The sequence below is a fragment of the Dendrobates tinctorius genome, unplaced genomic scaffold, assembly GCF_039654945.1.
Source record: "Dendrobates tinctorius isolate UK_male_01 unplaced genomic scaffold, ASM3965494v1 ptg000184l, whole genome shotgun sequence".
Classification (NCBI taxonomy): domain Eukaryota; kingdom Metazoa; phylum Chordata; class Amphibia; order Anura; family Dendrobatidae; genus Dendrobates; species Dendrobates tinctorius.
The window spans coordinates 12,699,092-12,771,180 of record NW_027361851.1 but is presented as its reverse complement, the minus strand read 5'-3'; the positions used below and the strand labels follow the sequence as shown (position 1 = coordinate 12,771,180).

Genomic DNA, 72,089 nt, shown 5'->3' with positions numbered 1-72,089 from the left:
CCCTGGTAAAGAATGAGTATAAATACCCCTCCCAGATCCAGAAAGAGGCCACGAACACTTTACCCTGTGAGTGCAGGGCAAGAACCCTGTTCAAACCATGAGAGTACCCCCCTCTTAACGGGGGGCGCTGGACCCCCAAGGCTTGTCTGGGTATCTGGCATGGAAAGCCCACACCAGACGATCGTCATGCACCGAACTGGCCGGAACCCATGACCGATCCTCCAGAGAGTACCCCTTCCAGTGTATCAGATACTGGAGTCTCCGGCGCACCCACCGGGAGTCGACAATGCGCCCTACTTCATACTCCAGCTGCCCCTCTACCTGCACTGGTGGAGCATTTGATGAAGGATCCTCTCTCACCGTCCTCACAGGCTTTAACAGGGACCTGTGGAAGACATCAGAAATTTTAAAGGAGGTGGGCAGCTGCAGTCGGTAGGCTACTGGGTTAACAACCTACAACACTTTGCATGGGCCAATAAACTTGGGGCCCAGCTTTATAGATGGTATCTTAATCTTGATATTGCAGGTGGATAGCCACACCTTCTCCCCTACTGCAAATGCTGGACCTGACCCCCTCCTCCTGTCAGCAAACCGCTTATAGTTTTCCTGGGCCTTGGAAATATTCCTCTGAACCTCCCTCCAAAGAATTCTAAGACGTTGTGTCGCACCCTCAGCTCCAGGACAACCTGAATCCATGCAGGAAAACTCTCCAAAATGTGGGTTAAACCCATAGTTGATCTGAAAGGGAGACTTCCCAGTAGATTGACTCACACGACCGTTGAATGCAAACTCTGCCATGGGCAATGCCTCACACCAGTCCTCCTGCCTGGAAGAGGCCAAGCATCTCAGAATCTGCTACAACGATTGGTTCGTGCCTCCATCTGTCCATTAGACTCTGGGTGGTAGGCAGAGAAGGACAACGAAATCCCCAGCTTTTTGCAAAAAGCCCTCCAGAACCTGGCTACAAATTGTACCCCTCTGTCTGACACCACATTCATAGGCACTCCATGCAACCGAATTATATGCTGCATAAATAAGTGGGCCAGGGTTTCAGCAGATGGTAACGCGAGGAGAAGTACAAAGTGGGCTTGTTTTGAAAACCTATCCACCACCACCCATATCACCGAGTTGCCCCTGGAAGGAGGAAGATTTGTGATAAAATCCATGGACAAATGTGTCCATTGTCTATCCGGAATTCGCAAAGGCACCAACTCCCCGGCCGGTCGGACCTGAGAACTTTTAGAACGAGCGCACACCCCACATGCAGTCACAAACTTTTTAATATCTGTTATCATAGAGGGCCAACAGAAACCTCTTGCAATGGCCCCCCGGGTAGCTGCAATCTCAGGGTGACCACTCAACATAGAATCGTGAAATTCCTGCATAAGTCCGAGACGGAAACTTTCCGGTACAATCAATTTACCTGGGGGTTTACCACACGGAGCCCGAGCCTGGGCCTCCAAAATCTCTGTAACTTGGATGAGATTTCGGCCACCACTACTCCTGGCTGAAGAATGGAGGAGGGAGGTTCTGGAGGGGACACTGAATCAAAGCTTCGGGATAAGGCAACAGTCTGGATGGTTTTAGATCCCGGGCGGAATGTGATGGTAAACTGAAATCGAGAAAAAAAAAAAAGCACCCACTGAGCCTGTCTGGGGGTCAATCTCTTGGCAGACTCGATATAGGCCAAATTTTTGTGATCAGTGATGACTGTAATGGGATGAATAGCCCCCTCCAGGAAATGCCTCCATTCTTCAAAAGCCAACTTTACCGCCAACAACTCTCTATTGCCGACATTGTAATTTCTCTCGGCAGAGGAAAATTTTTTAGAGGAGAAGGCACAAGGCCTCAGATTAGTAAGGGTAGGAGGGCTCGGAGACCAAACTGCCCCCACCCCTACTTCCAAGGCGTCAACCTCTATGATAAAAGGTCTTGACGGGTCGGGTTGTACCAATACAGGGGCTGAAGGAAAGCACTTTTTTAATGTCATGAAAGAATTTTTTGCAGCTACAGACCAATTTTTTACATCAGCTTCTTTGAGAGTGAGGTCCGTTAGAGGCTTTACCACCTGCGAGAAGCCCTTAACAAATTTCCTATAGAAGTTAGCAAAGCCTAAAAATCGCTGCAACCCTTTCAAGTCAGGAGGCTGCACCCAATCTGTAACAGCCTGGACCTTCTTAGGATCCATGCGGAACCCCTCCCCTGACACAATCAACCCCAGAAAGGATACTTCTTGCATGAAAAATGAGCATATTTCCAACTTGGCATACAAATGATTCTCCCTCAGTCTCAGGAGAACCATCCGCAAATGGTGCAAGTGAGACTGACAGCCCACCGAGTACACCAGAATGTCATCCAAATAGATGACCACAAAGCGACCAATTAAATCAGAGAAAATTACATTAATAAAATTCTGAAAAACAGCAGGAGCGTTGGTAAGACCAAAGGGCATAACCAAGTTTTCGAACAGCCCTTCAGTCGTCAGGAATGCTGTTTTCCATTCGTCCCCTTCCCGGACCCTTATAAGGTTGTATGCCCCACGTAAATCCAGTTTAGAGAACCACTTGGCCCCGGTGAGTTGGTTACATAGATCAGGAATTAGGGGAAGAGGGTATGTATTTTTCACAGTAATTTTGTTTAATTCCCGAAAGTCGAGGCACGGCCGCAAACCACCTTCTTTTTTCTTAACAAAAAAGAAGCCTGCCGCCACAGGTGAAACAGAAGGCCTAATATGCCCTTTGCGGAGACTCTCGGTAATGTACTCCTTCATGGCTAGACGTTCGGGCCCGGACAAATTGAACAGGCGAGCCTTGGGTAACTTGGCTCCAGGGACTAGATTAATGGCACAATCAAAGGGTCTATGTGGTGGTAGCACCTCAGCCTCACTTTCAGAAAATACATCTTCAAAATCTTTCAGGTACTCCGTAATACCTTCCAGATCGACAGACGACACTAACACAGATTTTACTGGGGTGGCAAGAGTTGTCAAGTTACAACATAGACCGTTAGCCATACAACCCCACTGAATGATCTCCCCCGTGACCCAGTCAATAGTAGGATTGTGACGTTGAAGCCAAGGCATACCCAGTACCAGTCCAGCCGGCAGATTATTTAGAACAAAACACCTTAATTTTTCCATGTGAGTGGAACCCACTTTCAGCGAAAAGGTATCAGTCATGAAACAAATTCCCTCCTGGGTGATAGGAGAAGAATCAATTGCCACAATTTTAACAGGATCTTTTAACCTGACTGTCCCTATCTTATGAAAATTCACAACTTTGGCATCGATCAGATTAATAGAAGAACCACAGTCAATAAAGGCGGTAGTCCCAACCGGACCGCCTGTAAGTTCTAGTTCCACCGGAGGCAGAATTTTAGTAAGCGAGGAAAAGGGTACCTGGGAGTCTGGGCAACCTCCTCGATTGTTACCCAGACTCAGTCATTTTCCTGACGGCTTCACTGAAGAAGGGCAAGAAGGACAGTTCCTTCTCCAATGTCCAGTGGATCCACAGTAAAAGCACAATTGGTTGTTTCTACGGCGTCTCCTCTCTTTTTCCTCCAATGACGTGGCACCAAGCTCCATGGGCTCAGGACTAGATGCAGAGTCTCTCAGATTGGAGAATAAAGGGGTCTCCTGCAGCATGACCACTCCTGCCCGCAGCCTACGGTCCATGCGGACAGCCTGGATCATAGCGTCCTCCAAAGAATCCAGTGGAGGATGAAGGGCTAGGGCATCTTTCAAACGTTCGGATAGGCCTCTACAGAACAAACCCCGGAGGGCAGCATCATCCCTGGAGACCTCCGCTGCCCAGCGTCTGAACTCAGAGCAAAACCATTCAGCAGAGTGCCTCCCCTGTGTCACACTCATCAACATATCCTCTGCCAGACGCACTCTATCAGGCTCATCATAAATGTGCCCCAGAGGCTCAAAGAACGAATTCACAGACATACGTTCAGGAGCAGAGGAAGAGAGAGAGAAAGCCCATGCCTGTGGAGTCCCCCGAAGTAGGGAAATGACGACCCCCCCACCCTCTGGAACTCATCCCCGGAGGAGCGGGGCCTCAGAGAAAAAAAAAGCTTGCATCCTTCTGTGAACAACCTGAACTCCCTTTTATCCCCTGAGAAAGGGTCTGGCAATTTGACCGAAGATTCAGGGGATGCCAATGACACATCTCTATCCCCAGCACTAGGAGCCCCTGCAGCAACAGCCCCCTGCATAATATCCACCAACTGTTGCTGAGTATGGGCCATCGTGCGCTGTTCCACATTGTCATGTTCGCCATGTCTGCCATGTCTGTTTTGCCTCAAGAACCCCTGGAGCGGTGTGCACGCGCATCTCGTGTCTGCTATCCTGCATGTTCCCTAGAGCAGTGTGCACACTCACCTGTCTGTTGAGCTGCAGGATGCCTGTGTTTCTGCTCTAGAATCCCTGATCATGTGTCCTTCCTATGTTCCAGCATAGGTTGGTTCTGCATTCGTCTCTGCATGTCTGAAACCCTGATCATATGACCTTTCCTAGGATCCTGCACTGTCTGGTTCTGCAATCGTTTCTGCATGTCTAGAAACCCTGATCATGTGACCTTTCCTAGGATCCTGCACTGTCCGGTTCTGAAATCATTTCTGCATGTCTGAAACCCTGATCATGTGACCTTTCCTAGGATCCTGCACTGTCTGGTTCTGCAATCGTCTCTGCAGGTCTGAAGCCCTGATCATGTGACCGCGCTCTGTGATCCTAGAGGAGCTGAACTGGAAGCTCTTCCCTGCCTCTGACCCGGAAGTGGAGGTGCTATGCCCTATATCAGACCGCCCCTTCCTATGCTCAGGGCCTGAGTATTGTGTTGCTTCCCTGCATGGCTGCTTGGTCTGCTGGGTCGCTCCCTCTATTCTGTGCCCGTGCACTCTGCCCTGCTGTGCGTCTCTGCACACGCTCCGTGCTCGTACTCTGCCTCTTGTCTCGTGCCATGTTTTGTGTTGTCTCTCGTGCCATGTTTGTCTTTGCCTTGCTTTGACTTGTAGTACTTCCGCTGTTTTCTGCCTTAGCCTATTTTGCTATGTCTCGCCTTAGCCATTCTTTGACTTGTAGTCCTTCCTCTGTTCTCTGCCTTACCTGTCTCGCCATGTCTGGTCTTTGCTATTCTGAGCCTTGTAGTACTTCTCATGTTTCTTGTTTCTGACTGGTTTTCCATTCCTCCTCTTTCCTATTGTGCTCTCTTGCACGTTTCTAGGCTAGTCCCAAGGCTCTCCCTTGGCCCGGCTCTGGGCTTCGGCCTACGCTCCGCTGCTAGCGCCGTTCTCGCTCTGATCTGACTCCGTGTTTCTGCCTATGCTTCCTTCCTGGTTTCGTACTCTGCCTATGCTCTGCCTGGTTTCTTGTCTTGTCTTGCTCTGTTGCTTCGTGTGCCCTTTGCATGCACCTGGCCTTCCTAGCCTCCTGTTTGTGCCTCAGCCGTGCCCGCCTGCTTGTGCCTCAGCCGTGCTCGTCGGTCAGTGACAGCTGTGTCACCTGCCATGCCTCAGCCGGGTTCACTGGAGTCTTGCCCGTCTGTCAGTGCCGCAGCCCGATCAGCTAGCCAGTTCCCCAGTCATGCTCTCTGTGCTTCCTTGCACTTCACGCTGTTTCCGCACTGTGCTTTCCGTGCTCTCTAAAGCACGCGCAGGCCCTTGCCTGCCCATGCCATACCTCCCCGTGCTTCAATAATAGTACGCGCAGGTTTTGCCATGTATCCTGTCGTGCCCTCTTGCACGCACAGGTCCTAACCCTGTTCTCGTACTCTGTCCCTGGCGTGTCCTTGCACGCGCAGGCCACCGTCCTGTGAACCTGATCCTGGCGTGTCTCCTAGCACGAACCCTGCCCTGAACCTGGCGTGGCTCCTAGCACGCACCCTGCCTTGAACCCTGACCCTGACGTGTCTCTTTGCATGCGCAGGACTCTGCTTTGTTACCTTGTGCCTTGGCGTGTCTCTATACACGCACCCTGTCTCATTTTGTGAACCCTGGCGTGTCCCCTACACACGCACCTAGCCTTGGACCTTGGCGTGTTCCCTAACACGCACCATGCCTGGATATCTGTCGTGCCTCCTTGCCTGAACCCTGGTTTGCCTGCTGGATGCCCAGAACCTGCCGATCGCTGCCAGAGATCGTAAGCTGGATGACTGCGGCCTGATGTCCGGAGCTGATGTCAGCAGCCTGATGCCTTGATCATGTCGATTGTTGCCAGCGGTCCGGAGTCCGATGCCATTGTGCCTTTACCTGTACCTAGGCGTGCAACCTGGCACGTACTATGCTATGGACCTTGGCGTGCCCATGCGCGCACCTTGCATGTTTTCCTTGTTTTCACGTTTGCACTGAATGTGATCCTGAAGATCTTAATGAAGATACCTTGCACTTACCTCTTGTCTTGTTTCCTGCTTGTCCCTGGTCGTCAGACAATTCCATAGTGTCCCCCTGAGCCGGCCGTCTGGTCCCAGTAGTCGTGGTGGCTCACCCCCTTGGTCTTGCCCCTGACACTCCCTGTATAGGGGACCTCAAGGTCAGCTCGCCCTCGGTGGGTGGGTGCCGAAGAAGCTGAGTCCGTCACACACATTAAGTTTGTGGAACATTTGGGTCAGGTGCTTGACCTGATCAGCCAAAGCTTGTATGGGATCCATGAGGATAACACACTTTTTTTTTTTTCTCTTCAGAGGAAAAAAAAAACTGAAATGGTCAGCTATAATGTCAAGAACACCGCACTGCACTTGCTCACTGAGCCAGTGCGCGTGTCCTGAATACAAAGACTGGGCACAAAGATACCTGCGGAGCGGGGTCTCAGTGGTGACGATGCATGCTCCAAGCTCACAGGACCTGAAGCACGTGACTGCTGCGGGCATGGCCTCAGCGCCACACAGCCAGGAGCTGCAGGGAAACTCCTAGAAAGGTAACTACAGGGCAATGTTACCAAGGGGCATAGACAGAGACAGAAACCAGATCAAGCTGGGTCAAAGCACGAGATAGCAATACAGTACCAAAGGGTTAGACAGAATGGATAGTCAGGACATAGCAATAGATCAGAAAACCAGAACGGGCAATAGACGGTACAATAGGGACAAACTGTAGCGAGTAACAATAGCCAAGCCAGGAGGTCATAACCAGAAAAGACAATAGTACCAAAACAAGAGACGGAGTACAGAGTGAGGGAACGGACCAGGTCATACATGGGAAGCAAACAAGCAACGCAGTATACACGCACACCAGGGGTCAGACACACCAGAACAACAGAATAGCTGACAGAGAACCCTGGTAAAGAATGAGTATAAATACCCCTCCCAGATCCAGAAAGAGGCCACGAACACTTAACCCTGTGAGTGCAGGGCAAGAACCCTGTTCAAACCATAGCAAAAAGCCTGAGCCCATTGTGACACGACAGTGTTTCATTTAAGTCCAAGAGCCCATTGTGACACGTTAGTGTTCCATTTAAAGAAAAAGAGCCCATTGTGACACATCAGTGTTACATTTAAAGAACAAGAGCCCATTGTGACATGACAGTGTTCCATATAAAAGCCAGGGCCCATCGTGAAACGTCAGTGTTCCATTTAGAAAACAAGAGCCCCTTGTGACACGTCATTGTTCCATAAAAAGAACAAGAGCCCATTGCGAAACATCAGTGTTACATTTAAAGAACAAAAGCCCATTGGGACACATCAGTGTTCCATATAAAGAACAAGAGCCCATTGTGACACGTCAGTGTTCCATATAAAAGCCAGAGCAGATTGTGACACTTCAGTGTTCCATTTAAAGAACAAGAGCCCATTGTGACACATAAGTGTTCCTTTTAAAGACCAAAAGCCTATTGTGACACGTCAATGTTCCATAAGAAGAACAAGAGCCCATTTTGACACGTCAGTGTTCCATTTAAATGCCAAGAGCCCATTTTGACTTATCAGTGTACCATATAGAAGGCAGAGCCCATTGTGACATGTCAGTTTTCCATTTAAATTCCAAGAGCCCATTGTGAAACATCAGTGTTCCATATAAAATCCAGAGCCCATTGTGTCATGTCATTGTTCCATAAAAAGAACAAGAGCCCATTTTGACACATCAGTGTTCCATATAAAAGCCAGAGCCCATTGTGACACGTCAGTGTTTCATTTAAAGAACAAGAGCCCATAGTGACATGTTAGTGTTCCATTTAAAGATCAAAAGCCCATTGTACGATGCCAGTGTTCCAAGTAAAAGACAGAGCACATTATGACACATCAGTGTTCCATTTAAAGAACAAGAGCCCACTGTGACACATCAGTGTTCCATATAAAGACCAAGAGCCCATTGTGACACGTAATTGTTCCATATAAAGAACAAGAGCAAATTGTGACACGTCAGTGATCCATATAAAGAGCAAGTATCCATTGTGACATGTCATTGTTCCATATAAAGAACAAGAACCCATTGTGATACGTCAGTGTTCCATATAACAGCCAGAGCCCATTTTGACACATCAGTGTTCCATTTTAAGTCCAAGAGCCCATTGTGACAACTCAGTGTTCCATTTAAAAAACAAGAGCCCATTGTGACACGTCATTGTTCCATAAAAAGAACAAGAGCCCATTGTGACACGTTAGTGTTCCATTTCAAGAACAAGAGCCCATTGTGACACGTCAGTGTTCCATATAAAGAACAAGAGCACATTGTCACACATCAGTATTTTATTTAAGGAACAAGAGTACATTGTGACTTGTTAGTGTTCCATAAAAAAGCCAGAGCCCTTTGTGACACTTCAGTGTTCCATTTATAGAACAAGATCCAATTGTGACACGTCAGTGTACCATATAAACAAGAGCCCATTGTGACACATCAGTGCTCCATTTAAATAACAAGAGCCCATTGTGACACATCAGTGGTCACCTGAAGTCAATTGTCTATTCTGTGAAGATTCGAGATGTGCAGCATCTGAAACAGATTCTGGAAGCCTGCTCTAGCATTTCAGAATCATTTAGAAATAACAATGTTTATGTTTTAAATCAGGAAGAGTTCAGAAATCAATATTTTATGGAATAACCACGATTTTTAATCACAGCTTTCATGCATCTTGGCATGCTTTCCACCAGTCTTTCACACAGCTTTTAGGTGACCTTATGCCACTCCTGGTACAAATCTGTAAGCAGTTCTTCTTTGTTTGATGGTTTGCGACTATCCATCTTCCTCTTGATTACATTCCAGAGGTTTTCAATGGGGTTCAGGTCTGGAGATTGGGTTGGTCATGACAGGGATTTGATATGGTGGTGGTCCTTCATCCACACACTGATTGACCTAGCTGTGTGGCATGGCGCATTGTCCTGCTGGAAAAAAACAGTCCTTAGAGTTAGGGAACATTGCCTGAGCAGAAGGAATCAACTGTTTTTCCAGGATAACCTTGTATGCGGCTTGATTCATACATCCTTCACAAAGTTTAACCTGCCCAATTCCAGATCATCACCGATCCTCCACCAAATTTCACAGTGGGTGCAAGACATTGTGGCTTGTACGCCTCTCCAGGTCTCCGTCTAACCATTAGACGACCAGGTGTTAGATAAAGCTGAAAACTTGACTCATAAGAAAAGATTACCTTACTCCAGTCCTCTATGGTCCAATCCTTATGGTGTTTGGCAAACTTCAGCCTGGCTCTCATTGATGGTCTCATTGATGAAAGGCTTTTTTCTGCCTTTACATTACTTTACTGAGCCCTGCCTCTAGAAGCCTGTTACAAACTGGCCTTGCTGTGCACTTCACCCCAGCTGCCATTTGCCATAACTTTTGTAGGTCACTTAATGTTATCCTGCTGTTGCTGAGTGACATTCGAATAAGTTGACTGTCATCCTGGTCAGTGGAGAGTCGTTTTCGCCCTCTGCAGGTCTGTAGCTTTGTTGACCCCAAATTCTGCTGCTTCACCTTGTTGTCATGGACTGCTGTCTTAGAAATTTTAAGGATGGGGGCAACATGACGCTCACTGTATCCCTCTGCTAGAAAAAGCCAGAATTGAGCCCTTCTTTTCCTCACTCAAGACTTTGTTTTCAACTCCTTTAGCATGGTTAAAAGTTATTTTTTCATTCCTATTACTTTTGGGATATTACTAGCACTTGTTTTGCCATCCAGCTTGTCCTATTGCAAGAGGATTGTGAACACCACAGCAGGGGTTTTTAATTCTTTCCTTTGTTAAATAACATTTGGTTCAGGTGATCACCTAATCAGAAGCACATTAACCCCTTAATGACCGCCAATACGCCTTTTAATGGCAGCAGTTAAGGGTACTTACACCACAGCGCCGTGAATTCACGGCACTGGGGAAAAAGTGTATAGCCCCTCCTAGAGTCAATGATCTGTGAGGCAGTGACTAGTGTATATGTGAGGGTCGCTATGTGTCCCCTAGGATGTGCTAAAAAGAGTATTAGATCCGCTGGAGTGCCTTATGGTCACAGCAGCATGCCTGTGACTCACAGGGCAGAATAAAAGTAAGTTTTAACCTGGTCAAGTTATTTTGACTAAGGAGCTTGTTCAGGAAAACCCGGTATGCGCTTTTATTTTTTAAACGGACTGCAGGAAGGTAGTGGGTCCGGTCCATTTCCTCCAGCACAGATCTTATAAGTGGCTTATGGCCACAGATTGGAGGAAGGGAAAAAAAACCCTGGAGGAAGAGTTTTGTGTGTCAGCTTGCTTCCTGCAAGCAGACAGAGCAGGTAGTCTGCAGAGCACTCCCTGTATGTGAGGTAACACAGGGCCAAGTGGAGCCAAAGGGTCTGGCACCCCTGCATATACGGCAGTGCGGTCACTCATGGCAACTAGCCTGGAATGTCTCTGCTTTGCTTCCCGGCTGTGATCCGTAGTATACAGTGTGCTGTGCACTGTGTGAGTTTTGTTGGACATTAAAACCCGTTTTGTTTTGAACTTGCTTGGGTCACTGCCTCATGACTGCATAGTGTGGACACCGCTGCACTACAGATCGCACATCAGTGGAGAGAGAAATAGGGTCCTCGATCTCTCCCTCGGTACCTCTTGGTGACCCTGGGTCCTCCTGCTCCCCCCCACGGCCACCAGTGTCTTCTTCTGGTAAGAAAATGGCGGGCTCATGAACAGTGCACCCTCCGAGATCTGCCGGCCGGCACCCAGCAACAATAGGGAGATTTTTCCTATTGGTTCATTTTGGTCACTTTTATAGACCCTATCACAGTGATCAAAATAAAACAATAGTAAATACCCCCCCCCTTTATCACCCCCTTAGATAGGGAAAAATAATAAAAGAAAGAAAATGTATTTATTTTAATTTTCCTATTAGGGTTAGAGTTAGGCTAAAGTGAGTTGGGCTAAAGATAGGGTTAGGGTTGGGATTAGTGTTAGGGTTGAGATTAGGGTTAGGGTTGTGATTAGGGTTAGGCGTGTGTTGGGGTTAGGTTTGTGATTAGGGTAATGAATGGTTAGGATTGGGATTAGGGTTGTGTTAGGGTTAGGTTTGTGATTAAGGTTATGGTTAGGGTTGGAATTAGGGTTAGGGTTATGATTAGGGTTAGGGTTGTCGTTAGAGCTATGATTAGGGTTGGGATTAGGGTTAGGGGTGCATTTTGGTTAGAATTGGGGGGTTTCCACTGTTTAGGTTTATTAGGGGGTCTCCAAATGCGACATGGCGTCACCATTGATTCCAGCCAATTTTGCATTCAAAAGTCAAATGCTGCTCCCTCCCTTCTGAGCTCTGCTGTGCGCCCAAACAGTGGTTTACCCCCACATATGGGGCATCAGCGTACTCAGGACAAATTGCACAACTTTGGGGGTCTAACTTCTCCTGTTACTCTTGGGAAAAAAAAAAATTGGGGGATAAAAAATAAATTTTTGTGGAAAAAAAAAAATGATTTTTTATTTTCAAGGCTCTGCATTATAAACTTCTGTGAAGCACTTGGGGGTTCAATGTGCTCACCACACATCTAGATAAGCTCCTTGGGGGGGTTTAGTTTCCAAAATGGGGTCACTTGTGGGGGGTTTCTTCTGTTTATGCACATCAAGGGCTCTGCAAACGCAACATGATGCCCGCAGACCATTCCATCAAAGTCTGCATTCCAAAACTTCACTACACTGCGTGCAGAATTATTAGGCAAGTTGTATTTGAGAGGATTCTTTTTATTATTGAACAATAACTATGTTCTCAATCAACTCAAAAGACTCATAATTATCAAAGCTTAATATTTTTGGAAGTTGGAGTGGGTTTTTTTTAGATTTGGCTATCTTAGGAGGATATCTGTTTTTTCAGGTAACTATTACTGTGCAGAATTATTAGGCAACTTAATAAAAACCAAATATATACCTATCTCACTTGTTTATTTTCACCAGGTAAACCAATATAACAACACAAAATTTAGAAATAAACATTTCTGACATTCAAAAACAAAAGAAAAAAATCAGTGCCCAATATAGCCACCTTTCTTTACAATGACACTCAAAAGCCTTCCATCCATAGATTCTGTCAGTTGCTTGATCTGTTTACGATCAACATTGCGTGCAGCAGCCACCACAGCCTCCCAGACAGTGTTCCGAGAGGAGTACTGTTTTCCCTCCTTCTAGATCTCACATTTTATGAGGGACTAGAGGTTCTCTATGGGGTTCAGATCAGGTGAACAAGGGGACCATGTCATTATTTTTTCTTCTTTTAGACCTTTACTGGCCAGCCACGCTGTGGAGTATTTGCATGCATGTGATGGAGCATTGTCTTGCATGAAAATCATGTTTTTCTTGAACGATACCGACTTCTTCCTGTACCACTGCTTGAAGAAGGTGTCTTCCAGAAACTGCCAGTAGGTCTGGGAGTTGAGCTTCACTCCATCCTCAACCCGAACAGGTCCCACAAGTTTATCTTTGATACCAGCCCATACCAGTACCCCACCTCCACCTTGCTGGCGTCTGAGTCAGAGTGGAGCTCTCTGCCCTTTACAGATCCAGCCTCGGGCCCATCCATCTGGCCAATCAAGAGTCACTCTCATTTCATCAGTCCATAAAACCTTAGCAAAATCAGTCTTAACATATTTCTTTGCCCAGTCTTGACATTTTATCTTATGTTTCTTGTTCAAAGGTGGTCATTTTTCAGCCTTCCTTACCTTGGCCATGTCCCTGAGTATGGCATACCTTGTGCTTTTTGATACTCCAGTAACGTTGTAGCTCTGAAATATGGCAAAACTGGTGGCAAATGGCATCTTGATGCTTGATTTTCCTCAATTCATGGGCAGTTATTTTGAGCCTTTTTTTATCAACATGCTTCTTGCGACCCTGTTGGCTACTTGCCATGAAACGCTTGATTGTTCCGTGATCACGCTTCAAAAGTTTGGCAATTTCAAGACTGATGCATCCCTCTGCAAGACATCTCATAATTTCTGACTTTTCAGAGTCAGTCAAATCTTTCTTCTGACCCATTTTGCCAAAGGAAAGGAAGTTGCCTAATAATTAAGCACACCTTATATAGGGTTTTGATGTCATTCGACCATACTCCTCCTCATTACAGAGATGCAAATCACCTGATTTACATAATTGGGAGTTGGCTTTCAAGCCTATACAGCTTGCAGTAGGACAACATGTATAAAAAGGATGATGTGATCAAAATACTCATTTGCCTAATAATTCTGCACACAGTGTACTTCCATTGAGACCGGAAGTGTGCCCAAACAGTGGTTCCCCCCCACATATGGGGTACCAGGGTACTCAGGACAAATTGGACAACAAATTTTGGGGTCCAATTTCTCCTGTTACCCTTGTGAAAATTAAAAACTGCGGGCTAAAAATCATTTTTATGGAAAAAAAAAATTATTTTTTATTTTCATGCCTCTGCGTTATAAACTTTAGTGAAACACTTGGGGGTTCAAAGTTCTCACACAAATCCAGATAAGTTCCTTGGGGGGGGGGGTCTAGTTTCCAAAATGGGGTCACTTGTGGGGGATTTCAACTGTTTAGACACATCAGGGGCTCTGCAAACGCAACATGACGCTCGCAGACCATTCCATCAAAGTCTGCATTCCAAAACGGCGCTCCTTCCCTTCTGAGCTCTGCCATGCGCCCAAACAGTGGTTTACCCCCACATATGGGGTATCGGGCTACTCAAGACAAATTGATCAACAACTTTTGTGGTCTAATTTTTCCTGTTACCCTTGTGAAAGTAAAAAAATTTGCGAGTGAAAATATCATGTTTCTGGAAAAAATATGATTATTTTTTCATGGCTCTACGTTATAAAGTTCTGTGAAGCACTTGGAGGTTCAAAGTGCTCACCACACATCTAGATAAGTTCCCTGGGGGGGTCTAGTTTCCAAAATGATGTGGGGGGTTTCCACTGTTTAGACACATCAGGGGCTCTCCAAATGCAACATGGCGTCCGATCTCAATTCCAGCCAATTCTGCATTGAAGAAGGCTAATGGCGCACCGCGACGTGTGCCCAAACAGTGGTTTACCCCCCCGGATGGGGTATCAGTGTACTCAGGAGAAATTGCACAACAAATTGTCGCTCATTTTGTCGTTTTACACTTGTGAATATAAAAAAATTTGATTCTGAATAAAATGTTTGTAAAAAAAAGTTAAATGTTAATTTTTTTCTTCCTCATTGCTTGAGTTCCTGTGAAGCACATAAAGGGTTATTAAACTACTTGAATGTGGTTTTGAGCAGCTTGAGGGGTTCAGTTTTTAGAGTGATGTCACTTTTGGGTGTTTTCTGTCATATTGATCTCTCAAACTTTCAAATGTCAGATGGTCCCTAAAAAAAATGGTTTTGTAAATTTGGTTGTGAAAATGAGAAATCGCTGGTCAACTTGTAACAGAAAAAAAATTTGTTCCAAAATTGTGCTGATGTAAAACAGACATGTGGGAAATGTTAGGCTGTGTGCACACGCTGCGGATTAGGTGCGGATTCATCCGCACGGATTTTGTAAAATCCGCAGGTGAAACCGCAGGTCAAAAGACCTGCGGTTTTACCTGCGGATTGCTCTGCGGTTTTGCCCTGCGGTTTTTCATCTCCTCAATGGAGGAGATGGCAAACCGCAGGAGAATCCGCAGAAAGAATTGACATGTCAATTCTTTCTGCGGATTGAAAACCGCAGATAATCCGCGCGGAAAATTCTGCACCGTCTGCACTGCGGTTTTTGATTCCCATAGGGAATCATGGTACTGTACACCGCAGCAGAAACTGCTGCGGGTCCGCAGCGGCCAAAACCGCTGCGGAACCGCAGCAAAATCCGCAGCGTGTACACACAGCCTTATTTATTAAGTTTATGTGACATATCTCTGATTTAAGGGCATAAAAATTAAAAAATTGTTTCCTTTTTATTCATAAATAAACGCAATTCATAGCAATGTTACTAATGTTTCTATTATCAAAAAGTACAATATGTCACGAGAAAATAATCTCAGAATCACCAGGATCCATGGAAGCGTTCCAGAGTTATTACATCATAAAGGGACAGTGGTCAGAATTGTAAGAATTGGCCCGGTCATTAACATGCAAATTGGCTCCGTCACTAAGGGGTTAAGTAGAATGAGGTGTCCTCTGGTTGGAAATCAACTGACCCTGGAATGGAAGGGCTGCCAGACATGTAGAGAAGCTGATTTTTATAATTTCTTTTTCTTAATTTTTGCCAGAGCTGCATGTATGTGTAGGCTGTCACGCTCGCGCCTTGGCTGAATGGCACGAGCCAGGGGGTTGTGGCCCCACTGTGCCACAAACCAGACTACCCTGGAAGGGGCAGAACTACGGCAGCTACCTTGGTCTTCACTGGAGCCTCTGATGGTGAGGTCAGGCTTGTGCGGCAGGTAGCTGCCGGGTGCCACTCCAGGGTGGTGTCTGTCTGTGGCTGCTGATCCCACTCGGGAACAGGACACCTGGACATGTGCGAGTGACAAGCAGGCTAGACAGGCAGGTAGACACGACAGGCACGGCTGAGGCACAGGACAGGCGGGCACGGCTTGGAGACACAGGACAGGTGGGCGTGGTATGAGGAGGAGCAGGTATGGAACCTGTTCACACAGCAGGTGTAGGCAGGAGGGAGTGGTGTATGCTGGAACAGGATCTGTTCACACAGGAGGTGCAGGTATGGATATAGGCAGGAAGGAGTGGAATATGAAGGAACAGGTTTGGACCTGTTCACACAGGGGGTGCAGGTAGGCAGAGCCGCAGGAGTGCGGAGCAGGCAGAGCAGCTAGGGTGCAGATGCACAGATAAAGCTGCGAGGACACAAGGAAAGACACGGCAGAGAAGGAACCACAAACAAAGAGACTGACAGACAGACGTAAGACTGAGTTCGGACAGAGACACAGGGACAAAGACACAAGGGCCAGGATATTCTGCCTCCTGGCAGGCAGACAGAGTACAGACAAGGTACTGGGAACAAGACTCAAGGGCCAGGATATTCTGCCTCCCGGCAGGCGGATGAGGTACAAAGCGAGACAAAGAGTATTCCTACAGAGAAGGAGATACACAGAACAGGGCCCGGCTTCCTCAGCAGCAAGACACTAACTGAGTATAGACATTGCACAGGCAATGTTTCAGTGGGAGTGGTGAAACTAAATAGTCAAGGGCTCCAGGTGATTGGTAAGGGACAGACTACACAGGTGCACCCTGACTGCATAAGAACCAGAGAGTTCAGGCGTCGCCCCCCTATACACACAGTCAGGAAACATGGAGAGCAGAGGTACAGAGCTGGCAACAGACAGAATTCACAGCATGGCTTGAAGCAGAAAGTAAGTTGGTGTGCGGGGGATGGGAGGCCATGCAGTGATGCCAGCAGGGTTGTTACAGTATATATATATATATGTCACTTATATTTGTTTTGTGTGTGTAAACATGATATGTGAACATGGTATGTAATGATATTATGGTCTTCAATGGAGAATGTAAATGAAGAGGTTGGACAAAGAAATGACATCATAATTCTTTTTTTTGTTAAATAGTGTATCTTTCAGGCCGGGATCACAGATGCGAGGAACACGGCCGAGTCTCGCATATTAATACCCGCCTCTGCTGCCGGCACTGGGATCGGAGCGTGCGGCCACATAGCAATACATGGAGCCGCATGCTCCGCTCCCGTGTGCCAGCGGCAGTGCCGGGTGTTAACATGCGAGACTCGGCCGTGTTCCTCGCATCTGTGATCCCGGCCTTAATCTAACTCGTTTTTCTTATCTTTCAGGTTACATCGGGGGCTTATCTATAGTATTACAGAATGCTGTAGATAAGCCCCTGATGGCTGTGGCTGCAGCTCATAGTCGAAAAAATAGGTGACAGATTCCCTTTAACTCCCAAAAACAATTACAAATCCCCATGAAAAGCCACAGATTTTCACCTGTATTTTCTGCTAAGGCTGTGTAACGACGTAAATGTTTTTTTTAGCGCTTTTCCCAGTAAAAACACTTAAAAAATGCATACAATAAGCGTCCCATTCTTTTTAATGCATTGTGCAATTTTTGTGCACAAGATGCGCTTTTTCCACAAAAAAAAACGCATCGTGGAAAAAAAATACAGCATGTTCATTAATTTTGTGGAAAAATCTGCATTTCTAACTATATTCTATGAGCATGTGGATGCTCCTGTAAAAAGCGTGCCAAAAAAAACGCAAAAAAAGTGCAAAAATCGCATTTTTCCTGGGAAGGAGTCCGTTTTTTTCTGCATACATGGGTACATAGCCTAAGGCTATGTGTACACGCAGTTTTAGGTCCTGCGGATTTTTCAGCGTGGATATGGAAAAATCCGCAGGTAAATTCTCAGGTCAAAAGACCTGCGGTATCACACCTCTACAATGGAGAAGATATGAAACCGCTGCGGATTCCGCGCAAAGAATGGACATGCTGTGGATTTGAACCCGCATGCAAATCCGTGCGGAAAAATCCACTAAATCCGCAGCATGTGCACAGCGCTTTTCAGTTTACCATTGAAAACAATGGTACTGTACAACGCAGCTAAATCTGCTGCAGACCCGCAGAGCCTGAAACGCTGCCGATCCGCAGCAGAATCTGCAACGTGTGCACATAGACTAAGAGTGTGTGCACACGCTGCGGATTCTGCTGCGGTTCCACAGTGGATTTGGCGGCTGCGGATCATCAGCAGTTTCTGCTGCGTTGTACAGTACCATAATATCCTATGGATAATAAAAACCGCAGTGCAGACGGTGCAGATTTTTCCGTGCGGTTTTCCTGCGGTTTCTAAACCGCAGAAAGAGTTGACATGTCAATTCTTTCTGCGGATTCCGCTGCGGTTTGCCATCTCCTCCATTGTGGAGATGAAAAACCGCAGGGCAAAACTGCAGATAAACCGCAGGTCTTTTGACCGGCAGATTTACCTGCAGATTTTACAAAATCTGCCCGGATCAATCTGCACCCCAATCCGCAGCGTGTGCACGTAGCCTAAAGGTGAGTGCACACAGTGCTGAATCACCTGCGGATTTTTCCTTCACAGATTTGCAGGTAAAGTGACCTGCGGATTTGCCTGCGGTTTTCCTCTGCAGTTTGACACCTGGACAATGGAACAGGTGTCAATCCGCTGCGGAATCCACAGAAAGAATTGACATGCTGCAGATTTAAAACCGCGGAAAAATCCACAGCATGTGCACAGCGGATTTGAAATCCCATTGGCTAACATTGTACTGTACACTGTCTGAGGATCTGCTGCAGATCCGCAGGGCCATATCCGCTGCGGAATTGCGTGTGCACACACCCTTAGGCCATGTGCACACGATGCAGATTTGCAGCGGATCCGCAGCGGATTTTACCGCGCAGAAACGTTGCATATCCACATTGTGATGTACAGTAGCATAGAAATCAATGAAAAAAAACCGCTGTGCAGACGCTGCGGATTTTTCTGCGCGGTTTTCCTGCGGAACAAAATCCGCAGCATGTTACTTCTTTTGTGCGGTTTTCCATCTCCCCTGTCACCAAATCCGCAGGGGGAATCCGCACAAAAACCGCGCAAAAACCGCAGGAAAAATGGAAGAAATCCGCAGGAAAAATGCAGGTCATTTGACCTGCGGATTTCTTCCATTCTGCACGGAAAAATCCGCAGGGCCAAAAAGTACATCTGCACTCAGCCAAGAGAGGAAGAATCTGTGCAGATTTTTATAAGAGCCCATCCACACCATGTGCACATCCCCTCACTGTGCCGTGTGGCCCCTCCAGCTCTCCGCGCCTCTGATTCACGCTTTTCTGTAATCAAGGCACATTACGCTTGTTCCTGATGTATACGGACATGATTGTTAGTAAAGTGCGTTAATATGTAATGACAGTGGTTCTGTGTGCGCTGTTCAGATTGCGCGGAGATTCGGCCTGGCGGTAACACACAGAGCAGCTCCTGTCTGCAGAGGGCGCTGTGTGGGCTGGTGAGTGAAGAAGCTATGCTTTCCATATATGGAAATAAGGTCACGTGTGTAATCACATGACTTAGTGCCGTGCAGTGAGAAGAGACGTATTCCACGGAGCTGTGACATGGAGGTGGACGTGTTTATGTGAGATGGAGAGGCGCCGGCACCGCATCCTTGCCCTGGACATGTGTGCTGCTCCACTAAGTGCCTGCAGTCTGCGATCTCCCGCCAAGAGCATGGAGCCCTGGAGGATCGGGTGCACGACGCAGCTATGAGGTACAGCAGTGAGGGTCACTACAGGCCATGCTGGAGGCCTGGTAGGCTGAGCAGTGAGGGCCACTACAGGCCATGCTGGAGGCCTGGTAGGCTGAGCAGTGAGGGCCACTACAGGCCATGCTGGAGGCCTGGTAGGCTGAGCAGTGAGGGCCACTACAGGCCATGCTGGAGGCCTGGTAGGCTGAGCAGTGAGGGCCACTACAGGCCATGCTGGAGGCCTGGTAGGCTGAGCAGTGAGGGCCACTACAGGCCATGCTGGAGGCCTGGTAGGCTGAGCAGTGAGGGCCACTACAGGCCATGCTGGAGGCCTGGTAGGCTGAGCAGTGAGGGCCACTACAGGCCATGCTGGAGGCCTGGTAGGCTGAGCAGTGAGGGCCACTACAGGCCATGCTGGAGGCCTGGTAGGCTGAGCAGTGAGGGCCACTACAGGCCATGCTGGAGGCCTGGTAGGCTGAGCAGTGAGGGCCACTACAGGCCATGCTGGAGGCCTGGTAGGCTGAGCAGTGAGGGCCACTACAGGCCATGCTGGAGGCCTGGTAGGCTGAGCAGTGAGGGCCACTACAGGCCATGCTGGAGGCCTGGTAGGCTGAGCAGTGAGGGCCACTACAGGCCATGCTGGAGGCCTGGTAGGCTGAGCAGTGAGGGCCACTACAGGCCATGCTGGAGGCCTGGTAGGCTGAGCAGTGAGGGCCACTACAGGCCATGCTGGAGGCCTGGTAGGCTGAGCAGTGAGGGCCACTACAGGCCATGCTGGAGGCCTGGTAGGCTGAGCAGTGAGGGCCACTACAGGCCATGCTGGAGGCCTGGTAGGCTGAGCAGTGAGGGCCACTACAGGCCATGCTGGAGGCCTGGTAGGCTGAGCAGTGAGCTCACATAGGCTCTTACCGCTCATCGCTGACTGCCTTGGTTACATGGGTGGGCGCATACAGACCGTTCATGGGAGACTTGTTCCCCGTGTCACTGGCGGGCAGGCCACAGATGCCCCTTGTAGTGGTCACTGGCGGGCAGGCCACAGATGCCCCTTGTAGTGGTCACTGGCGGGCAGGCCACAGATGCCCCTTGTAGTGGTCACTGGCGGGCAGGCCACAGCCTTACAGCAAGAGCTACAAGGGCCATGTGCCCACGTTGCAGATATGCTGTGGAATTGTCCGCAGCATTTCCACAACTCCCCGCCGCTGGTAAAACACATGCGGAATTCGCATACATTTTCCCGTAGAACACAAGCATTTTTAGCTTGCAGAATGCTAGCGCTTTTCCAAGCTATTTGAAGCATTGCTTGGAAAAGTGATTGACAGGTTGGTCATAGTGCTTGACAAGTGTGACCAACTTTTTACTATTGATGCAGCCTATGTGGCATCAGTAGTAAAAGAATGTTAAAAAAAAAAAAATTAGGGATATACTTACCCTCTGTTGCCCTCCGGAGTCCTCCCGACCCTCGGCGCTGCCGGCAACTTCCGTTCCCTGGGATGCATTGCGTGAATGACCTCTGATGACGTAGCGGTCTCACGACCACAACATTATCTGGGGTGATTCACGCAATGCATCCCTGGGAACGGAAGTTGCCGGCAGCACCGCTGAGAAGATCAGGGGCCACCGGAAGGTGAATATATCCCTATTTTTTTATTTTAATTCTATTTTTTTACAAATCTATAGTACCCAGGGCATGGAGGAGAGTCTCTTTCAAGACCCTGGGTACCATCCGCACATGAAGCGCTCACTTCACGCATGGTAGGCATAGCCACATGCGTAAAGTGAGCATTTCAATGCAATCCTATGGCGGCGGAATTCTGCAAAATGAATGGACATGCTGCAGATTTTACCGCTATGCGATTCTGCAGCAGTAAAATCCGTAGCATGGGCACAGCAACTGCAGAATCCCATAGGATTGCATGGGGGTGCGTTTTATTAGCATTTTTTAAGCATTTCCGCGGCCGTAAAAACGCGACGGAAACATAAAAAATGCAACATGGGCACACAGCCTAAGACTATGGCGGTAATCCCCAGGGGCAGCAGAGAAAGTCTCTGTCTAGGACTATGGCTGTTCTAACCTCGGTCACCATTAGACATGGCAATACATTTTCCTTCAGCCGATGTCTCCCAGTGAGTGGCCCCGGTGCTGCCATGTTAGGCTCGGATCAGAGTGAGACTTTCTTCCTCTTCGATCAATAATTACAAGCTGCCATCACATGACTGCTGCAGCCAATCACTGATGACGGCCCTTAGTGCTGGCGTCATCAGTGCTGATCCACAGGCGCATCATTGACCACAGTAGTGTTGGGCAGCTGGAGCCCATTTTGGTCATTGGCAGCTGGACACAGGCGGGTAACCCATCCCTCTCACAGTGGTTACTTGCTAATTCCTCAGTAAAGACTTATTTGCAGAGAAGAGATGTTTTTTTTTTTTTTTTTTCTTTTTTGATATTTTCACCTTTAATTTAGAGCCCCCAGGAGCCTCTGCCTGATTGTGCCACACAGGTTTCTTGTCTAGTTTTCATTTTCCTGTTTTTCCTCTGCTTTGTATGCTGTGTGGGATTACACATAGTGTCGCTCTAAAGCTTCTGGTCATGAAGTGGTTAATGACCAACCAGAGGAGGAGCCACTGGCTGCCTATAACAAAGGATGTGACATTCCCTTTAAGGCAGGGAAGTTAAAGGAATGATAAGACTGCTGGAAACAGATTCAATGGGGGATGGAAAGAAGGCTAAAGATGGCCCAGCGGCTCCCAGCAAGGTCCACTTAGGGCGGCTGAAAGTTTGCAGGCAGTAGCAGATCGGAGCTGTGTCCTGCGGGAAGGTAAAATGTTTGCTTTGTAGCCCTGATACAGGCTTTCTGTCCTGCCCCGTGTAAAGACCCCGGATGTCTGTGTGGTGGGACAATGAACTGCTGTGATTATGGCGCTTTGGCCTTTAGTAAACCTGGGTGGTGGATGGAGGGAGGGAAGGCGTTCAGGCAGGATGGGAAGCAGAGGCTGTTTGGGAGTGAGAGCGAGTGTTCCCGTCATCCCACAAAGCTCCCGGAGTTCTTCACTCTGTCTCCTCGTGGTTTACATTTTCCTTTCCCTTGGCGATGATTATGGGTTTATCGGTAAAGGCGGCTGTGTGAAATCGCCTACTTGTTCCATGAATCTAGAGAACGATGGGAAATCCCGTTTAATATCTTTTTCTGATCCTATATAGAAATATCGGGCTGAATTACTTTTAGAACAAAAACTGGAAATGCCCATCTCGTCCAGGAGTGAATGTTTGGGATTTGTCTGGCATGTACGGCGCTCCTCTACAGCAGGAGATATAACTACTGAACACGTGTGCTCCTTAGGGGAAAAAGGAGTCCATAAAGTTCAAATACCACATATGCCAAGAATGAGACTCGCCGCGTCTCCCCTCTTGTATGAGGGTAATCTGGAGCACGTATACATGTTAGAAGGACTGCTTGGCTCATCACTTGGTGACACAGAAGCATAGATGAAGTCCTCCGCGCACAGGAGGAGTCCCTTCTGGATCTACGGCCTAAGTTGTTGTTTTTTTCTTTATGGACTCCTTTTTGTCACTAAGGATGAGCTCGCTAATTTGTTTTTCTATCTATGATATTAATATTGGCTCCACTTATGGGGAAATGGCCCGGGGAGCTGTATAGAGAATAATGCGGTGGATCATCTCTGGTATATTATAGTTAATGCAATTGTAAAGTATTGATATCTGTTATTGGAATCTAGTAATCCATTGTATTGTTATAGGGATCTTTTCCTTAGATGAGCTCTCCTTCATAAAATCATGTTTTTCATTTATCACTTGCCTGACTCAAGTCTTGTGTATTCTGTTGATGTCTTGCTGAAGTGCTCTAGCATATTATGTTATAAAATTCCCCTTGTAATTGACTGACTAGGGTCAGGTGGGACAGCCTCCAGGAGCAGGGTCACCAAGTTCGTCATTAAAAAGGGTGTCAACCTCCACTGACAGGCAGGGTCAGGATAGGGACAGCTGTACCCTGTGTCCAGATTATAAATTATATTGAATGTCAGCCCTTTTTCTTTCTCTCCCTCCTATTTTTGAAAAGTATCAATTTTGTAGTGTATCTACATTGTTGGAGACTCTTTATTCTAACTATTAGTTTTCCATCCTATCCATATAGGGCCTTCAAGGGGTAGAAGGGATAGTCGAGGGTGAGCAGGCGCACCATCTGCGTAGGAATAGGGTGCCAACCTCCGCTGATAGGGCAGATTCAGTTATAGATTAGGCTCAGACACCCCCCTTCGGTCTTTCCTATCTAGTGCCTTTTTAGTATTTGGTGATGGTATTGGTTTGATTTGCACTGGTTGTTAATTTTAGATTCAATAATAATAGTTATCTTTTAATATAGTGATTTAGTTAGGGTCTTGTCTGTGAATTTAAAAATACTGCGTACTCCCAAAGTTATCATTTCTGCGCTGTAATTAGTTCTTTAATAAGTGACAGCAGGAGAGGCCGATGGGGCTATCTCTATATATAAAAGTGAATGTGTGTGTGTATCACCAACCAATCACGAAGCATCTTTCATTTTACCAGAGCTGTTCAAAAGCAGCTGAGCTGTGATTGGTTGCTATGAGCAACAGTTTTCCTTGTGTCATGATACCAGTGCTGGGGTTAATGTTCTGACCTCAGTGCAGACTCTCACCTGCACACCTGGGACCTATTATGGTGGCCTCTCATTTGTTCTGGGGAGGCTTCTTATAGCCTCAGGAAGCGCCCATCCCCCATCAGTTATACTTTCGCCCTTGGCATTGTGTGGTGACCCCTGAGTGTGTTAGTGCTGTGTTCTGGTTGCATGATTCTCTGTGTATGACTCGGTCTGTTCTCTGGATTTTGCTTTGGATTCTGCCTGGTACCTTCTACATCTGTTTGGTTTTGATCTCTGCTTGGCCCTGACTCTCCGTTCTGTCTCATCCCTGGTACTTTACTGATATCTTGTGTATGAGCTTTGGCTTTGTCTGACCTCCCGTCTGTTTATCCCTCCTGTACCTCGCTTGCCTATACTGTGCATGACCCCTGCTTTGCCCGACTTTGAGTTTTCTACCTTCTTTGAAAGCAGGACGCTAAGCCCCACCCCCTTGCAGTCACATGACCGTAGGTCCTGTGCCGGCTTGCTAAACTTCTACATTCAGGTCCTGTGCATCTTTATTTTCCGGCTGTTCTTGTACCCAGGGGTCTCTATGGTGCGGGTGAGTCCCTGCTTAGCGGAGGCTGTACCGGCGCTGTCAGGACCCTGACACCTTGCAATCAATCATTGAAGGGGTTGTCCGGGCTTTTCACATAATCTCAGGGCGTATCTGGGCTGCAGAATGCTGACAATAAGTAATTTAATTTATGTCACTAGTTTGCATGGTTTTGTAGATATTCTTAACAGAACGTCCAAGGCGGGGAGTGTTATGGCATTGAAATGACAACTGGTCGTTTCCTCCTACGCTACTAAAAACATGCCCTCTGTAGCAACAACCCCACCCTCCATAGCTACAGGCCCTCCCCGTCCACATAAAGAAGCCTTCCTCACACAGTAACAAATCCTCCCCGCCGCTCCATTCCCCCCACCACCACGCCGGTCCGTCTCACCCTGTCTTCACATTGCCTGTGAAAGTGCAGCAGGGAAGGGGCGGGTCGTGTGACAGGCTCTGTGCATGTCACTTCTGCCTGCCTGTCACATGACCCGCTCATTCCCGGCTGCACTTTCACCGGCAATGTGAAGACCGGGTGAGATGGACAGGGGAGGGGGTGGGAATGGAGCTGCGGGGAGGATTTGTTACTGTGTAAGTAGGGCTTCTTTATGTGGACGGGGAGGGCCTGTAGCTATGGAGGGTGGGGTTGTTGCTACAGAGGGCATGTTTTTAGTAGCGTAGGAGGAAACGACCAGTTGTCATTTCAGTGCCATAACACACCCCGCCTTGGACGTTCTGTTAAGAATATCTACAAAACCATGCAAACTAGTGACATAAAGTAAATTACTTATTGTCACAATTCTGCAGCCCAGATATGCCCTGAGATTATGTGAAAAGCCTGGACAACCCCTTTAAGCATCTCTCATTTCACCAGAGCTGGTTAAAACTAGCTGAGCTGTGATTGGTTGCTATGAGCAAGTTTTCCCACTTGACAACACCTTATCAGACACTGACATGGTGGGAGAAATCTAGCATCCCCAGGAACATAAGCTCCCAGCCATTGTCTGTCCCCCTGAAAGGAGCAGAGAGCACATAACAGAAATGAATCCCCTCCCTGCCCATATCCCCATCACACATCCTCCATCCCGTAGGCACATCTTCCCGCTTGAAGGGATCATTGGTATGAAAGTCAGAGCAAATCCATCCAGCGCTTTGGTTTTGACCCCAGGCTCTTTTAAAGGGATCTCCTGTATGGAAGTTAGGGCAAATCCCTCAACGCTCTGATTCTGACCCCAGGGTTCTATCAAAGGGATCATTGGTATGCAAGTCACGGCAAATCCACTCAGAGCTCTGGTTCTGATCCCAGTCTCTCTTAAAGGGATGCCCGGTATGGAAGTGAGGGCAAATCCATCCAGCGCTTTGGTTTTGACCCCAGGCTCTTTTAAAGGGATCTCCGGTATGGAAGTTAGGGTTAATCCCTCAGCGCTCTGATTCTTACCCTAGGCTTCTATTAAAGGGATCATTGGTATGGAAGTCCAGACAAATCCACTCAGTGCTCTGGTTCTGACCCCAGGCTGACGGGATGATGTGGGATATTAGGGGTAGTAGTCCAGTGGCTCTGGCTGATGGGATGATGTAGGATATTAGGGGTAGTAGTCTGGTGGCTCTGGCCGACGGAATGATGTGGGATATTAGTGGTAGTAGTTCGGTAGCTCTGGCTGACAGGATGATGTGGTATATTAGGGGGAGTAGTCCGGTGGCTCTGGCTGACGGGATGATGTGGGATATTAGGGGGGAGTAGTCCGGTGGCTCTGGCTGATGGGATGATGTAGGATATTAGGGGGAGTCGTCTGGTGGCTCTGGCCGACGGAATGATGTGGGATATTAGTGGTAGTAGTTCGGTAGCTCTGGCTGACAGGATGATGTGGTATATTAGGGGGAGCAGTCCGGTGGCTCTGGCTGACTGGATGATGTGGGATATTAGGGGAGTAGTCCGGTGGCTCTGACTGACGGGATGATGTGGGATATTAGGTGGAGTAGTCTGGCGTCTGTGATGGGATGATGTGGGATATTAGGGGTAGTAGTCTGGTGGCTCTGGCTGACGAGATGATGTGGGATATTAGGGGTAGTAGTCCCGTGGCAGTGGCTGACGGGATGATGTGGGATATTATAGTGAATGTGGCTATGCTGAGTGGGCAGGGCTCTACACTAAGATATCTATCTATATATTTCATTATAATTTGTTATAACTAACCGTAGATAGTTACTATGCCCGGGCAGCGCCAGGCTCTTCAGCTAGTAAATAATAAATGAAAAAAACGGCGTGGGTTCCCCTGTATTTTCTATTACCAATCAGCAAAACTCACAGCTGGGGGCTGCAATCCTCAGCTGCCAGCTTCAGCAAGGCTGGTTATCAAGAAAAGAGGGGTCCCCATGCGTTTTATTTAAATATAAAAAAAAAAAAAAAAAAATTTTTTTTAAAAACTGCATGAGTGAGGTACCCCCATTTGACAACCAGCCTTGCTAAAGCTTACAGATGGGGGATGATATTCTCAGGCTGGTAAGGGGCCATGGATATTGAACAGCTTAAAAATAGCAGCCCGCCATTAGATGCCCCTTTTCTGGTGCTTTGCCCTGCTCATCCCACTTGCCCTGTAGTGGTGGCAAGTGCGGTTTATATTTGTGGGGTTGTCACCTTTGTATTGTCTGGTGACATCAGACCCACGGCTCAGGCTGGTTTCACATTAGCGTTTTTTGCGCAGCACGTCCATGCGCATGCGTCATGCACATCTATGTTTAACATGGGTGGCGCATGGTCTAGCGTTTGCCCGCGTTCATATGCGTTTTCGTGCGCATGCGTTTTTTTTAAAGTGTGTGCGCCAGACGCAACCTCTTGCATTTTTGGGTCCACCCAACGGCGCCAAAAGTCGTAGTCACTCACCGGTTAATGGTATTTTTCGGAGTCCATGACAGCACCACCTGAGAGAGGGGATCCACCCTCCAGGAACAGGAAATCCTACTGATACATAAGGGCGGCACCTCTCCCACGCATCAGTTGGTTTACAGAGCACAAGAGGACCACAACGGTTAATAGCATAATTTATATACAATACTCTACACGACTATTAATTACCCGTGTACATATAAGAGGAAGAAGTGCACACCCAAATTAAACTAAAGGGAGGGATTATACAGGTGCTGTCATGGACTCCGAAAAACACCGTTAACCGGTGAGTAACTACGACTTTATTCGGTCGTCCTTGACAGCACCACCTGATAGAATTACAGAGAGTAATAATTACTTTATGGAGGGACTACAGCCTGCAGAACCCTGACACCAAAGGAGAGGTCTGAGGAAGCACCCAGGTCTAGTCTATAATGGTTATAGAAGGTGCTCTGAGAGGACCAAGTAGCTGCCTTACATATCTGGTCGATCGAGACCTCTGATCTCTCTGCACAAGAGGTTGCCATGGCCCTGGTGGAATGCGCCCTCAGCTTGCCAGGGGCCGGTTTGCCTTTTGAGGTGTATGCTAATGAAATGGCCTCCCTAATCCATCTTGCTAGCGAGCTCTTTGAAGCCCTAAAGCCCTTTCTAGTGCCCTGATAGGAGATAAACAAGGCATTATCTTTTTTCCAGGGGTCGGTAACTGTCAGGTACTCTAGGAGACATCTCCTAACGTCTAGAGTGTGTAATTTCCTTATCATTTGTGGGATTAGGGAGGAAGGATGGAAGAACTATCTAATGAGTTCTATGGAAACTGGAGGCTACCTTAGGCGGCAAGTATGCTGGATCAGGTGTAAGAATTACCCTGTCTTCCCTGAATTGTATGTAAGGAGGAAGTCTAGACAGCGCCTGGATGTCACTCACGCTACGTGCTGATGTCAACGCTACCAGGTGAGCCACTTTAAGGGACAGGTTTTTTGTGGAAGCTGATGAAATAGGCTCAAACGGGGCCTCTGTCAAGGCCGTAAGGACTAGGTTAAGATCCCATGGCATAAATGTATTTCTCACTACCGTTCTGGACCTGCCTGTTGCTTTAATAAACCTATTGATCCAATAGTTACTGGCGATGTTGCAGTTGAAAAGCGCCCCTAGAGCCGACACCTGTACCTTAAGGGTGCTGGTGGAGAGTCCCATGTCCAGACCTTTTTGTAAGAACTCTAATATCTGTGCTATGAGAGTGGACTGCCCAGCTACTACCCCTGAGCCCTGAAGGAATCTTTTCCAGATCCTAACGTAGATTTTGATTGTAACCGGTTTTCTGCTTTTAAGCAGGGTGTTAATTAGGGCCGGGGAGAAACCTTTCCCTTTTTAGCAGTGCCCGCTCAAAATCCACGCCGTCAGATGTAGGCCAGCTACCTGAGGATGGTAAACTGGGCCCTGGGATAGGAGGTCTGGGATGTTTGGTAGGACCCAAGGGTCGGACACCGACATGGTCCTGAGGCATGAGAACCATGCCCTCCTGGGCCAAAACGGGGCGATCACTATAATCCTCGCTCTGTCCTTCCTGACCTTCCTCATCACCAGGGGTAGTAGAGACAGGGGAGGGAAGGCGAATGCTAGCCCGAAGTCCCATTTGTTTAGAAGAGCATCTACTGCCAGAGGGTTCTCCCTGAGATTCTGAGAGCAGAACTGAGGCACCTTCCTGTTCTCTCAGGTGGCGAAGAGGTCCAATTCTGGCTGCCCTCATTTTTGTACGATCCAGTCGAAGATGGACGTTTTTAAGGACCATTCCCCTTGCTTTAGAAGGTTGCTGCTTAGGAAGTCTGCTGTGGTGTTTTCTTTTCCTTTATGTGCCGAGCTATTAAAGACAGGAGATGTTGCTCTGCCCACTGGAACAGCCGTTCTGCTACCTCCATCGGGCCTGGAACGAGTCCCGCCTTGGTGGTTGATGTATGCCACGGTGACCTGATTGTTGGAGAATATTCGAACATGGTGACCCTGTAGATACACAAGAAGGTTTTTAATTGCCTGCTCTATGGTTGTTAACTCTTTCAGGTTGGAGGACATTTCCACCTGAAGGCGATCCCACAGGTCCTGGATCAAGACTTCTCCCATGTGGGCCCCCAACCCGTAGGGCTTGCGTCTGTGGTGACTACCCGGGTTACGTTATATTCCCAGGGCACCCCTCTGGCTAGATTGTTCTCGTCTAGCCACCACTCAAGGGATCTCAAAGTATGTTGGGACAGAGTCAACTGGCCTTCTAAACTGTGTTCCAAATTATTATGCAAAAAGAGTTTAGGAGTGATAAGGTTAGAATTTTTTTGTTTGTCATTTAAACTCATTGATGGTGATGTGTGTCAGGGCTCTTTATATCACTGAAAGCAATTGCAGATACCTGTGCAATTTAGTTTGGCAGGTGTCCAAATAAAGGCAAGAATACTTAAGAAGGCTGTTCCACATTATTAAGCAGCCTACATTTTTTGCCAAAATGGGAAAGAAAAAGGATGTGTCGGCTGCTGAGAAGCAGCAAATTGTGGAGTATTTAGGTCGAGGCATGACTACAATCAACATTGCCAAGACACTTCATCGTGATCATCGCACAATCAAGAAGTATGTAGCTGATTCCCAGCACACACGTGTGCGTGCTGATAAGGAAAAATTGAGCACTCTTTCCAACAGGCAATTGTGTCAGGTTAAAAGAGCAGCTGCAAAAATGCCTTGTCATAGCAGCAGACAAGTTTTTGAAGCTGCTGGTGCCTCCAACGTCCCCCGAACAACAAGATGCAGGGTCCTTCAGAGGTTTGCAGCTGTGTGTAAGCCATCCTGTCGACCACCTCTATCCACTGCACACAATCAGAAACGGCTCCAGTGGGCCAAACGATACATGAAGACTGACTTCCAAACTGTTTTGTTCACCAATGAGTGCCGTGCATCTCTCGATGGTCCAGATTGATGGAGTGGAGGATGGCTGGTTGATGGACACCCCATGAAAACACGGCTAAGGCGCCAACAAGGAGGAGGTGGAGTAATGTTTTGGGCTGGAATCATGGGGACAGAGATTGTTGGCCCATTTAGGATCCTTGAAGGGGTAAAGATGAACTCCATAATCTTTGTGGAGTTTCTAAAACAGCACTTCCTGCCATGGTTCAAGAGGAAGAACCGTGCTTTCCGCAGCAAGATCATTTTCATGCATGATAATGCACCGTCTCATGCTGCAAATAACACATCTGCATCTCTGGCTGCTATGGGCATAAAAGAGGACAAACTTATGGTGTGGCCACCATCTTCCCCTGACCTCAACCCCATTGAGAACCTCTGGAGCATCATCAAAAGGAGTGTCTATGATGGCGGGAGGCAGTTCACATCTAAGCAACAGCTCTGGGAGGGTATTCTGTCCACATGCAAAACAATTGAAGCACAAACCATCCAAAAACTGACAAATTCAATGGATGAGAGAGTTCAGAAGCTTCTTTCGAACAAGGGGTCCTATGTGCAAATATAACATCACCTAGAATAAAGTTTTCACTTGAAAACTGTTTGATTTCATTTTGTAATAAGCTGATAATGCTTATAATTTCACAATTGACCATTTTTTTTGTTCAAAAAAAAAATTAAAAGGTTGAAAACTCTGCCGTGCATAATAATTTGGAATATGCATTTTGAGTGTTTCTTATTTTTAAAAATATACTGTTTTCATAGGCAGTTTGTTCAAAAACATTGCAATTATACTAGAATATTAGATGACTGGAAAATAACAATGACTGCAATTCATCTAGGTAATTTTAGAGAAAATATGAGGAAATATTTTTTGCATAATAATTTGGAACACAGTGTAGATAACTGCCCAGGATCTTTTGATGGCGTAATACCTCGCCCTGTAGCACCCTTGTATGGAACTGGGCCCACCGGACCGCGGGGATGCAGAATGAGAGAGAACCCAGGAGGGACACTTCCTTCCTGAGAGACATGGTAGGGCTATTGGAGGCGTTCAAGACTTGCAGGCGTAGGCGAGCTAATTTTTCGGGTGGAAGACGACACTCCTGATTCTGCGAGTCTAGGGTTAAGCCCAAGAACTGCTGGACTTTCATGGGCTGTAGACGGGACTTAAACATTAAACATTAAGTTTAATAGCCACCCTAACCGTTCCAGAGCCGATTTTGCTTTTTGCAATTGATCCAGACAATGGACTGCTGTTTTGCCTACAATAAGGAAGTCATCCAGGTAGGGGATTACTAGGATGTCTGCTTCCCGTTGTTGGGCCATAACTTCCGCTATAACCTTAGTGGACACCTGGGGGGGTGACTGCTATATCAAAGGGAAGGGAGACATATTGAAAATGCTGTAACGACCCCTCCAAATGAACTGCCACTCTAAGGAAACGCTGATGAGACGCATAGATGGGTATATAGTAATAAGCGTCTTTTAAATCCAACACCACCATAAAAAATTTTCAAATAGTAATTTTATTGTGGAACTGATCGTTTCCATTTTGAAAGGTCGAATGACCAGGTATCTGTTGAGTGCCTTCAGATTGATTATGGTCCTGTAAGAATTATCCGGTTTACGGACCAAAAATAGGGGGAGTAGAAGCCTTTGCCCTTCTCTGCCTCTGGTACCTCTTATCAGTACTCCCTTCTGACATAGGTTAATAACTTTGGTCTCTAGGGCAGTCTGTTCCCCCAGGGAAGACCCTAAAACTGTTCTGGGGACACAGGCAAATTCGAGCTTTAGGCCTGAGACTACCAACCCCAGGATCCAGTTACTGTTCTAGATCTGCGACCAGGCTTGGCAGAAGGCCGATAGTCTACCTCCCATCGGGGCGTCTAGTCATTGGGGATGTTTCTTGGCCTCACGGGATCCCTCCTGGCGTCCCCCTCCAATCATAAACCTGGTACCTTTTTTCTTATCAACCCATCTGCCCCGGTCCCTGGATGACCTCCGCAAAAATCTCTTCCTAGCAAAGGGATATCTATAGGAAGGGGTGGGCAGGGAAGGGAGTTTTTTTATCGTCTCCAGCCTTCTCCAGGAGTTCATCTAGGACTGGTCCGAATAGATATTCCCCCTCACACGGGATGGAGCAAAGCCGAGATCTGGCCTGGATAGCCCTGCGGCCTTGGCCGCCATTCTTGCAGAATCTGCCGAAGCGTCGGCTAAAAAGGCTGCCGCATCCTTGATGGTAGGTAGGGTTTTCAAGATAGATTCCCTCGAGGCTCTGTCCTCTAACTGCGTTTCCAGCTGGTCCAGCCAGACCATCATAGATCTAGCTGTGCAGGTAGCTGCTACTGCTGGTCTCAGGGCGCCAGCTGACATTTCCCAAGTGCCTTTCAAGTAGGAGTCCCGCCTTTTTATCCAGCGGATCCTTTAAAGAGACCATGTCATCAAAGGGGATAGCGGATTTTTTGGACAGCTTAGGCCTGTTTCACACTTCCGTTTTTTCAAATCCGTCAAAATCCGTTGGTTTCCGTAAAAAAACGGATCCGCCATTTTTTGCAGGATCCGTTTTTTTGTCCCATAGACTTCCATTACGGTTACCGCGGATCCGTCAAAAAAACGGATCCGTTTTTTTAAAAACGGATCCGTTTGCATCCGTTTCCGTCAAAAAAAGGAAACGGATCCGTTTGGCGGACACAAAAACGGAAGTGTGAAACAGGCCTTAGCCACTGCTGCATCCAATTTTGGGGCTTTATCCCACTTACTCACCATGGGGTCCTCAAAGGGATATCGCCGTTTAAAGGCTGGTGGTAGGGAGCCTTTCCTTTTCTGGTTTCCTCCATTCTCTATTAATCAAATTTTGGACCTTGTCGTTTAACGGGAACGACTTACGTTTCCTGGGGTCTAAACCCCCGAACTTTAGGTCCTGTGCTGACCGTTTTGGTTTTGTGTTTGTTACCCCCATGGTATCCCTGACTGCCTTGACTAGTTTGTCCACTTGTTCCAGACCTAGGCAGAAACGACTGGCGTCTTCCTCTGAAGAGGACGTGGAGGGCTCTGAGAAGTCTTCATTCCCTCTAGGGTCAGCTGAAGAGCCTAACCCTGAGAAACTTGCCCTCTTCCTCTTCCTAGACGACTCCCCCTGGGGTACTGATTTTATGGCTTTAACTTCCGTCCTGATGATTTCCCTTAGACTTGTAGCGAAGTCGGGTTTCTTCCGCCACCGTCTGCCGTATGCATGACTGGCACAGCCTTTTAGGGTAGTCATCCGGCAAGGGGCATTTGAAAAGAGCGCATTCCCTGTTTTTTGCCTTGTCAGCGCATTTCTTCCCCTATAGGAGGGGAACACTGCATCAGGGCACATTCACGAAGATCTCTTACCTTGAGCAGAAGGCATAGGTACTGGATCACTGGGGGGGGGGGGCGAGCTGGATCCTTCGGCCTGGAGGAACTTCTATGGCTGGATTGTCCAGTTCGTTTTTTTTCTTTTGCTGGGAGTTTGTTTGGGACCTCTCTGAGGTACGTTCCTGCTCTCGGTCCAGCAGGGGCATGGGAGCTTCCGGCTCGTCCATTCCTGCACCTGAGCTGAAGCCACTGCAGTGCATCTGTGCCCTTTTTCTCCCCCCCGCAATCCGGGTTCACAGGTGTCATGGCCAGGGGCCGATTCTCGCCCACCCCCTTTTCCACCAACGTCCATGGGTACTTCCCACTGTGCGCCGCGCCCCTCCCCCGCCCCCATCGCTCTGTTGGCGCCTGCGCCCGGCAACGCACGGGAAGAGAAAACCGGCCGGCATCCGACTTCCGCTCTGGTGCCACTGGCCCCGCCCCTGCCGTGTCACTTCCGGTCTGAGCGAACGCGCGGGGATGCGCAGGCCACCAGCGCCATGGCGGCGCCTGACCCCGCACAGCGCTCCCCGGACGCCACCGAGGCACAGCCGCACGCACCCGACTGCGACCCAGGCGAAGGGAGACCTCGCCAGCCGGACCAAGGACCGGGGTCTGGGGGGGATTCATACTTACCCGCCGGCCCAGGAGACCGGCATCCGCCGGACCCCACTCCCACCTGCCCCGCACACTGACGTGGAACCCTACCCGGGCCACCGTGGCGCTTCCAGGGGACTCCGCACTGCCCGAGGTAGGAGACCCCCCGCTACCTGAGTCGCACAGCCGGCCTGGGGATTCCTTCGTCCATGATGGCATGATCTGTAGGGAATCCTGTCCTCCAGGAACAGGAAACCAACTGATGCGTGGGAGAGGTGCCGCCTTTATGTATCTGTAGGATTTCCTGTTCCTGCAGGGCGGATCCCCTCAGGTGGTGCTGTTATGGACGACCGAAAAAAAAAACGCATGCGCACACTTGCGCATGGAATGCGACAAAGTAACGCAACTCTCTTAATCTGTTGGCCTTCACTGAAACCTGGATTCAGGATTCTGACACTCTCCTGCTGCCATTTCCTATGGTGGCTTACAATTCTCTCATTCCCCAAGACCCACAGACAGACATGGTGGTGGAGTCGGCATACTCCTGTCCCCACAATGCACTTTCCAGGTCATCCCCCCCCCCCCCCCCCCCCAGTTCCATCACTCTCATTCCCTTCTTTTGAGGTCCACACCATCAGGCTCTTCCGTCCCCTCTCCCTCAGAGTAGCGGTCATATACTGGCCCCCAGGCTCAGCCACCCACTTCCTTGACCACTTTTCAGCCTGGCTGCCGCACTTCATGTCCTCAGAACTACCAATCCTTCTCCTGGGAGACTTCAACATCCCCATTAACAGCCCTACTTCCACATCTGCATCCCAGCTTCTATCACTAACCACCTCTCTAGGCCTCTCGCAGCTTTCAACATCTGAGACGCACAAGGACGGTAACACCCTGGATCTGGTCTTTGTCCGGCTCTGTTCAGTCTCGCACCTAAATAACTCACCACTTCCACTCTCTGACCACAACATTCTCTCCTTCATGCTCACAAATCCTCGCCCACCCCAGCTCACTCCTACCTACCACAGAGTCAGAAATCTACAAGCCATTAACCCTCCAACACTTTCAGACTCCCTACTCTCATCACTGTCCCCCATCTCCTCTTTTTCCTGTCCTGATCTGGCTGTTCATCACTACAACGACACTTAGAAGCACCCGTAACCAAGTAGCTCCCCTGACCCTCAGAACCTCCAAGCACAGACTAAAACAGCCCTGGCTCACATAGCAAACTCGAATTCTCCAGCGATGCACTAGGAGTGCTGAACGCCTATGGAGATAAACCCGCACACCAGAAGACTTCATCAACTTCAAATTTATGTTAAGAACCTATAACACTGCCCTTCACCTCGCCAAACAGACCTACTTCACCACCCTGATCTCCTCACTTAGCCAACATTCCCAAGAAACTTTTTGACACTTTTCACTCCCTCCTCAGGCCAAAAGCACAAGCCCCTATCACAGACATTTGTGCTGACTACCTGGCCTCCCACTTTACAGAAAAAAAGATAATATCCGTCAGGAAATCTGCTCCCAACCACCATGTGTTGTGACTCCCATCCCTTCCTGCATCTCTCTCCTGGCTCACGTTCCACATTTGATCCCATCACAGAAGAAGTCTCCAGACTCCTCTCGTCCGACCACATGCATTACCGACCCCATTCCCTCACATCTCCTCCAGTCTCTCTATCCAGTCGTCACAACTCACCTAGCTATAATCTTTAATCTCTCCCTCTCCTCGGGCATTTTCCCATCCTCCTTCAAACACGCCATTGTTACTCCATTACTAAAGAAACCTGCTCTCGACCTATCCTGTACAAACAACTACAGACCAGTCTCCAATCTCCCCTTCATCTCTAAACTTTTGGAGTGCCTAGTTTACTCCCGCCTTACCCATTACCTCTCCACTCACTCCCTCCTAGAACCTTCACAGTCCGGCTTCCGCCCCCTTCATTCGACTGAAACTGCACTCATCAAAGTGACCAATGACCTTCTGACAGCAAAACGTAACAGTGACCACTCTCTGCATATTCTTCTTGACCTATCTGCAGCTTTCGACACTGTTGACCACCATCTTCTAGGCTCCAGTCACTAGGTATTAAGAACACTGCTCTCTCCTGGTTCTCTTCCTATCTTTCTGAATGCTCCTTCAGTGTTTTGTTCTCTGGCTCCACATCACCTCTTCCTCTCGCTGTCGGGGTACCTCAGGGCTCGGCCCCCTTCTCTTCTCTCTCTCCATGACCCCATTTGGACAGACCATCAGCAGATTTGGCTTTCAGTACCATCTTTATGCTGATGACACACAACTATATACGTCATTCCCCGACCTTACCCCCGCTGTACTAAAGAACGCCAGTGACCGCAGTCTCCAACATCATGTCCGCTCCCTATCTGAAACTCAACCTCTCCAAAACTGAACTTCTGCTCCTGCCATCTACTAACCTCCCTACACTGTGTGCAGAATTATTAGGCAAATGAGTATTTTGATCACATCATCCTTTTTATACATGTTGTCCTACTCCAAGCTGTATAGGCTTTAAAGCCAACTGCCAATTGTGTAAATCAGGTGATTTGCATCTCTGTAATGAGGAGGGGTGTGGTCTAATGACATCAAAACCTTATATAAGGTGTGCTTAATTATTAGGCAACTTCCTTTCCTTTTGCAAAATGGGTCAGAAGAGAGATTTGACGGACTGAAAAGTCAAAAATTGTGAGATGCCTTGCAGAGGGATGCAGCAGTCTTCAAATTGCCAAACTTTTGAAGCGTGATCAACGAACAATCAAGCATTTCATGGCAAATATCCAACAGGGTCGCAAGAAGCGTGTTGATAAAAAAAGGCGCAAAATAACTGCCCATGAATTGAGGAAAATCAAGCGTGAAGCTGCCAAGATATGCCATTTGCCACCAGTTTTGCCATATTTCAGAGCTGCAGCGTTACTGGAGTATCAAAAAGCTCAATGTGTGCCATACTTAGGGACATGGCCAAGGTAAGGAAGACTGAAAAATGACCACCTTTCAACAAAAAACATAAGATAAAACGTCAAGACTGGGCCAAGAAATATGGTAAGACTGATTTTTCTAAGGTTTTATGGACTGATGAAATGAGAGCGACTCTTGATTGGCCAGATGGATGGGCCCGAGGCTGGATCCGTAAAGGGCAGAGAGCTTCACTCCGACTCAGACGCCAGCAAGGTGGAGGTGGGGTACTGGTATGGGCTGGTATCATCAAAGATGAACTTGTGGGACCTTTTCGGGTTGAGGATGGAGTGAAGCTCAACTCCCAGACCTACTGCCAGTTACTGGAAGACACCTTCTTCAAGCAGTGGTACAGGCAGAAGTCAGTATCATTCAAGAAAAACATGATTTTCATGCAGGACAATGCTCCATCACATGCATCCAAATACTCCACAGTGTGGCTGGCCAGTAAAGGTCTAAAAGAAGAATAAATAATGACATGGCCCCATTGTTCACCTGATCTGAACCCCATAGAGAACCTGTGGTCCCTCATAAAATGTGAGATCTACAGGGAGGGATAACAGTACACCTCTCCGAACAGTGTCTGGGAGGCTGTGGTGGCTGCCGCATGCAATGTTGATCGTAAACAGATCAAGCAACTGACAGAATATATGGATGGAAGGCTTTTGAGTGTCATCGTAAAGAAAGGTGGCCATATTGGTCACTGACTTTTTTTTTTTTTTTTGAATTTGAGAAATGTTTGTTTCTACATTTTGTGTTATATTGGTTTACCTGGTGAAAATAAACAAGTGAGATGGGTATATATTTGGTTTTTATTAAGTTGCCTAATAATTATGCACAGTAATAGTTACCTGCACAAACAGATATCCTCCTAAGATAGCCAAATCTAAAAAAAACCCACTCCAACTTCCAAACTTAGCAAAGCCGGCAATTCAGTGCGCTATACAGTAAACTCGCACTGACAGGTTTAATAAAGAAACGAAAGAATAGATATATACACATAGAATGAATATATATATATATTATATATATGCGCATTCTATGAGTTTCTATCTATTCTTTGGGTTCTGTTATAAAACCTGTCATAGCGCTCCATTATATGTCCATTTTGCAAGGTGCCGAGAAAATCTCGCCATACGGATGCTCACATGCGCAAAATACGCGACCACACCTTGATTACGGATGACTTACGGAGCACTATTTAGGGGTCATTCATCCGTATTACGCCTGTAAAATACTGACCGTATTTTTCGTCGGTTAGTGTGACCCCGGCCTAAGTGTTCTAGTTGCAGGAGACATCTCTCTCAACCCCGGCCCCCCATGTCATAGTAAGTCAAACCGCCCAATTGCTACACTTAGAAACCCCTCTAATCTTATTAATATTGCCTGCATGCCTTCTATCTCTCTTAATTGTTCCCTTTGGAATTCTTGCTCAGTGTGTAATAAACTCTCCTTCATTCATTACCTCTTCCTTTCCGATTCTCTTAACTTTCTGGCTCTTACTGAAACCTGGATCCAGCAGTCAGACGCCACCGCTGCTGCTGCTCTTTCATATGGTGGACTACACTTCTCTCATACACCAAGATCGGACAACAGAGCAGGTGGAGGCGTTGGTTTGCTCCTATCACCCAAATGTACCTTTCAGGTTATCCCTCAACTACTCTCAGTTGTCTTCCCTTTTTTTGACGTCCATGCTGTCACGGCTCTACGTCCCCTTCTCCATGCGAGTGACGGTGGTGTATCGTCCTCCAGGCCCCTCCCATCAGTTTATGGATCACTTTGCCACCTGGCTTCCACACTATCTCTCCTGTGACATCCCCACCCTCATCATGGGAGACTTCAACATTCCCATTACCCTTCCCCTCTCAACATCTGCTTCTCACCTTTTTTCTCTAACTTCCTCTTTCGACTTCTCGCAGCATACTAACTCCCCCACGCATGAAGACGGAAACTCCCTCGACTTAGTCTTCTCCCGGCTTTGCTCAGTGGATTATTTCACAAACTCCCCTCTCTCGCTCTCTGACCACAACCTTCTATCATTCTCTATCAAGAACTGCCATTCCGCCCAGGTCACCCCCACTTTCCACACTTTTAGAAACATACAGGCCATTAACACCTAGACACTTATGAAGAACTTGCAGTCATCATTGGCCCCTATCTCCTCCCTCTCGTGTCCTGATTCTGCACTGAAGCATTACAATGAAACACTTTAAAGTGCCCTGGATGAAACTGCACCTCCTATACATAGAACAACTAGGCACAGACGGCGACAACCCTGGCACACGCTGCGAACACGCTTCCTACAGCGGTTCTCCAGGTGCGCCGAACGTCTGTGGACAAAATCCAATCTACCTGAAGATTTCATCCATTATAAGTTTATGCTTAAAACATACAACACTGCCCATCACCTCTCAAAACAAAGCTATTTCAACTCCCTCATCACCTCACTATCCAATAACCAGAAACTACTCTTTGACACTTTTCATTCCCTACTTAACCCAAGAGTGCAGGCCCCAACCACGGATCTCCACTATCTGGCTAATTATTTCAAAGAAAAAAATTGACCATATCCGGCAGGAAATTATCTCCCAATCACCTCATACCATGCGCTGTCCTCCCTCCCCCACTGCATCTAGCTCACTCTCTGATTTTGAACCAGTCACAGAAGTAGTAGTAATCAGGCTCACCCAGTAATCATCTTCTCGCCCTACCACTTGCACCAGTGACCCCATCACATCTCCAGTCCCTTTCTCCTGCTGTCATCACCTAACAAAAATATTCAACCTCTCACTCTCTTCTGGTATCTTTCCTTCCTCATTTCCGCATGCCATCATACAGCCATTACTTAAAAAACCATCCCTTGACCTAATGTGCCGCTAACTATAGACCTGTCTCTAATCTTCCCTTCATCTCTAAACTCCTGGAACGCCTGGTCCACACCCGTCTTATCCGCTATCTCTCAGATAACTCTCCAGGGCTGTGGAGTCGGTAAGCCACAGTTGCGACTCCGACTCCTGGATTTTATCAGGCTCCGACTCCGGCTCCTTCATAAATGGCCAATTCATAACAACAAATTTACTGTTGTAAAATATTAAACATCGTGCTTATTCAGTTTCTCACCATCATATAAGTAATCAGACCACTTAGAGCAAAAACTACATTTATTAGAATACAATTAGAATATAGCAAATAACTTTTATAAACTTTTCTAAACTGTAAGTAAATACGCAATAAACACTTTTATGCAGTTAATAAGAAGAAATCTATAAATTTGTCCTCAGAAAAAGTATTGCCTCTGTCAGATCCTCCTTCATGGATGCCCTCAAATCTGATCTAATTATTTTGAGAGCAGAGAACAACCTCTCTACACTAACTCGTGTTGGTGGCAAAGCAGTAACCACTCGGGCAACATCTCTGACAATGTCAGGATACAGAGGAATCGCTTGTTGCACTGTTATTTTTGATGAACGGTCAAATTTCTCAATTTCTTTTAGTGCACATGAAAAATTCTGCTGAAATGTACTGGCTGTGTTCCTTGATGGGAATGACTCTTCTATGCGGGAACGCTTTGCACGGTCCTTGTGATCCAAATATTTTTCGAAATGAAATTCTTCATCAGTTGATGATGAGGGTGAAGATGTGGCAGGACGACCAAATTCTTCTTGTTCCTCCTGACTGTTCTGCAACCCTTTCATCCTTACTGCTATTTCAAACAGAGCTTCATTTCCTTTACTTAGCTGTTGATCATCTAGAAGAATTCGATGCATTGGGTCTACATAAACAGCTGCCAAAAGAATGTTATTTTGTAATAGTAGCTTCTCCGTTTCATTGATGTAGCAATGCCACTTGCAATTAACCCTCCTCTTTGGGACAGGCGAAACATCAGGTTCTTCCACTCCTTTAAGAAAATACCTGGAGTTAAGTCCTCTGCTTGTAATTTTTTAGTCACTGTAAATGAGTGCTCTAGCAATTTTTCCAGCTCAGTCACCTGATTCCACTGACTTTCATTTAGCGTCAGTTGAGGGTTAGCCATGTCTACAAGAAAGGTTTTCAGTTCAAGCGCTGAATCATTAAGTAAGGCCGGTTTCACATTAGCGCATTTTATGCGCACGCACGGCCGGGGGTAGCTCCGCCCCCGAGCCGGCTCTCTGCCCGGCGTGCCCGCCCCTTGCCTGTAGCGCCGCCTCCTAGCGGACGGCGGCGCCTGCGATCGGCGCACCCTATCTTTAGCATAGGGTGCGCAGGTCGTGCGCTAGTTGCGCTTTGACCTGCGCTGTGCACTTATGACGGTGCGCCGTGCGCGCCAAAATCCGAAAAGTTCGATTTTGGCGCGCACGGCGCACCGTCAAAAGTGCGCAGCGCAGGTCAAAGCGCAACTAGCGCACGGCCTGCGCACGATCGGCGCACCCTATGCTAAAGATAGGGTGCGCCGATCGCAGGCGCCGCCGTCCGCTAGGAGGCGGCGCTACAAGGAAGGGGCGGGCACGCCGGGCAGAGAGCCGGCTCGGGGGCGGAGCTACCCCCGGCCGTGCGTGCGCATAAAATGCGCTAATGTGAAACCGGCCTAAGTACTGCCCCATCGTGTGGCTTAATAATTGCCCCTTTTCCAGCACGTCTCTTCAAAATTGAGTCAACTTTACGGGTTCTGGCAACAGTAGCCAATTTTCTCACCTTGCCAATCAGTGCAGCAGCATGTCCTTCTTGCAGACTGTCTCTTATAGCCAGCTGTAGCGTATGCACAACACAGCGCATGTGATGAATGAAAGAACATATTGACACAGTTTCAACAAGATCATCTAAACTATCATGTTGCTGTTCATCTGAAGCAGTTTGCTCCTCAGTTACAATACTGTGTTCCTCTATTTCAAACATTTCTGTGTCTGTGGACCCAGACTGTTCTTCTAGCTGCTGGTCACCATCATTACTCTCATTCATTAGCTTAATAGTACTTATCATATTTGAAGCATTGTCAGTTACGACAGAACTTGCTCTTTTTTAAGTTCATAGTCTTGCAGAACCTTTTCCACCAAGACCTGGAGAAACTCACTGGTGTGATGAGCTTTGGTGTCTTTTACTGCCAATGTCTTGGTAACTATTTCATTTTTGTCACAAACAAATCGGACATTGATGGCAAAATAGTTCACTCTGTGACGTGTGCAGGCATCCATTTTAAGAAACAGAAAGCGTCCCTTGAGAGTTTTTTTAAGTTCTTCCTTTTGTTTAAAAGCTTCTTCGATTACTAATTTTCTAATACTCTCTCTCTCCAGAGAAACACCAAGCTTGCGGGCCATTTCCCCATTCAGACACATAAAAGCTGGTCGTGAAAATAATGAAATAGGCACACTATCCTTTACAACAAGCTCTATGATCTGTATTTTAAATGTATCTACTGTCATTGTCACAGTAACTTTGTCACTGACAAAATATCTTGCAACTGATGGCTGCAAAGTTCTCTGCTCCTTTGTTTGGCTGGAAGAGCTGGGCACTGGTTCATTGGTTTGGATGCAGTCTTTCTCATCCACTGCTTTCAGTACTTCTGGATGAAAGCGCTGTAAATGTCTCTTTAGATTAGAAGCTCTGATAGGAGCATTTTTATCTTTGCCTGAATATGCACTCATCTTGGCTTCACAGCATTTGTTTTCGTCTGGATTATTTGTCATACACTGACAGACATAATGTTTTCTATCTTGAGTGATGGTGAAATGTTCAAATACAGCTGATTTAATGTGATGCTTCTCTGACATTCTCAGGTTTTTAATTCTGCATTCACAATCCAAATGACAATTGTTTTTCCTAAAAACAATTGTACAAAATTATTGCCAGGTCGTACAACTGATATAGTGGTCAGTAATACTGTTATTATTCCTCATGTATTCACAGTTAACTGATGCAAAGTTTGTTGAAAGGATAATACTTACAGTCTTCCTCTTCTGAGTAGCAGAAGATGTAGTGAGATGCTTGGAAGACGCACACCTAGTATGATCTAGTCTAGAGGAGGAGCTTTACTACTAAGAATTTGCAACACACTTTCACTTTCAGTTTCATACATTGTAAGTAGGGGGGTTGGGGCAGCATGAGGTTAACCAAGTATAAGATTAGATAAGGGCAGTGGAGAACAGTGACACACAAGAAGTAAGAAATGTCTCTATCTCCAGCAGAACTGCTTATCACTGTTGTTCATAGTTTGGTAGAACATATATATTTGAGTAACATTTATAAAATTCATATGAAAGTTCAATTATGAAACATTAATACATTTTTTTTTAAAGCTGGAGTCGGAACATTTCTACCGACTCCGACCAAAACTAAGTCCGACTCCACGACTCCGACTCCACAGCCCTGTAACTCTCCTCGACCCTCTCCAGTCTGGTTTGTGCTCTCTACACTCTAATGAAACTGCCCTCAAAGTCTCTTAATCTTCTAACAGCTAAAGCTAATGGTCACTACTCCATGCTAATTCATTTGGATCTCTCTGCAGCATTCGACACTGTGCGTCATCAACTCCTCCTCACTATGCTCTATTCCATTGGCCTCAAGGACACCATTCTCTCTTGGTTCTCCGCCTATCTCTCTGATCGCTCCTTTACTGTATCTTTTGCCCCCTCTTCTCTTTGTATACTGCCCCTATTGGTCAAGCAATCAGTAGATTTGGGTTCCAGTACCTTCTCTATGCAGATGACACACAATTATACACTTCTGCTCCTGATATCACGCCTGCCTTTTTGGAAAACACCAGTGATGGTCTTACTGCTGTCTCCAACATCATGTCCTTCCTCTATCTGAAACTGAACCTGTCAAAAACTGAACTCCTTGTGTTTCCTCCCTCTATTAACCTACCTATGCCCGACATTGCCATTTCCGTGTGTGGTTCTGCCATTTCTCCCCAGCAACATGCATGCCCGCTGTCTTGGGGTCATATTTGATTCAGAGCTTTTATTCACTCCCCCCACATCCGATCATTGGCTCGCTCTTATCTGCACCTCAAAAACATTTCTAGAATTCAACCCTTTCTTACTTTTGACTCTGCAAAAACTCTTACTGTTTCTCTTATTCATTCTCGTCTGGACTACTGTAACTCTGCTAATCGGTCTCCCTCTTAACAAACTCTCCCCCCTCCAATCCATCCTGAATGCTGCAGCCAGGATCATATTCCTCACCAATCGTTATACCGATGCCTCTGCCTTGTGCGAGTCCTTACACTGGCTACCCATCCACTCCAGAATCCAGTACACACATTACCCTCACCCACAAAGCACTCCATGGGTCAGCACCACCCTACATCTCCCTCGTCTCAGCCTACCACCCTACCTGTGCCCTCCGTTCTGCTGATGACCTGAGGTTAGCACCCTCAATAATCAGAACCTCCGACTCCAAGACTATACATGTGCCGTGCCATGTCTTTGGAATTCACTACCCAGGCTAGTACGATTAATCCCCAAACCCCACAGTTTTAAGCGTGCCTTAAAAACTCATTTGTTCAGACTGGCCTATTTCTAAAATATATTTTTTTTTTTTTACCATAACCAGGTTCCTCGCATCATGTTCTCACATGTTTTTTGCATTTAATAGCCCTCTGTGTCTGTACTGTTACATATTTAGACTGTTAACTGGTTCATGCAGCAACAGGAACACCCGATTCTTACACTAGGGAAAGTCCAAACCATAAAAACAATAAAAGCAATTTTTACCATCCACCTTTCGTGTCTCCCCTTTTTCCTTATAGATTGTAAGCTTGCGAGCAGGGCACTCATTCCTCTTGGTATCTGTTTTGATCTATGTGTTTATTGCTATGCTATGCTGTAATGTATATTGTCTGTACAATTCCCCTCTATAATGTAAAGTGCTGTGGAATATGTTGGCACTATAGAAATAAAATTAATAATAATGTGTGCATGTGTAGCCCATTCACTATCTCCATCCCTCACTCCCTCAAGATGGCTGGACCATCATTATAAATACACCATTGTAAATACAATACTTTGTATCTCCCCCACCTCATTGTAGATTGTAAGCTCACGAGCAGGGTAGTCTTATTTTGCTTAAATTTTTGTATTGTTAAAGTTACTTATGACTTATGTTTGGAACTGTTAAACTGTAAAGCACTGTTGAATATGTTGGCGCTATATAAAGATTATTATCATCATCCATTCCTAATCCTATAGTTATATGGTAAAGACACAGCCAGAATAAAGTATTTTATTACAAATAACACAACACACTTTTCCATTTTTATATAAAAATAAGTTATACTCGCCTAACACCTAATTCCACCGAAGCCCTCGTTCTCCTGTAAAAAAACAGCAGGGGAGAATGGTGAGAGCCGTGTTCAGCAACGCTTACTGTAAAGCTATTTTCCCGGCGCTGTTGCGTGTCACACGGATGACATCCTTTAGTATTATCTGTGTGCGGGGCGTTTTGTGGCCCGTGCTGACAAAACACGCTGACATGTCCGTTTTTTAGCCCACGGACACACAGTAAGTGTAAACACACTGACGTGCACAGATCCAATCACTTGAATGTATCTACGTGTGTACGGGTCACTGCACGTACCGGAGACACTGAGGTGTGAAAGAGGCCTAAATCTGGTATCACTGTAATCGCACTGACCCAAAGAATAAAGTCGCCTAATCACTTATACCACATGAGGGACAGCATAAAAAATAAAACTAATTCTTCATCTGCTGGTTGTTTTTTTTTTTTTTTTTTTTTTTTTTTTCCATTTTGCCTCCCAAAGATCGCAGTAAGTCTCAGTGCACATTTATACTGCGCTGAGCGCTTGCATCAGGGTTTCCGTGTAAATCTCTTAAATACGTGAGTCAGACGGAACCCCTGGAGGAAGATCCCCTATAATGAGGCAGATGGAGGAACTGTGGACACCATAGCACCTTTGATCCAGCGGTGTCCCATCTTTTTAGGATTGCATATAAGTCCCATCGGCCACAATTTTGTGCACTTCTGAAAATAACGCCGCTGAACAGAGGCCAGATGTAATCCAGAGTAACTCTGCTGCCTCATTATAGTGAATGGCTTCTTTGGGGGGTTTCATCTGAATCCCGTCAATCGAAGATTTAGATGGAAACCCTAAAGTAAGTGGTCAGTGTAGAGCAACGGATACCTGTGATCCCAAACATTATGTAAAATGTTCCGAATAAAAGCTTCAACTCAATCCATAAAAAAAAAAAAAAAACAAGTCCCCACTCAGATCTGTCATCTGTTAACGGAAATATTGGGAGTCCACGCTACTGATAGCACAAAGGCTTTAGAAAAGCGAAATGGATCCTCACCTGCCAAAAGAAATTCAGCAAATTCTCTGCTCCCAAATCCGAATGCCCCCCTCCCTTCTCAGCCCCACAGTGTACCTAAACCACATATTGCGTCCATGTTTGGCATTTCTGAAGCGATAAGAGCCCCCCTAACTTACGGGTGCATGTCTCCAAAAGGATGGGTTTGGCATAACAAACTGATAACTGCAACGTTCTTGTCACTAGACTGTGCTGTTCTCTACAGCGGCTGTTTGCAATTTTCTCTCAAAATCGTCACTACACCTGTAGATAAATTCCCCAAGGGGTATAGTTTCCCAAATGGGGTCACTTGAGGGGGATTCTGCTCTTCTAGCAGTTAGGGGCTCTGTGTATGGAGTCCACAAACTGTTCTGCTCTCCAGGAGGCAAATGCTGCTCCATTCCTCCCGAGTCTCTCCGCATGGCTAAGTAACACTGCACAGCCACATATGGGGTACTGCCATGTTCAGTAGAAATTGTGGGACTAATTCTGGTGCCATTTTTACCCTGTTGTGTGAAAATGTAAAATCTGGGGCTAAAACAACATTTTGGTGCTAAAATGTAGTTATTTTGTCTTCACTGCCCAATGGTATTAAACTTTGTGACACGCCTGTAGTGTCAATATAATCACTGCACCCCTAGATGAATTAATTGAGAGGTGAAGTTTGTAAAATGGGGTCACTTATGGGGGGTCCTCCTGTTCTGGCACCTCATGGGCTCTCCCAGTGGGTCATGGCACCTGCAAACCATAACAGTAAAATCTACTACTGCTCATGGACTGCCGGCGCCATTTTGCCGTAGTTAATTAATTTTTTTTTTTTTTTTCCCCAAAAGACCACATGAACTGCGTAAGTGCAGTATTTAAAATAGCAGGAAGGTCACTGAAGGTTCATAAGCCCACAAGGATGAATATGAGAACAGAGCACCACAGAAGCCCCCCCCCCCCCCCCCCAACAGGCCACCCCGGGGCACGAGAATCTCATTAACTGAAAGCTGCAAGTACAGATTAAAAGAAACCTGTCGGCAGGATTGTGCACAGTAACCTACAGACAGTGTCCGGTCGGCGCCGTTATACTGATTACAATGATACCTGGTGATATCTGATTTGTGGTTCTCGTTTAATCCTTTCAGTTTTGAGTTAATGATATGCTCGTGTTTCAGGGCGGCCTGTGAGGGGGGGTCTTCATGTGGTGCTCTGATTAGCTATTCAACAGTATGGCTTCTGTCATGTCTGTGATCCCTCACTGACCTGCCCCTTAGTTTACATAATGGATATTGTGTATACAGTGGGTACGGAAAGTATTTAGACCCCTTTAAATGTTTAACGCTTTATTGAATTTACCAAATGGCTGCAATAAAACAAAGTTAATCAGAGAAAAACTGAAATATCTTATGGTCATAAGTATTCAGACCCTTTACTCAGTATTGAGAAGCACCCTTTTGAGCTGGTACATCCATGAGTCTTCTTAGGAATGATGCAACAAGTTTTTCACCCCTGGATTTGGAGATTCTCTGCCATTCTTCCTTGTAGATCCTCTCCAGTTCCGTCAGGTTGGATATAGTAAACATTGCTGGACAGCCATTTTCAGGACTCTTCAGAGATGCTCAGTTGGGTTTAGGTCAGAGCTCTGGCTGGGCCAGTCAAGAATGGTCAGTTGTTCTGAAGCCACTCCTTTTGTTATTTTAGCTGCGTGCTTAGGGTCATTGTCTTGTTGGAATGTGAATCTTTGGCCAAGTCTGAGGTCCAGAGCTCTCTGGAAGAGGTTTTCATCCAGGATATCTCTGTACTTGGCCCCATTCATGTTTCCTTCAATGGCAACCAGTCGCCCTGTCCCTGCAGCTGAAAATCACCCCCATAGCATGATCCTGCCACCACCATGTTTCACTGTTGGGATTGTATTGGGCAGATGATGAGCAGTGCCTGGTTTTCTCCACACATACCACTTAGAATTATCACCAAAAAGGTCCATCTTCATCTCATCAGACCAGAGAATTTTATTTCTCATAGTCTGGGAGTCCTTCATGTTTTTTTAGCAAACTGTGCGAGCTTTCATATCTCTTGCACTGAGGAGAATCTTCCGTTCGGACACTCTGCCATAAAGGCCCGACTGGTGTAGGGCTGCAGTGATACTTAGTGGAACTTTCTGCCATCTCCCTAGTCCCTACTGCATCTGTGGAGCTCAGCCATAGTGATCTTGAGGTTCTTCTTTACCTCTCACTAATGCTCTTCTCCTACGATTGCTCAGTTTGGCTGGACAGCCAGGTCTAGGAAGACTTCTGGTGGTCCCAAACTTCTTCCATTTAAAGGGAATCTGTCACCTCATTTTGTCGCGGTATTTAAATGACTTGGTTCCGATGGACGGTGTTTCTGGTCCTTCCGCCTCTTCTTGACAGCTGTCCGTAATGTTTCTGGCTATGGTTGGGATTAGGGTTAGGGGTGTGTTGGGGTTATGGTTGGAGTTAGAATGGGGGGGGGGGGGGATTCCACTGTTTAGGCACATCAGGGGCTCTCCAAAAGCGACATGGCATCCTATCTCCATTCCAGCCAATTTTGCATTAAAAAGTCAAACGGCGCGCCTTCTTTTCTGAGCTCTGCCATGCACACACACAGTGGTTTACGTGCATATATGGGGTATTGGCGTACTCGGGACAAATTTGTACAACTTTTGGGGTCCAATTTCTCCTTTTACCCTTGGGAAAATAAAACAAATTGGATCTGAAGTAAATTTTTTGTGAGAAAAAGTTAGATGTTCATTTCTTTTTAACCATTTAAAAAATTCCTGCGTAGCACCTGAAGGGTTAATAAAGCTCTTGAATGTGGTTTTTGATCAGCTTGAGGGGTGCAGTTTTTAGAATGGTGTGACTTTTGGGTATTTTCAGCCATATAGACCCCTCAAACTGACTTCAAATGTGAGGTTGTCCCTAAAAAAAATGGTTTTGTAAATTTTGCTTTTCACAAAAGCAACATGGAAAAGAAAAAATGAACTTTTACCCAAGGGTAAAAGGAGAGTGGACCCCAAAAGTTGTTGAACAAATTGTCCTGAGTAAGCTGAAACCCCATATGTGGGGGGGAACCACTGTTTGGGCGCAGGGCTCGGAAGGGAAGGCACGCTATTTGACTTTTTGACTGGAAAATTAGCTCCAATCGTTAGCGGACACCATGTCGTGTTTAGAGAGTCCCTGTGTGCCTAAACTTTGGAGCTCCCCCACAAATGACCCCATTTTGGGAACTAGACCCCCTAAGGCACTTATCTAGATGCCTAGTGAGCACTTTGAACCCCCCAGGTGCTTCACAAATTGATCTGTAAAAATGAAAAATACTTTTTTTTTCACAATTTTCTTTTAGCCTCAGTTTTTTTTTCATTTTCACATGGGCAACAGGATAAAATGGATCCTAAAATTTGTTGGCCATTTTTTCCCGAGTACACCAATACCTCATATGTAGTCATAAACCACTGTTTGGGTGCATGGAAGGGAAGGAGCGCCATTTGACTTTTTGAATGGAAAATTAGCTCCAATCATTAGCGGACACCATGTCGTGTATGGAGAGCCCCTGTGTTCCTAAACATTGGAGCTCCCCCACAAGTGACCCCATTTTGGAAACTAGACCTCCCCAAGGAACTCGTCTAGATGTGTGGTAAGCACATTTTGGAAACTAGACCTCCCCAAGGAACTAGTCTAGATGTGTGGTAAGCACTTTGAATCCCCAAGTGCTTCACAGAAGTTTATAACGCAGAGCCATGAAAAAAAAATAAAAAAAAAAAAAACCCCAAAAATAATTTTTTAGCCCCCAATTTTTTTTATTATCCTAAAGGTAACAGGAGAAATTAGACCCCCAAAGTTGTTGTGCAATTTTTCCTGAGTACGCTGATACCCCATATGTTGGGGTAAACCACTGTTTGGGCACACGTCGGGGCTCGGAAAGGAGGGAGAACTGTGGTTTTTTTTTTTTTTGGTTTTTTTTTTACGCAAAATTGGCTGGAATCAATGGTGGCACCATGTCGCGTTTGGAGACCCCCTGATGTGCCTAAATAGTGGAAACCCATCAATTCTAACTCAGCCCTAACCCCAACACAACTGTAACCTTAATCCCAACCCCCAACACACTCCTAACCCTAATTCCAACCCTAACCCTAATGGAAAAATAAAAATATTTTCTTTATTTCATTATTTTTCCCTACCATGGCCGATGATATTGCAGCAAATTTCATTGGTGAAATATTTACTACTGCTCTGATTGGCTGTTTCACTTTCAACAGTCAATCGGAGCGACACGGGGGCAAAGCCACCCTCCCTGGGGTGTAGTACAAGTCTTCCTGTACCTGCGGGTCCGGTAACCTTTCGGTGACCTCGGTCACCCGACCCACAGGAAAGCGATTTCCCAATGACGCCACACCGGCATCACAGGTTGGATTGGCGCCGACTTTCATGACGCCTATGTGGCGTCAAAGGTCGGGAAGGGGTTAGTTAATGCCCATGGACGGAACCCCTTTAGTGAACCCCTAAAAAAAAAAATAAAAAAAAAAAAAAAAAGCAAAAAATAATGCTTTATTAAACCGCCAAACAAAAAGTGCAGTAACATGCGATCAAAAAGACAGATTTAGATAATCATTGTACCGCTGAAAACATCTTGTACTGCAAAAAACGAGCCTCCATACAGCATCATCAGCGAAAAAATAAGTTATAGCTCGCAGAATAAAGCGCTGCAAAATCAATTTTTTTGTAATCTAAAATAGTTTTTATTGTATAAAAGCGCCAAAATATAAAAAAATGATATAAATGAGGTATCGGTGCTATCGTTCTGACCTGAAGAATAAAACTGCTTTATCAATTTTACCACACGCGGAACGCGGTACAAACACTCCCCCGCCCCCCCCCCCCCCCCCCCCCCCCGAAGAAAAAAAAAAAATTCTTGAATTGATGGTTTTTGTTCATTCTGCAACCCAAAAATCCGAATAAAAAGCGATCATGTGCCGAAAATGGTACCAATAAAAACGTCAGCTCATCCTGCAAAAAACAAGACCTCACATTACTCTGTGGGCCAAAATATGGAAAAAATTATGGCTCTCAAAATGTGGTGATGCAAAAACTGTTTTTTGCAATAAAAAGCGTCTTTTAGCATGTGACCGCTGCCAAACATAAAAACCCGCTATAAATAGTAAATCAAACTCTCCGTTTTCACCCCCTTAGTTATGGAAAAATAATTTAAAAGAAAAAAAGTATTTCCATTTTCCCGTTACACTTAGGGTTGGAGCTAAATTTGGGGTTGGAGTTAGAATTGTGGGGTATAGACTGTTTAGGGACATCAGGGGCTCCAAACGCGACATGGCATCTGATCTCAATTCCAGCCAATTCTGAGTTGAAAAAGTCAAGCGGTGCTCCTTCCCTTCCAAGCTCTGACAATGTGCCCAAACAGTAGTTTACCGCCACATATGGGATACCAGCCTACTCAGAACAAATTGCACAACAACTTTTGGGGTCCAATTTTTCCTGTTACCCTTGGGAAAATAAAAAATTGGGGGCGAAAATATCATTTTTGTGGAAACATATTTTTTTTAATTTTTATGGCTCTACATTATAAACTTCTGAGAAGCAGAGTTTAAAAGTGCTCACCACACATCTAGATAAGTACCTTGGGGGATCTAGTTTCCAAAATGGGGTCACTTGTGGGGGTTTCCACCTTTTAGGCACATGGGCTCTCCAAATGCAACATGACACCCGCAGACCATTCCATCAAAGTCTGCATTCTAAAACGTCACTACTTCTGTTCCGAGCCCCGACGTTTGCCCATACAGTAGTTTTCTCCCACAGATGGGGTATCTGTGTACTCGGGAGAAATTGGACAACTTGGGGTTCAATTTCTCCTGTTACTCTTGGGAAAATAAAAAATTGGGGACTAAAGGACCATGTTTGTGGAAAAAATTATTTTTATTTTCACGCTGGGCGTTATAAACTTCTGTGAAGCACTTGGGGGTTCAAAGTGCTTACCACACATCTAGATAAGTTCCTTGGGGGGTCAAGTTTCCAAAATGGTGTCATTTGTGTGGGGGTTTCCACTGTTTAGGCACATCAGGGGCTCTCCAAACGCAACATGGCGACCGATCTCCACTACAGCCAATTTTGTGTTGAAAAAGTCAAATGGCGCTCCTTCCCTTCTGTGCTCCGAAACAGTGGTTCTCCCCCCACGTATGGTGTATCAGTGTACTCAGTACAAATTGCTCAATAACTTTTGGGGTCCAATTTCTCCTGTTACCCTTGTTAAAGTAAAAGAAATTGGACCTGATCTAATTTTTTTGTTAAAAAAAAGTTAATTTTTTTTAAACATTTCAAAAAATTCTGTATAGCACCTGAAGGGTTAATAAAGCTCTTGAATGGGGTTTTGAGAACCTTGAGGGGTGCTGTTTTTAGAATGGTGTCACTTTTTGATGTCTGTCATATTGATCTCACTCCCAAGGGTGGTTTGCATGTTAATGCCCGGTCCAATTTTTGCAATTCTGACCACTGTCCCTTTATGAGGTAATAACTCTGGAACGCTTCCATGGATCCCAGTGATTCTGACATTTTCTCGTGACATATTGTACTTCATGTTAGTGGTAAAATTTAATTCATATAACTTGCATTTATTTGTGAAAAAAAGGGAAATTGGTGAAAATTTCGCAATTTTCCAACTTTGAATTTTTATGCTCTTAAATCACACAAATATGGCACTCAAAAAACTTAAGTAACATTTCCCACTTGTATACTTTACATCAGCACAATTTGGGAACCAAAATTTTTTTTTTTGTTAGGAAGTTATTAGGGTTAAAAGTTGACCAGCGATTTCTGACTTTTACATCACCATTATTTTTTTTTTTAGGGACCACATCACATTTAACCCCCTTTCCTACATCTTTAGAGAATTATCTGAGTAAGCATATTCCACGTGGTCTCAGAGTCCAAGTGTTTCCGTCTTTCCCGGTGGAAGATGAGGATTTTATATCAAAGTGGGAAGAAGTTTGCAGTAATAGTGCCTTTAAATTTATGGAACTGTTGATTTCTTGGAACCAGACGGTTATTGAAAATATGGAGAAAGATCTAGATATTGCCTATGTACGCCTGAAGGAATTCATTTCTGGTGAAAAACTAACTACTTTTAATGAACAGATGAATACATGCCTTGACACATGGGAAAAACAGATTCAGGATACCCAGTCAAAAAAATTAGTAAGGGATAATTCTGATTATGCCCAGAAAAGGGTATACAGGTGGAAAAAGATGGTTAAAAAATCTCAACCTCTTAATGAAGCCAATAGATTGGGGTCTATATCCTCTGACATCTACTAGTGAACAGTCTGAGGCCTCTGTAAAATCAGGTGTATCTATGAATACCCGTCTGGGAAAGAGAAGGAATATGCGCCAATGGGAATATCGGCCTAGAGGCAATCGGTCAAAACAGTCAAAAAAAAGACACAGATAACCATAAGGTAATTAATCTCTCAAGCCATGTCTTTTCTGATCTCGATTTGTCCCTGCTTTCCAGGGGTTTGACGTTTGCACCTAGCTCACGTTTTGATCTCTTCACAGTGATTAAAGATCTCCATATTTTCGGTCGCTCACTGGTTTTCAAGAAATGGTTCCATAATGATGAATTACATAAAATGTTTCCAACTACAGAGGAGCAACTGACATTGCAGACCTTGGAGGAATTGTCCAGGGAGCATGAGGGTACCTCTATGGGTAAGATACCCAAATGTTTGTATGAGAAATCACGGAAGTTCCTTATCCGTATGTCCAAATGTTGAACTATTTATCCAATTATTTTCCCAAGAGTTGAAATAAATTCCATCAGGTATTTGAGATAACTCAACGTCTGATGAACGTATGAGTTTAAATAAGTTAAAACAAATGAAAGACGTTTATAAACCTGCGGATAAGGGTGGGAACGTGGTTGTGTGACCATGCAAACTATATGAAGCAGAGGCCTACCGGCAGTTACGTGATAAACAATGCTATCGTAGGTTGACTTATAATCCTTAGGTGGAATATTATGGAAAATTGGTGCAGATTTTAGATGCCTGTGAACAGGGCACTATTTCTAAACATCTACGTGATGTACTCATAGTCACGGAATCCAAGGTGTCCATCCACTCTGTACCTCCAACCAAAGATACATAAAGATTGTAAGACACCCCTTGGGAGACCAATTGTTTCTGGTGTTTGCAGTTTTTTTGGAAAAGGTCTGTAAATATGTTGACTCGCAGTTAAAATCTTTGGTGGAAACATTACCCTCATACATCCGTGATACGGGTGATTTTTTTGAAAAAAAAATCGATTCATTAAATATAGAGGAGGGGAATATACTTGTGACCTGTGATGCCGAGGCTTTGTACACAAGCATTCGACATGTAGATGGGCTGAAGGCGGTAGCATATTATTTGGCCTTAACAGATTTGACAAAGGAGAATAAATTGAATCTCCTATCTCTATTGGAATTTGCACTTGAAAACAATTTTTTCTTTTTTGGGGGGTCCCTCTACCTACATCTCCAGGGGACAGCCATGGGAGCGGCCTTTGCGCCCTCCTATGCTAATCTGTTCCTGGGGCTGTGGGAGAGGAACCTCTTCCTGTCAGATCGAAACACATCGATGGACCGCGTCTCCTTTTGGGCGCGTTACATCGATGATGTCTTTATGATCTGGTAGGGTACTTTGGAAGAGTTGGTTTCCTTTTTTAGTGATCTTAATGTCAACAACTATAATCTACGATTGACATAAATATGATAAGGAATCTATTGATTCCTAGACGTCACAGTTAAACGTGACAGCCAAGGTTTTATACAGACAGATTTATACAGGAAGGAAACAGCTACAAATTCTTTGCTACATGCGCAGTCAGCCCATCCTACACAGGTCATTAAATCAGTACCGACTGGACAATTTCTGAGAGTTAGACGTATCTGCTCTTCACATGAGGATTTCTGTAAAAGAGTGGCTGATTTAAAGCAGAGGTTTATGGCAAGGGGTTATAGCAGGAGAACGATTAAAAAGGCACATGACCGAGCCATGAGTCAGAGGAGACATGATTTGATTTATGCTCCAAGTGGCAATGTTAAGAATAAAGATGTTAATAAGGTTCGAATGATTACCACCTATCATTCTCAATGGGAGCTAATGAGGAAAATTATGGCCAAGTATTGGCCTGTACTCCTCGCCGATAAAACAGCATGTATTTATCACCTGCCCCGACCATTACCGCACGGCGTAGTAAGAATTTGAGGGACATATTGGTCCATAGTCACTATGAAAAGAATGACCAACAACAACTTCCATTTGTCCAAACATCTAAACCTAAATGGGGATGTGCCCCGTGCGGTAAATGTGTAGCCTGTTCGAATATAGAATGTGCCACCACTTTTTCCTCCTGATAACAGTAAGCATTAAAAATAACACAATCAATCACATGCTCCACCAAGGCAGTAGTTTATTACGCTCGTTGCCCCTGAAATATGATTTATATAGGCCTTACTACGAGAGCTTTAAAAATACGGGTAAGAGAACACGTGCGAGATATTACTGCTGCCAGAGAGGAGACATGCGTGGACCATCTACGCACAATACCCAGACACTTCAAATTATTTCATCAGAGTGACCCCAAGGGATTAAAGGTTAGGGGTATTGATAGAATTCTTCATGATGTTTGGGGGGGGTGAAGTAAGTCAACCTCTGGCAAGACTTGAAACAAAATGGATTTGGACTCTGAGAACCATACATCCACACTGTTTGAACGAGTCTTGCAGCTTCGTTCCATTCCTCTGAACCATTCTGGTCAATTTTTATTTCACCTTGGGGGCTGATATCACCACCCACAGGAGGTAAGCTCTTTATTTGCACTCAGACACTGTATCTAACTTTTAGTGTAATTTAGTGTTCACCTTAATCTCGTGATTTCTGTGCTTGCCTATTAGTGCAATGTTTTGTGGTTAGACATATAGCAGCGATGTGCCTTGAATTTTTGCTCACTTCCTAATAGAGTGTATGTGGGTGGTGGTATCTTCATTTGGGTTTCCCACCTTTTTAATGTTTGTGATGTATTTTTTACTAAATAAAGATTATTGTACTTTTGAATTTTTTTGGGTTCATATGTGTATGCTTTTTCGGTTCCTCTGTATGTTTTTGAACTCAAAGATGGGTCCAATATTTAGTGAGGGGCTTAATAGTAGTACTTAATTTAAGATGGGTCCGTATATGCTCCGCTTTGTGACTTCAACACTTTTTTGTTAACTACAATTAGTAATGTAGTATTTTTCTGATTTCCTTTATCTTTCCTCATACGCAGGCATTGCGGGATCTTAGGTATCCGTGGTTACGTACACTTGCAATTAGCTGTCACTATATCAGTGGGCTTGGTCATAACTATTAATCCCTAAGTTCCTATAATATCTGCACATGAGGAAAGAAACATGGCGAATCAGAAATACTACACTACGTTTCTATTGGAGGTATTTGCTAATATTACCCCTACTACTTATTGCGATAGGATCTTGGAGATGGGAATACCCCTTTAATGTTTCTGAATTTTATTTTGCCAGCTACCGAGTTCTATATAATGAATAGAAGCATTGGCAGTGTATAAGGTGACAAGCACACAATTGTGTAGACAGGCCATCATCACTGGCAGACCTCAGGTTTCTATGACTACGATCAGGCCCTCGCTATGACGTTGCGGTGGCACTGATCAGAGGGGAGAGGGAGCCACCTCCCTCTCCTAGCCTCCTAAATGTTGCAATAATCAATATCGGAGCATTTTGGGTGTTAATCAGCCAAGGACAGAGCGAGCACCTCTCCTGGCTGTGAGAGCTGGGGCTCAGCTATTCCGTAAACTCCTGTGCCACGCACGATCACCAAGACATACCTATACGTCAAAGTTAGGGGTTCCCGAACGATAACTTATAGGTAAGTCAGATGTCGTGAAAGGGTAAAAGAAGTTCTCAGATATCTTGTTTTGCAACAGTAAGTTTTACCTGCAGTGTATAGAACAAGGAGTATTGGAAGTGATGACATAGCCCCCACAGACCTCTGATTCCAACATCAAGTATGTGTAGGATTACATGAAGAGAGTTGATTTGCAGCAGCCTACCTCTACAGAAAATTAGACTATGTAAATTGCTCAAAGGAGGACGTATCAACATGGAGCCTGATGATGTGTTGAAAAACTGTTCCTAGTACACTTTGGGGAAACTTCTGTACCACTAGTTTCACAATTAATCCATGCTGTACTGTAAGTGAAATTTGACATGACATTCCAAGCGTAAGGTGTCAAGCCATGTCTGCACACAAGCATCAGAATACATTTGCATGACAATGCGCTATGAGACAGATGTTTTATTGATGTCTTGCTTCCACTCTCAAAGGCTATTGTGTACAGCAAAACAGCAATTTAAGCTGGAATGGAGGGCTATCCTCATAAGCACTTTTGTGTTGGACACAATATGTCACGCATGGGTGCACGTGGTTTGTGGACCCTTGGGGCCAGGCTTACGTTGGAGGGGCATGACTAAACAGCTACCTGATGTTCACTGGAGCTCCCGATGGTGGAGTCAGACTTGAGCTGCAGTTAGCCACCAGGTACCATTCCCTGGTAATGTGGATTCAGACCCTAAGGGTCACACACACAGACACTACTTTGGCTCCTTTCAAACTACTCAGGCAGGACAGATAGTGACACAGAGTTACATGGCTGGATTTGAACACTGTTGTAACAGTCCAGATAGACGAAGTACATTTTTAGATACACTGGTCTCCGGAGCTATTTCAGGCACTGACCGCACAAAGACCATGGGTTTGGGTTCTGGACCTGGCTGCACAAGTGCCAGGGTTCAGGTGCTAACTTCAGGATACTAGGACACTGACGACCTTGCAGCTATATGTTGCAAGGTCGTCAGTGTCCTAGTATCCTGAAGTTAGCAGGAAACCAACTACTAGGAAACTGTAGGGTTACTCAGGCACCTCGCTAATGGGGAAAATGCCTTTTTTACTTGGGTACCTCCCAATTATTGGCTGGGGGCATTTTACCAGGTGCGCGCTGCCCCTTTTAAGAGCAGAGGAGCGTATACCGCCAGAGTTCAAGGAGTATGCCAAGGACCATGTCACGCAGCCCAGGTGGTAAGATTTCTGGCGTCCCTGCATGGAGGGGAAAGGGGAACCCTGCAGTGGCGCCCGCACTAGTGGTACACAATGATAGCCCAGATTGGTTTGGAGACCAACTGGGCAACACGATAAAGAGGCCTTCATGAAAGAACATTACACTAGCTCTACTTCAAGGATTATGGTGTGGGGGAACATAATTTATGGTGTCCAGGCCCTCCTAGGCTTCATACCAGGTACTCCTAACATCTCTCATTTGCGTTTGATTAGGTTGTGGAACCAGTGGGTACATCTATTCTTGCATAGTGTCCTAGGACCCATCTTTAAGCATGGCCATGCCATGCCACATTTCTTGTGCTGTTATGAACAGCCTACAAGAACTAAACCTGCTACAATGGAGTGCAGCTTCTATAGACCTGTCTCCTGTTGATGCAGGCTCAGAAGTTGGGCCTGCATCTTTCCCAGCAGATGATGGCTGTGTTATTTGGGATTTATAGCACAGCATAGATGAGCGAGAAGTAGAGTGAAATCCTTGAAATTCAAGATGAAGTGTGAAAAGCAGAAAACATCTTTTAATTGCTTGGTAGTATGCTATATGCTTATATATTGCTGCTTTGAATTTTGTATTAACATTTTTTTCTTAAAAATTTGGGGAGGAAATGGGGTTGAGTCTTATAATCTGAAGTGAGTTTACCGGTGGAGAGGTGGGCGGCTGTGGTGGAGCGGGATCGTAGGAGGCAGGGTCGCTGCTTCAGAAGTCCTGCGGCAGGAGTGGGGCGATGCCACATGCCCTGGGCTCTCATAAGAGGTCAAAGCCAGTGAGTGCAGGCCCCTTTCCCAGTGATTTCCCTTCGGTGGTCTTTGGAAAAAAAAATGGCCGCCTGTGGTGGCGCATGCGCAAATGGAGCGCTCAGAAGACAAGATCTCATGTCCTGAGAGGTCAATCTGCACATGCGCTGCCGAATGTGTCCTTTTCCAAAGCCCAACACGGAAATCATTGGGAAAAGGGATGCCGCTAACTTGCCGCAAACTCTTATGAGAGCCGCAAAGCACACAGCATCGCACCACTCCTGCCGCTGGCCTCCTGTAGAAGCGACACTGCCTCCTGTTACCCCGCTTCACCATAAGCACCCCATCCTAGTAAACTACCAATAAAACGGACCATAAAACGCACCACCATTTTATTTTAAAAAAATTTATTTTTCAACCCCAAATTTAGGGTGCACTGCTTGGTCCGGTTTGTCTTTTATAGTCTGCAAAATATGGTACTCATTCATACAAATAGAAATGTATACACTGATAAACATCTGGTCTTTAAAGAAAGGTTTTGTACTCGCTAATGTTGCAAAATGTTTTTAAATGGTAGAATTTATAATAGAATGTTTAAACTTTTTTTTGTTTCTTTTGCTTAGGTGGAAAGCATATTCAAGACTGGAGCATGACTAAAACAATCTGTCACCTGCTTTGCTTGCATTGATCATCACCAAAGAGAAAGAAGACAATGGGGAAAATATAACATTTGATCATACAAAACCTTTTGTAATAGTATTATCACATATACCGAGCTGCAATATAATGATGAGTACATCCATACAAAGCCTTCATGATGGGATGGCAATGAAGTTGGGAAACTTTCACAAGTTAGATGTTCCACATCGTACAATGTTCACAGTTAAAAGCGGACTTGATAGTGAAAGTTGTCAGATGGCGCCTGTATCAAGCAAGGAATTCAGATGTGATACCTGTAATGAACAATTTGATTATGTGTCTGAGCTGATGTTTCATGAACATGAACATAATGGCAGTAATTGTATTGAATGTCAAGTCTGTGGACGTTTATTTCAGAATAGTTCTGACTTGAAAGACCACTATAATATACACACAAATGAACATCCTTATAAATGTGAATTATGTTCTAAAGCCTTTAGCCAGTCTTCCTTTTTATTGGCTCATAAACATACTCATGTTCTAGAAAAAACATATAAGTGTGATATATGTGGAAAGATGTTTAAAGACTCTTCAAATTTTATAAAGCATAAACGCCTTCATAGTCAGTCAGAATATCTAAAAGATCAACAACAGGTAAGCAGTTCAATACTGTCTGAAAAGCCATATAGATGTTCATATTGTGAAAAAGCCTTCAAGCGCACTTCTGATTTGAAAGACCATGAGAGAGTTCACACTGGAGAACGACCATACCGCTGCAGAATATGTGATAAATGTTTTACTCAGTCTTCAGTTTTGACAGGACACATGCGAATTCACACTGGTGAGAAGCCATTTCATTGCAATGTCTGTGGTAAAACGTTTAACAATTCTTCCAATTTTAAAAAGCACCAGCGTACACACTCAATGCAAGATATAATTGCAAAAGTGAAAATGGATGATAATATCGCTCTTTCAAAACGCCCACTGCGAATTAAAAATAGCATAAGCTATACGAATGACATTGGTGCATTTTTTAACAAAAAGGATCTAGGCAGAATGGTTCTAAATGATTTTAAATTCATGTCTGAAAAGAAAATATTGGAAGAAAGTAATGAGAAATTGTTTAGAATTGAACTTTCCCCAACAAGCAACTTAAAAGAGCATCTGCCTTTTAAAACCATAGATATTAGGTCTAAACAAATGATACATGTTAAAAATGAAGTGGTCTTCTCTTCTTGCTCCATCCAAAATGGTCACACTGCCTTTCATGTTAATGCTGAGGATAACCCTAAACAACCAAAATTATCAACGTCTCCCACATATGATTGTAGCAATACTACATCACTTGAAGCTGAAAAAATCAACTATTGTACTAAAGGTACACAAGATGTATATGTAGAAATATCTGATACTACTGATGAAGAATGTGATGATGATCATTTGGCAAGAACTACATCACCATCATTTCAATACCAGACTAGGGATCCTAAGACTAAAGCAGGAATATATAGGAAAGAGAGACAATCACCAAATGAGGAAATGCTTGTTGAAGACTTAATTCAGTGTGACAATGAAAGCTGCCAAGAAAATATCAAGAGTGAGTTACCTGGCAGTGATTCAGACATGGTAGACCAGGAAGACCAGCTGTTGGAAAACACTATTGAAAGTTGGGACGCTCTTGCAAATAACTCTGACCAAGATGAGTGCCATTTTTTTGATATGGAATCAAAGCCCTACATTTGTTTTGTGTGCTCTAAACGCTTTAAAAGGGCTACAGACTTAAAAGAGCATTTGAGGGTTCACACTGGTGAAAGGCCTTTTGTCTGTCAAGTTTGTGGCAAAGGATTCACCCAGTCATCAGCACTCTCTAGCCATCAACGTATCCATACTGGTGAAAAGCCTTTTCAGTGTGATGTTTGTTACAAAAGGTTTAATAATTCTTCCAATTTTTCTAAACATAAGAGAGTTCACACTGGAGAGCGACCACACAATTGCCCACTATGTGGAAAGAGCTTCCAGGAAAAGCGTAGGGTTAAGAGGCATTTGAAAGCTGTTCACCACATCATGGAGTGAGGCATTGCGTTTCCATGCTTATACAGTAATGTACAATTTAGAAATTGACTATCTTAGTAAATTTAACAGTTTTCTGAACTGTAGCTTTAAACCCTTACATTAAATGTGTATTTTGACAAAAGGTTTAGCAGAGATATTTCATTTATTTTCAAAATAAGTGTTTTTCCGTGGATTCTTTATAGCAAACAGTAGTATAATCCCTACTATAGATCTGTCATTTTATTAGAAGATAAAATGTCTTAAAAGTTTGCTTTTACTAGAATTAGACAGATGAGAATAAATATGTGCATGCATATAAGACCAAATCTATCTTTAAAATGGTAATTTGTCAAACTGACACCAAGATGATGGGATGTAATAAAAATTAGCTAATTTTCATAGTGAAACTGATACAATTTATTTTACCATTGTATAATAGAAAATATCCCTATAATGTTTTTTTCAATAAGACCCTGTTTTTCTGTCCCTGTATATTTTATAATGTGCTATATTTATTTTTAAAGCAGAATTACCAAAGTCAGCATATAAAAAGCCCTTAAAGGGAATCTGTCACCCCTTTTTTCGAATGAGCTGCCGGCACCGACATCAGGGGGTTATCTACAGCATTCTGTAATGCTGTAGATAAGCCCCCGATGTAACCTGAAAGATAAGAAAAAAGAGTTAGATTATACTCACCCAGGGGCGGTTCGGTCTTGGTCCAATGGGTGTTGCGGTCTGGCACTTTCCATCTTCATACATTGACATCCTCTTCTTTCCTTCCTGTCGTGGCTCCAGCACACTGCTCTGCCCTGTTGAGGGCAGAGCAGAATACTGCAGTGCGCAGGCGCCTGCAGGACTCTGCTCTGCCCTCAACAGGGCAGAGCAGTGCGCCAGAGCCATGACAGGAAGGAAAGAAGAGGACGGCATCATATGAAGATGGGAGGCGCCGGATGGCAATGCCCATTGGACCGGACGCCGGGGTGAGTATAATCTAACTTTTTTTTTTTTTTTTTTTCTTTCAGGTTACATCTGGGGCTTATTTACAGCATTACAGAATGCTGTAGATAAGCCCCTGATGTTGGTGCCCGCAGCTGATATTCGAAAAAAGGGGTGACAGATTCCCTTTAAAGAGTAAACTGTTATGCTAGAAATATAATTGGAAAAGATTTTGTAATGTGTTTTTATACTCTATTTTGATGCCTTCACGGAGAAAATAGGTACTAAAGCGTATTTTTAACAAGTGCGTAGATCAGTACTGCATGTCAGGAGAATGAATCTCTTAACGTTTGGGTGCCGGAGGGAAGCATTCTCTAGTCACAGTGAGAAGAAAGGGGATAACAGGTCGGTTACAACATGTTCTTCTAAAACACCTATTTTGTAGGAGAGAGCATACTACAGTGAAGACTTTCACTGGGGCAAAAGACTGCCTGTCTGCTTTCCTTATAAGCGCTCCAGGATCTTCACTCCTACACAGCAATCTCACTGTGCTTGTAAGGAAAGACAGGCAGTGTTGTGGCCCTGGTAACAAGGATGTATATAGAACAACATGCTGCATTCACAGCGCTGTGTAGGAGCGCGTATCCCAGAGCTCTTCTAAGGAAAACTTATCGACAGTCTCTCACTGTGATTGCTATATACAAGAAGACTGCGAAAACACTAAAGACTCTGCTCCCCATACTCAGAGCTGGAAGAGCAGTGCTACAGAAATGAAGCGCATCTAAGCAATTTATTGCCTATTTTCTTCATGAAAGCTGCAAAATATATTCAAATTACTTTTTTTTTTTCAGTTTTAAACTCCAAATGTTTAGCTACTATCTATGTACGTATGTATGTATTGTTTAACAAGCCTGAATCCTACGGTTGCACTACAGAATCTTCATGGCAATAACGATACTTTATGTGCTCTGGTCTTAACTTAATGTTCAATTTTTTTTTTGTGCACATAAATCCACAAAATGACCTCTGCTTAAGAACAGTGAGGATGTAAACATTTAAATAAAAAAAATCAGGAAATACTGTATAATATCCATCTACATCAGTTCATGGCATTTATTTGCTTTAATGTTCCATACCTGCTCAATCAATATATGTTGCAAAAAGGAGAATGGGTTACCCTGTTCAAACCTGTACATTATTGTATGTTTATACAATTCACTTCTGATTTAGGTCAAAAACTGGGCTCATGTACTCCTCTTGAATAAACTAAGCCTAGACAGACTTAAAATCCAACAAGCTTGTCACATTTGAGTTATGCTACAGTAGATATGTCTGACACATTTTGAGACTCTTGTTTAATTTTTCACAGCCCCTGGTGTATGTGAATAAAAAAGTCAATTATACAAAGATATTAAGCTACCACCACTTAAATTTTTGAAAGTCTATTGAGTTGCAAAACATGTCCCTTTTAAAGCTTCTAAAGTGGCATTATGCGTCAGACTTCTCTTTATTTTGTGATCACAATGTGACTCAAACCCTCAGGCTATGTGCCCACGTTGCGTTTTTGTAATGTTTCCGCAGCGTTTGTGCCGGACCAGACGCTGCAGAAACGCTTACAAGATGCATACAATTGCATGCATTTTTGGCTTTTTGTGCCAATGCATGCGTTTTTAACCGCTCAGGAATCGCTTAGCGGCTAAAAACGCAGCATGCTCAATAATTTCCGCATAGCTGAGCGTTTTTAGCATTCCCCCAAAGTTCCCAGAAAACTCGTGTCAAAAAAGCGTCAAACGCGCGGCTTTTTGACAAACCGCGCAAGAATCGCGCTGAAAAAGACGCGCGTTTTCTGGGAAAGGGGATGCGATTCCTGAGCGTTTAAAAACGCTAGCGTGGACACACAGCCTCAATCTTTTTGAGTACCTTAGTTAATCTACTTGTTGGTGTGAATCGGGCCACAAGGTGGAGAACTAGCCAAAGTTTAGTTGTGTTGCCTAAATCAATGCTTATAATTTTCCAAATTAACCCCTTTCCAACATTGGGCATAATAGTACACTGATGTCTGACTCCTGCCTTCCTTTCCGAGCACAAAACAGCTGATCTATACAGCTGACCTGCCCGCAACAGTCGCGGGTGGAATCACGATCCACCCGCTGTTGATCAATAGTTAAATGTCGCTGTCAATTTCTGTAAGCGGCATTTGACTTGCGCTTACCAGAAGCACGTCGTAAATCTCACCCATCGCTGACCCTGTCACATGATCATGGGTCACGGATGAGTCGGCATGACAACTAGAGGTCTGAAGCCATGGTGGGCGCTCATAGCAAGTGAGCGAGAATTTCTGCTACACACAGATGATCTAATCATCGCCTGTGTGTAGCAGAGCCGATCAAAGTATTGCAGCTTCTAGTCTCCCATGGATACTATTGAAGTATGCAAAACGTGAAGAAAAAAGTTTTTAAAAATAAAATTCAAATCACTCCCCTTTATCCCATTCAAAGTAAAACAAGAAAAGAAACATACACATATTTGGTATTGCCACGTTCAGAATTGCCCGATCTATCAAAATAAAAAAAAAAAAAAAAAAAAAAAGAAACCCTATCGGTAAGCAGTGTAACGAAAAAAAAATTCAAAACTTCAGAATTGTTTTTTACATCGCCGCTACATTGCAATAATGGGTGATCAAAAGATTGTATCTACACCAAAATGGTATCAATCAAAACGTCAGTTGAGCACGCAAAAAATAAGCCCTCACCCAGCCCCATATAGCAAAAATGGAGATTCTACAGGTCTCGGAAAATGTTTTTTTTTTTTTTTTTTTTTTTTTTTTTTACAAATTTAGTAAAAAAATTTCACCACTTAAATAAAATAGAACCTGACATGATAGACACCAAACAACTCATAATGACCTGGAGAATCATAATGGCTGGTCAGGTTTAGCTTTTAGTGAACATGGTAAAAAAAAAAGTGTGGAATTTCACCATACTTGGAATTTTCTCCCTGTCTTCCAGTACATGATAAAAACCAATGGTGTCTTTCAAAAGTTCAACTTGTCCCGCAAAAAACAAGCCCTCAGTTGGCCATATTGACCAAAAAATATAAAAGTTATGGCTCTGGTAAAAAGGGGAGCAAAAAACGAAAATGCAGAAACGGGAAATACCTCTGGACGTGAAGGGGTTAAAAAAAAGAGCTAAGTGTCTGCACATTTCATTCACATTAGCAAATGCATCTGCCTCAACTGAATGGAAAAAATTACTATCTCTAAAACATAGTTGCCAAACTTTGTGTCAACCTAACTTTTGACTTACTGATACATGGCTGCTTTATTGAAGTGAAATTCTCTTTAATGTTAATGGACATATGGCTGTGTATTAATAATACATGATATATATAATATATTTACTAAACCAACTAAATGTTCAATAAAAAAGCATAAGGATCTGTCAATGTTTCTGTCACCTATTTTGCAAACCGACTGCAGGAAAATAGGTGTAGGCAACTGGTCGAACTGATACAAGATTATCAAAACAGCCATCACAGAATCGCGATTCTCTCAAAATTAGATATTGTTAATATGCCATATGTGTTCTTGGTTGAAGTACCCCTTTTGAATATTCTTTTTTGAATCTTAATCTTTAAGGGAGTTATTGTTTGCATAGGGGTTGACTTGTTTTCACTTAAGTGATAACTGGTTGAGTTTGTTGACCCACACCGATTAACAAAACGGTGAACTTTTATCCCCGATAGATTTGACAGGTAGTGCTTTGTCTGCCTCACCATTCATTCCAAATAGGGCTGCTAAGCTCTGCTCTCTGCTTTTTCAGCATTCTCATGGATCGACATTTCCATTTATTCTCTATTTTAGGACTGAGATATAATGGCCCATTGGCGATTAAAAAAAAAAAAAAATCCCCGCTCTGCTGATTGGTGAGGGCCTGAGTGCTAGGACCCACCCCAATCAAGAAAGTTATCACCTTTCCTGTGGATAGATAACTTGTTTCAACCAGACAACCTCTTTTAATGATATTGAGAAGCTTTATCTTAATCTGGGAAATGCAACATTGTACATTGTGTTACTAGTACTTTTCTTGGCATTAGATAACTGTAACCTTGCCATTTATTAATGTTAGAATAAAAAGTATAATGTTCTATTGTTTTGTATACATAGCATACTTTTGTAAGCAGTATTAACATTTTTTTTTTTTCCAAAATTGAATTGAGTTTAACCACAGATGTCAGAATATTTACTAACCTGCCATGACAATGTATAAAGAAAGTTGAGCCTCATTAAAGTTATTTAAAATGGCATTCTTACGCTGCTGTGTTGGTGTATGTGTGTGTATATATGTATGTATATATTGTACAGCTCTGGCAAAAATTAAGAAACCACTGCACCGTTTTATAAAAATCCGCTTCTCTACATGTCTAACAGCCATTCCAGTGTCACAATCCTCTTGCTGGATGGCAAAACAAGTGCTAGTAATATCCCAAAAGTAATAGGAATGAAAAAATAACTTTTAACCATACCAAAGGAGTTGAGAAGAAAAGTCGAGTGAAGAAAAGAAGGGCTCAATTCTGGCTTTACTAGCAGAGGGATACAGTGAGCATCATTTTGCCTCCATCCTTAAAATTTCTAAAACAGCAGTCCATTACAACAAGGTAAAGCAGCTGACATTGGGGACAACAAAGCTACAGATCGGCAGAGGGCGAAAATGGCTCTCCACTGACCAGGATGACCATCTTATTCGAATGTCAATTGGCAACCGCAGGATGACATCAAGTGACCTACAAAAGAAATGGCAAATGGCATCTGGGGTGAAGTGCACGGCAACAACAGTTCGTAACAGGCTCCTAGAGGCAGGGCTCAAGTCGTAAAGCTAGAAAAAAGCCTTTCATCAATGAGAAGCAAAGGAGAGCCAGACTGAAGTTTGCCAAAGACCATAAGGATTGGAACATAGAGGACTGGAGTAAGGTAATCTTCTCTGGAATTGGGCAGGTTAATCTTTGCAAAGGACATATGAATCAAGCCACATACATCCTGGAAAACAGTTGATTCCTTCTCTTCAGACAATGTTCCCCAACTCTGAGGACTGGTTTTTCTAGCCGGACAATGCACTATGCCAAACAGTTGGGTCAATCAAGGTGTGGATGAAGGACCACCACCTCAAATCCCTGTCATGGCCAGCCCAATCTCCAGACCTGAACCCCATTGAAACCTCTGGAATGTAATCAAAAGGAAGATGTTTAGTCACAAGCCATCAAAGAACTGCTTAAATTTTTGTACTAGTAGTGGCATAAGGTCACCCAAAAGCAGTGTGAAAGACTGTCGGAAAGCATGCCAAGATGCATGAAAGCTGTGATTTAAAAAATCATGGTTATTCCATAAAATATTGATTTCTGAACTCTTCCTGAGTTAAAACATTAGTGTTGTTTCTAAATGATTATGAATTTGTTTTCTTAGCATTATTTGCAGTCTGCAAGCACTGCATTTTTTTTTTGTCATTTTGACTATTTCTCATTTTCTGAAAATTAAATACAAAATTTAGTGCTTGGAAATTCGAAGACGTGTTAGTAGTTTATAGAATAAAAGAGCAATTTACATTTTACTCAAAATATACCTATAAAGTGAAAAATCAGACAAACTGAAAATTTTGCAGTGGTCTCTTAATTTTTGCCCCGATCATTCAATTCCAAATGAAAACGAGCCGAGAATATAAATTTGTCAACTGAAGATAAACAAAAAATAGGCTGTTCAAAAAAATAGTGGTGTCTGCATTTTCATTTACAAACTTAAATATTTACAGTATAAACACATTTGTTTGCAGACTTTTCTGTTAGGGTATGTGCATATGTTGCAGATTTGCATGCAGAATTTTCTGCACGGAATCTGCAGCTCTTGGCAGAATTCGCAGGTCAAAATCCGTGCGTTTTTGTGCGGATTGGCATGCGTTTTTACCCCTGTGGATTTCTATAATGAAATGGGTGTAAGAACGCATACGAATCCGCAAAAAGAATTGACATGCTGCTTAAAATAAACCGCTGCGGATTCCGTGCGGAATTTTCCACAGCATGTGCACAGCATTTTTTTCTCCATTGTTTTACATTGTACTGTAAATCACTTGCGGATCTGCAACATACCCTTAATCACTGAACTAATATTTGGTTGTATAACCTTTTATTTCTGACTACTGCTTTACATCGGAGTGGCATGCAGTCAACTAGCATCTGACACCTGGGCAAAGATATTCCAGCCCAAGCTGACTGGACTACATTTCACACATCTTTTGCATTCTTAGGTTTTGTATCAAATACAGCAGTATTTGACACCACACATTCTCAGTCGGATTGATGTGGGGGGATTGGGCTAGCACTTCATAACATCAATCTTGTGGTCTGGAACCCAAATGTTTCCCACTTGCTGGTGTGTTTAGGATCGTTGTTCTGCTGAAACACCCATGTCAATGGCATTTCTTTAGCAAAAAGCAACATGACCTCTTCCTGTATTTTGAGAAATTCAAACTGGTCCATGATGCGTGATATGTGCTAAATGGGCTCAAATCCATAGTATGAGGACCCTCCCCAAACCATTTTGCTTGCATCCCCATGTTTTACAGTCTTCAGAGAGTAATATGGCTTTAATTCTGTCTTTGTGGGTTGTCTCAAACTGTCTTGGCTTTTAGACCCAATAAGAACAATCTTTCTCTCGTCCATAGAATGTTGCACCACTTCACTGTAGGCCAGTCAGGGTGCTGCTTAGCAAACCAATCTTTTCAACATGTGTTTTTTTTTAACAATGATACTTTTAAGAGGATTTTTTATAAATCGTTTGGCTTTACATAGGCATCTGATGGTTGCAAGACTCACAGGTTACTGAAGACTTTCTTTGATTTCCCTGGAACTAATTGGATGTTTTTTGCCATTCTTTTGATGGTATTTATTTTTCTACCACATGTTTCAGGTTTTGTTTGCTATTTTAACCCCCGGAGCTTTTTACGGTTTTGCGTATTCGGTTTTCACTCCCCTTCTTCCCAGAGCCATAACTTTTTTATTTTTCCATCAATATGGCTATGTGAGGGCTTATTTTTTTGCGGAACGAGTTGTACTTTGGATGACACTATTGGTTTTTCCATGTCGTGCACTCAAAAATGGGGAAAAAATTCCAAGTGCTGTGAAATCTGATATATAAAGCTCAATGTGGGTATGTATGTATGTACAGTATGTATGTGTGTATGTCCGGGATAGGCATCCGCACCGTCGCAGCTACAGCCACAAAATTTGGCACAGTCAAATGTCTGGACCCCGAGATTGTCCTAAGCTATGTTGTGAGGCGAAATTTTAACCCCGCGCGTTCCAATTCACCAAACAATTTTGCCCCCATCTACATAATGGGGAAAAAGTGTGTGCGTATCAAGCCCCACCCCTCATTATGATGTCACAATGGTTGCCATGGTGACGCTGATGTCATAGGTTGCAAGCCCCGCCACTCATGTCATAACGGTTGACTATGGGATGGAGGATGTGTGATGGGTATTTGGGCACTGGACTATGGGGTAGAGGATATGTATGATGGGTATATGGGCTTGGGACTATGAGATGAAGGATGTGTGATGGGTATTTGGGCACTCGACTATTGGATGGAGGATATGTGTGATGGGTATATGGGACTGGGATGGAGGATGTGTGATGGGTATATGGGCATGGGACTATGAGATGAAGGATGTGTGATGGGTATATGGGCACTCGACTATGGGATGGAGGATGTGTGATGGGTATATGGGCATGGGACTATGGGATGGAGGATGTGTGGGTATATGGGCCTGGGACTATGGGATGGAGGATGTGTGATGGGTATATGGGCACTCAACTATTGGATGGAGGATATGTATGATGGGTATATGGGCACGGGACTATGGGATGGAGGATATGTATGATGGGCATAGGACTATGGGATAAAGGATGTGTGATGGGTATATGGGCACTCGACTATGGGATGGCGAATATGTATGATGGGTATATGGGCATGGGACTATGGGATGGAGGATGTGTGATGGGTATATGGGCACTCGACTATGGGATGGAGGATAATTATAATTTGCTATAACTAACCACAGTTAGTTACTATGCCCGGGCAGCACCGGGCTCTTCAGCTAGTTGCAAAATAAAAGTGCAATCCCAAACTTGTTTTTTGTTTGGCTTTTTTGCTAGGTTCACTAAATAAAAAACTGACTTGCCATTATGATTCTCCAGGTCGTTATGAGTTCATAGACACCAAACATGTCTAGGTTCTTTTTTTTATCTAAATGGTGAAAAAAAAAATTCAAACTTTGCTAAAAAAAATTTTTTAAAACATTGCGCCTTTTTCCGATACCCATAGCGTCTCCATTTTTCCTGATCTGGGGTTGGGTGAGGGCTTATTTTTTGTGCGCCGAGCTGACATTTTTATGGATACCATTTGTGTACAGATACCACCTTTTGATCGCCCATTATTGCATTTTAATGCAATGTCGCGGCGACCAAAAAACGTAATTCTGGCGTTCTATATTTTTTCCCGCTATGCCGTTTATCGATAAGGTTAATCCTTGTTTTTTTTTTTTTTATTGATCGGCCGATTCTGAACGCAGCAATACCTAATGTGTATGTGTGACTTTTTTTCCATTGTTTTATTTTGAATGGGGTGAAAGGGGGCCGATATAAAAGTTTGAATCTTAATTTTTTTAATATTTTTTAAAACTTTTTTT

At 44.8% G+C, this 72,089-nt stretch overlaps 1 protein-coding gene across 5 annotated transcripts; it reads left to right on the top strand.

Moving 5' to 3' along the window:
- Positions 1 to 16,036: 16,036 nt before the first annotated feature.
- Positions 16,037 to 62,560, top strand: LOC141055133 (uncharacterized). 5 transcript variants are annotated; one of them, XM_073552110.1, is made up of 3 exons: positions 53,365 to 54,279; positions 54,380 to 54,532; positions 60,351 to 62,560. In XM_073552110.1, exon 3 carries the CDS (start codon positions 60,514 to 60,516, stop codon positions 62,437 to 62,439), a length of 1,926 nt encoding a protein of 641 aa, XP_073408211.1. In that variant the 5' UTR covers positions 53,365 to 54,279; positions 54,380 to 54,532; positions 60,351 to 60,513; the 3' UTR covers positions 62,440 to 62,560. The 5 variants fall into 5 exon arrangements, with proteins under 5 accessions (XP_073408214.1, XP_073408212.1, XP_073408210.1 ...); XM_073552113.1 differs by lacking the exons at positions 53,365 to 54,279; positions 54,380 to 54,532 and adding an exon at positions 16,037 to 16,341; XM_073552111.1 differs by lacking the exons at positions 53,365 to 54,279; positions 54,380 to 54,532 and adding an exon at positions 16,551 to 16,703.
- Positions 62,561 to 72,089: the final 9,529 nt, after the last annotated feature.

Excerpts from the sequence above, each read along its gene's own strand:
- LOC141055133 (XM_073552113.1), top strand. The coding sequence starts at position 60,514 with ATGATGAGTACATCCATACAAAGCCTTCATGATGGGATGGCAATGAAG.